The sequence below is a fragment of the Apium graveolens genome, chromosome 10, assembly GCF_009905375.1.
Source record: "Apium graveolens cultivar Ventura chromosome 10, ASM990537v1, whole genome shotgun sequence".
Lineage (NCBI taxonomy): Eukaryota > Viridiplantae > Streptophyta > Magnoliopsida > Apiales > Apiaceae > Apium > Apium graveolens.
Genome location: NC_133656.1, coordinates 123,629,672 through 123,701,760, shown reverse-complemented (window position 1 = coordinate 123,701,760; position 72,089 = coordinate 123,629,672).

The window sequence follows — 72,089 nt, the reverse complement described above, 5'->3', positions numbered from 1 at the left end:
CGCTGTTTGAGATTGCAATACAGCCCGAATTATCGAAAAAGATCATATTGTGCCAAGAAAAAGTGATGAATGGAGGCAGAGAACCAATGACCGGAGAAGAGATTAATACCTAGAAAGATGATGAGGGAATAATGAGGTATCCCTACAGAATTTGGGTTCCAATTGTTCAAGAGCTTAAGGACTGGATCTTAGATGAAAGTCATAGTTCGAGGAATAAGATTTAGGGCAAACCCTGAATGTGATAGTCAGGGAGGATGCCATCAAGATAGAAGGAACCCATAACATAATGAAGTGGAAAATGAGGATTTAAAACATGAAGGATGACCCCGATTATGGGGAGGAGGAGGGAATGTTCAGACTAAGGAAACAGAAGTCGAGTAAGGAAAGGAGACCCGAGACGGTACTCCTATACGACAATTTATAGACCTTTCTAGACAGAACTTAGACTATTATCCCCAACCACCACCCTGAGGAAATAATGCGGTGAGAAATTCTTTCAGGACCTTTAAGTCGCTAAGCTCTCAGAGTTCCAAGGAACAAGCTGACCCAGTCGAGGCAAGAGCCTGGCTAAAGGAAATATAGGAATCATTTGAGATTCTAAATGATTGACGAATCATAAAAGACTGTTTTTGTCACTTACCCTCCTCAGAGAGAGGCCACCCGCTGGTGGAAGGCCAAGGAAGGCACGGAGCAAGAGATTATAATAAACGGATTTAAATTCAGTCAATTGTTTTCAGGAAAGTACTTCCCAAGGTTATGGAGATAATGTAAAAGCTTTAGAGCCAGAACAAAGGCAGACGAGTATGATGAATTATGAATCTAAGTTGTAAAAGTTGTCAAGATTCGTTCTGAGGACACAAATCCAGAATGACGGGATGTTTGAAATCAATGCTTATGTTATGTTGGTTCATGAAATAATGATAAGAGAAAGGAAAATAAAAAGAAACTGAAGTGGAAATGAATATAAAGGCAATAGAGTTTGAGGAATGATAAGGGAGTTGGGTATGAGGAAACCCTAAAGTCTCGTAGCAATAGAAATAGAAAAGTATGTAATCATCAGGATGAGGGTGATTCACCATGAGTTAAAATTGATGGTTGAAGGCATAAGAGATACATATATTTTATCCCCTGTAAGTTGGGAGGATTCGAGGAAACCTTGAGATAGTTCGAAGGATAAATAATGAGACGCGGATAGACTGGGGAGACAAGGAAGTAAGAAATTACGAAAATTGGATGAAGGAAGTGACCTTCAAGATTGTGAAGTGTATGACCGGTGGCTTGATACCCAGAAAGGGAGACGCCAGGTATGAAAGATATCCCAACATTGAGATGACTGTTGAGATAAACAACAAAAGTAAATAAGGAATTATTAAGAAGAAGTTCACGTTGAACACGACCAATATCTTCCAGAACATCCCTGTTGTCATTGCCAAATTAGGCAAGCAAAGTAGAAAGAAAAAAAAACCGTTGTTATCTTTTGGAGGCCATATGGATTGACCTCAATTTGAATAAGGATGCTATTCTGAAATTAAGTATAGACTATCCAAGTGAGAATGATTGAATAAGGTAATCTATCAAGTATATTTGACTTGATTTATCCATGAAAAAGTGTAAGTATCTTTTAAAGGTGGAATTAAGGATGAAACCCCGATAACTTGAAATGAATCCTAGGGGAATGCATAAAGGTTGGCATTTCACCCTTAATAGGGACAGCATGAGTTTTGACAGTATGAATTGGAAAGGATTAAGGTAACAACAACCTTTAAGGATCAGTGGAGAAATTTTTCAGAAGTATATAGACAATGATTCTGGTATTAGTAATTGGTATCTTGATATGCCATGTGCCTAGGGTGTACCTGATGAAGGATTTAAGGATAACCTTAGAGGTTTTACAAGGAGAAAGGTAATATTCAAAGTTCTCAAGAATAGAAATTTTGATGAAGGAAATATGACGTAATTATAATAATGCCAGGTGGGGCACGTGTTGAACCATAAGAAAGTATAGATCAATCCAATGAGGGTCGAGATTGGTGAAAACAAGAAGGACCCAAGATAAGAGACGTCCTAAGTATGATCGAGGGTCAGTCGTGGCAATGTTCACATCTAAAGACTAAGGCAATGGCTTATGGAAAAATGGTGATTTTTTTTTTCTCACCAGGACTTAAGAGAAGCATTTTCACATAAGCAATGATTGAAATGAGGTAGAAAATTTAGTTGGAGGTGGTTAGAATGACATTGATTGTAAGGAAATTTTACTATCAGGAAAGGCCAAAGAGGTGGCCAACACTTTAAGTGTAAGAGGATAATTATCGGCGCTCGTGCCAGAGGAATACAGTGATAATGGTTAATTCCGTGAAGGTTGTATTATGGTGTGAAAGATTGCCATTTCTTCTGATGACTGTGCGGTACTCAACCGTAATAGTAGTTTGGTAAAGATTTAATTCATGTAATCACCGTGAGCGGGCTTTCTATCTTAGAAGGTCCTATCTTGAGATAAGACAGGAGCATGTTATGAAAGGACTAAATGAACCGTTGAGCTTCATGTCTCCTAGTAAAGAAATATGGTTAATAATGGTATTAGCCTGCTATCGTTGCTTTGATTGAAACTCTTCTGCAATTTTATCTGCTTCATGTCATGTATGTACGTTAGGATCAGGAATGTTCTTCACGAATCATGAATGGTGATTATGTTACCTCCTTAGAAGGATTCGATATGATATGAATGGACTCTGTATGGTTAGCTATTAAGACTTCATGGAAAACAAATGACTATAGTAGGTCAACGGTGGACCATAGTAATGCCGGAATGATTCTACGAGTAATGAGCCGATTACTTACAACCGTGAGAGTTGTATTGGAATGGATGTTGAGATTGAGTACCACTAATCGGGTTGTGGTGGTGTATAAGCTATCATTGAATAAACTAATTAAGTAGATTATCTACCTATTGAATACCTATTCCTTCTTATCAATAGAGAGTCGTATTACTATACGAGGAAGGTTGCGGTGCAAGCATCGAATTCTAGTAACAATGACGTCTAGAATGAAATCCCAGATTCGATCTTCGATGTCGAGGGAATTTCAAAGGTGATTGTTTATAAGCTCGAGCAAGAGCATGGGTCCATAGAATGATGGACGGAACAGTAAATATTCAGACACGTGAAATACGATGCTATAATACTTGATGTTGATATATATACGTATATGTTTTGTTCTCCTATGACAAACCTCTATAGTTCAGAGGTAGATTCCAAGCCAGATATTTTGTGGCAGTATATTTTATATATATACAATTCTCTTCAATTCGTTCTTTTCTCTCCTTTTCATTTCATATAAGCTAGAAGAACAACCCTTCTAGATGGGGAGGTATTGCCGAATGACTATCTATTTGTGTGATAGAAGCCTATTAGGATACCACATGTTATTTAATTACTTGTCAAGTACTAAAGGTTGGCCACCTTCTGTACTAACTATGCAATAGATCAAGTGTTCATGATCATAGTTATCTCTCAATAAAATCTTTTACTTCTATATGATAGATCAAGCTTTCGAAGATGGAAGCAACTAAAGGAAGTAGTATCGGTACGGTGGTATTCCGAATCTAACGCGTTCATGATACTAAGGTTGACGCGGTTATTAAAAGGATATAGAATACTAACGAGCAAAAGTGTAACCAGTATAGTATTATGTACGGAAGATAGTAATGACTACGAACAAGAAAAGAAGGAGTATTAAGAAGCAAAAGCTACAGTGCTAGAAGCTATTATGAGAGTCTGTGTAATAGACTTGAAAGAATTTGGAATGATCATTTATCGCGGATTGAATTTTCTTACGACAATAGATCATATGTCATTATCGAGATGTCGCCTTATGAGATCCTTGAGGGAAGACAATGTCGATCTCCCTTATGTTAGGATGAAGATTGTAGAGCGCAAGATGCTCGGACCCGCAGTAGTCCAAAGGATCAAGGATATAATAGATCTAATCAGAGGACGGCTGGTAGTAGCCCAAGATGGACATAAGAAGTATGTTGATTTGACATCAAAGGACAAAGAATAGTAAGTAGGGGACCTAGTGCTGTTATAGGTATTCCCTTGGAAAGGATGGATGAGGTTTGGAAAGAAAGGAAAGCTAAGCCCACGAATTGTTGGACCCTTGGATATATTAAGACATATTGGGAAGTTAGCATATGAGCTATCCCTACCCCCGAACATGTAGCAAGTTCATAACGTGTTCCACGTATCAATATTAAGAAAGTATAATTCGGATGCCAGACAAATAGGGGCATATCAGCGCATAGGCATGCAACCAGACGTAACCTACATGGATGAACACGGATGAATAGTAACTTTTGCTGATGATGTTGATTAAGGAAAATTATCAGAACACGCTAATAGGAGTACTGTTATGGAAATTCTAAGATCGTATTAGTACTCCATAAAGTAAATAAGTGTATGTAAAGATTGTCAGAAACCAAATTCGAACACTTTGATTTTTCCCAAAAATCCACCAGATACCGAAAGAATTGGGTATAAGGTAACATGATTAAAAGGATTTAAATTCAAGGATTATAAGAGAGGATCATAAAAGGAATATAAATTATTAAGAAGGGTTTAGGGGAACCCAAGTAATAAGATCCCGGGTATGATCTCTCAAACGATAAACGAGAACGAAAGTTAAGCGAACCATAAAACAAATAAGCGACAAGAGACAAACTTGTACAAGAAGGCCAGGATTGTGACATCATCAAACAACAAGGAAGAGACATGTGGCAAATGGATGACATAGACATGGTGACATAAGCATGACAAATGGAGGGATTGTTGGTTGATTACAAGCCACACAAATTTTACCATGGTTAAAAGGTAATTAAGCAAAACAAAAGGAAACAACCAAGCAAAACAAATCAAAAACACAAAACACAAATTAGAAGTTGACTTTTGCTTTCCAAGAACAAAAGCTCTCGGCCAAAACCAGAGCAGCAACTTCAAACTACCATATCTCCTTCAATACTCACTCAAATAGTATGTTCTATAGCTCTTTGGAAAGGTATTGAGATGGCCTACAACTATTGTTCACAAGTCTCGTCCAAATAAGCAAGGTAAGACCCTCTTTTTGACAGTTCTTTCAATCTGACTTTTAGAAACTTCATTCCTAACTTTGTGTTCTTGATTTCTTTGGAAAGATCAAGCTTGTAGGAGGCTCCCTAAGACTTCCTAGCTACTCTAATCACTCCAAGGAAGGTACAACACCTCCAAACCCTAACTTTACTTTGAGTATTAATATTGTTTTGATGGTTATAGTAAATGAGAAGCATGATGCTTGTGTGTTTAGAGTTTGGATTGGATTTGTAGTGATTTGGATGTTGAAATCTTGTTTATAGTTTATGGAACTTAAGTATAGCTAGTAGTTCATGTGTGGGGTTATATAAATTGGAAAATCTTGAGGTTTGGGGACTGATGTAGTAAGGTTTGGATGAGGGTTGGTTGTATAGTTGGTTGTGAGTTGAATGGTGGTTGTTTGGAGTGGTTTAAAACTTGGTAATCGCATAAACATAGCCGTCGTAATGCCCAATTTCATACAACTGCTTGTTCTTAGTGTTCGGGATAGAGAGCTAACTATTGAATCTGTGACTTTTCCATGTTTAGTTAGATTATGTCGTAAGCTTCATTTTGATATGTGATTCGCTTGAATCCGATGTACGGTTTAGGAGAAACGACCATTTTAAGTAACGGCGTTTCGCGAACGAACCATTACCCCTCGCCTTACTTTGAAACCTTGGTTAATACCCTTAAATGACTAATTAGAGTATGAATCAATTATGTAAAGTGGATTAGGCAGTTGGTAGGGTACTCACGAAAGAATTGCCTTAAAATTCTTAATGGTGAATTTATTAAAAATGGTGGAGCTGAGGGTACTCGAGCGACTTAAGTGAATCGTTAAGCGCAAAAGCGAAAGTTAGGGTTCAATTGGTTAAAGTCTAGTTTCTTAAGCGACCGGGGTTTAATTCTGAATTATGTTATTGTTCATAGGTTATCGGACCCACTCTAAGCTTAAGTCTATCCGGGAGCATTCAGGCAAGTTTTCTACCCGTTATACCGTTGTTGTGATGTAAATATATGTATATGCATTATCTAGTGATAAGTGCATGATTGTTATTAGCAAATTTTGCGATATATTGGAGCATGCTGATATGGTATATATGCATGTCTATTTCGTAATCTTGATATCTAATTGTTGATTCAATTGCTTATAAGTTGCATAATACCTATGCTAGAGATAAGCAGTAGTTGCGTATACCCTTAGTATAGGGGACCCAAAGGTGAACATTTTCTAAACCGGGAGTCGATGTTCCCGAGTATAATATATATATATATATATATATATATATATATTGATATAGTTTTCAAAATTATTAATCGAATAAGGTTTATTCGATAACTTTATTTTATTTAAGGAATATTATTTTTGAATATTCATTCGAGAACTTATGACTCCGCTTATTTTATTAAATAAGTATTATTTTGAATATTCATTCGAGGACTTATGACTCCGCTTCTTTTATTAAATAATATTCTTTATTTTATTAAAGAATAATGTTTCGATAATCAAACTTATTTTCGATTATTCAAATAAAGATCGTACTTTCGTATAAGTATATCTTTGGTTATTTATTATTCATTTCAAGTATAAGTTATAAAACTTCTACTTTAATTATTTTTATAAGTATTATCCTTGTGGGAATATTATTTAAATAATAATATTCAGATATTTTCTAATATATCGGGACTGATTTATTTTATTAAATCAGCATTACTCCAAACATTCTTAAAAATGTTTTCGAGTCTTCAAAATGATTTTAAATGTTAGAGCGAATCCCAAAACTCGTTTTCGAATTTAAGATCTTCCTTTCGAAGGGGATTTAAATACTCGCTCAAAAATCTGAGGGATCCGGCTCCGTGATGTATTCTTATATTCGCAACAAGGTTGCTGTTTTGATAAAAGAGTTTTTGATTACTTACCCAACACTCGGGAAGTAAAATTCTTGGAATAAGTTAATCCATTAACAGGCATCGCCTGGGAAATATCGGTGAGTTTTTCTTTCCAACTAGATGCGACTTCTTGGTGGAGTCGTATCAACAAGTTCCTACTTGGGGAAAGGGGAGACGAGCTTTACGTTTCAGAGTCATGGATTTCATCTGAACTAGGAGTGGCGTAAGGGGTCGAGTGGCGTCGGCCCAGCCTTATTATATTGGCCCAAATGGCCTGGAAGTTCCGCTAAGACGGTCCATTCCTTAGGAGTCCAGTGTTCGGTTGACAAGTAAATCCGACAGGTTCTCCTCTACATGTAGAAAATAGTGGGGTTGCACTACTGCGACTGATCATCGTAAGTGGTCTTCCTGGCGCGGCAAACTACCGTAATGTATTCATCATCCAGTTTGGATATTTCTGCAACACTACCCGGAGCATTCGATCGAAAGGCTACGGATGGGTGATTGCTGAGGCATTGACAGGGTCAAACGGTTATAATGATGTTTCCCTCAAATGAAGTATCTCGTAACTTCATTTCTTTTAAACAACATTTCAAGGATTGAATCTATTCAAGTCTTATCTTGTAGTCTCATCTATGTGATGAACTTTCGAAACTGTTTATACCTTGAACGGTGGTCGTTCAAGTAGTATTCGGAAAAGATATAAGTATATTGGAGTATCTTGTAACTTCATCTTTTCAACTTATATCCAGTTAATGATTATCTTATGAATGACAAAGATTTTTAGAAAAACGTTGAGACAAGGTTAGATATATGAGATCACCTTGCAACAATATTTTTATACAGTTATAAACTGGAACTCTGTGTATATTATACATGTCAGAGGATTTCAAAGATTGTGAAAAGTATATATGTATATATATATACTGAATATTTTGCCACTTGGTCGCGTTAAGATATCAGCTTGGTTCATTTCTTCTTGACCAAGACTTTCATGAGTACTATGAGAATGCTCATATATTGTTAATTATTATACATATTATTTCGGTGGGCTTGTTGCTCACCCTTGCTTTCTTCTTTCATCACACAACAATAGATAGAAAAGATGAACAGGACCAAGCTTCCAATTCGCAAGCGGTTAGGAAATGTTCCACAGTTTTCTGGAAGCGTTGATGCCGCCGTAGCTGAGGTAGGAACTACCAATAGGCTAGGCTTTCAACTATTGATGAACCAGACTTATGTATATTATGAATTGTAATAATGGCAAAGAATATGTAAATTATTCAGAAACCCTTTTTAGGTGAAATGGTTTATAATTGTGGAGTAAAATAACTTGTGTTATTTTTGGTATTCATCTCTGAGACTATAACTTGTGGTGTGTGTATATTATGGGGTCACAGTACTCAGTAGTTGGTTGACTGTAACACCCCCAAATCCGGGGTTGGGGATTCGGGTTGTCACGAGTTTCATTTCCCTTAATAATACCTAACCTTAACAATCAACCAACTGCTACGTACTGTGACCCCATAATATACACACACACACCACAAGTTATAGTCTCAGAGATGAATACCAAAAATAACACAAGTCATTTTATTCCACAATTATAAACCGTTACACCTTAAAAGGGTTTCTGAATAAATTTACATTTCTTTGCCATTATTACAATTTATATAGATACATAAGTCTGGTACATCAGAAGTTGAAATCCTAGCCTATTGGTAATTTCTACCTCAACTACAGCGGCATCAACGCTTCCAGAAAACTGCGGAACGTTTCCTAACCGCTTGCGAATTGGAAGCTTGGTCCTGTTCATCTTTTCTGTCTGTTGTTGTGTGATGAAAGAAGAAAGCAAGGGTGAGCAACAAGCCCACTGAAATAATATGTATAATAATTAACAATATATGAGCATTCTCATAGTACTCATGAAAGTCTTGGTCAAGAAGAAATGAACCAAGCTGATATCTTAACGCGACCAACTCGTAAAATATTCAGTATATATATATACATATATACTTTTCACAATCTTTGAAATCCTCTGACATGTATAATATACACAGAGTTCCAGTTTATAACTGTATAAAAATATCGTTGCAAGGTGATCTCATATATCTAACCTTTTCTCAACATTTTTCTGAAAATCTTTGACATGCACAAGATAATCATTTACTAGATATAAGTTTAAAAGATGAAGTTACAAGATACTCCAATATACTTATATCTTTTCCGAATACTACTTGAACTACCACCATTCAAGGTATAATCTGTTTCAAAAGTTCATCACATAGATGAGACTACAAGATAAGATTTGAATAGATTCAATCCTTAAAATATCATTATAAATATTGAAGTTACGAGATACTTCATTAAGTCCTGATATATATATACACCTATATATATATATACATTTCATACACTCCTTGAAAACCTCTGTTATGAGAATTATAAACAGAGTTGTAATATCCAATGAATTTGGAAAGGAGAAAACCTTGGCATAAACCTGATATCTTGCTGATCAGGCAAAGATACCAATAAGTAACCTTTTCTACTAGTAGATGGACGAATTTCCCACTGGTCATCACCCTGGCCGCAATAGGACCTTATGCTGGACTGCCACTCAGCCACTTACGCATTTGATGGACTCCCACTGAGCCACTTACACTTTCATGGACGCCCACTGAGCCCATGTTGCTTATGTCGACTCAATAGATGGACTTACTTCCCTAACGTTGGGTAAGTAATCAATTCATTTATCAAAACAGCAACCTTGTTGCGAATATAAATACACCACAGAGCCGGATCCCTCAGGTTTTGAGCGAGTATTTAAATCCCCTTTGAAAGGAAGATCTTAAATATAAAAATGAGTTTTGGGATCCGCTCTAACTTTTAAAATCATTTTGAAGACTCGAAAACACTTTTAAGAATGTTTGGAGTAATGCTGATTTAATAAAATAAAGCAGTCTCAATATATTAGAAAATATATGAATATTATTATTTAAATAATATTCCCATAAGGATAATCTCTATATAAATAATTTGAAGTAGAAGTTTTAAAACTCATACTTGAAATGAATATTAAATAACCAAAGATATACTTATACGAAAGTACTATCTTTATTGGAATAATCGAAAATAAGTTTGATTATCAAAATATTATTCTTTAATAAAATAAAGAATATTATTTAGTAAATAATCGGAGTCATAAGTCCTCGAATAAATATTCAAAATAATATTCATTAAATAGAATAAATAGAGTCATAAATCCTCGAATGAATATTCAAAGTAATATTCATTAAATAGAATAAACAGAGTCATAAGTCCTCGAATGAATATTCCAAGTAATATTCATTAATAAAAATAAAGTTATCGAATAAACCTTATTCGATTAATAGTTTTGAAAACTATATCTATATATAAATATATAAATATATATATATAATATACTTGGGAACATCGACTCCGGGTTTAGAAAATGTTCATCTTTGGGTCCCCTATACTAAGGGTATACGCAACTGCTGCTTATCTCTAGCATAGGTATTATGCAACTTCTAAGCAATTGAATCAACAATTAGATATCAAGATTACGAAACAGACATGCATATATACCATATCACATGCTCCAATATATCGCAAGATTTGCTAATAACAATCATGCACTTATCACAAGATAATGCATATCATATATTTATATCACAACAACAGTATAACGGGTGGAAAACTTGCCTGAGCGACTGGGGGTGATGAAAGGCCTGGGACGAGTTTGGTAACCTATAAAGATCATATAAGTTGGAATTAAACCAAAGTCGCTTATGAATCTATACTTTAACCAATTAGACCCTAACGTTCGCTTTCGCGCTTAACGATTCACTTAGGTCGCTCGAGTACCCTTGGCTCCACCATTTTTAATAAATTAACCATTAAGAGTTTTAAGGCGATTCTTTCGCGAGTACCCTACCAACTATCTAACCCACTTTACATAATTGTTTCATAACCCAATTATTTATTTAAGGTCCTTAACCAAGGTTTTAAAGTAAGGCGAGGGGTAAAGGTTCGGTCGTGCAACACCGTTACTTAAAATGGTCGTTTCTCCTAAACCGTACATCGGATTCAAGCGAACCGCATATCAAAACGAAGCTCGTAACATTAAATATCTAATAATGGCAATGGTCAAAACCTAACAGTGAGTTCTTGTGTCCTGATGTTAAGAACAAAAACAGTCTAAAGTAAATCGGGCATTACGACGGCTATATTTACGCGATTACCAAATTTTATCCTACTCCAAATCAACCACAAATCAACCACAATTCAACCATACAACCAAACTCCATACATACATTACTACAACAGCCCCAATACCTCAAGTTCTCCATTTTATATTATTCTCAAACATGAACTAAAACTATTCTTAAGTTCATTAACTAATAACCAAGATTTACAATTCCAAAAACATCACAAAACCAACTAATCTCTACATATTCAATCACCATGCTTCTCATTAACTATACTACTCATAATAAGCTCTTAATATTCAATAACAATGCTAGGTTAAGAGATTATACCTTTCTTGGTGAGTAAGAGTAACTAAGGAGCTTGGAATCACCCTTGAAAGTCCTTACCAAAGCTTAATCTAACCAAAAACACAAGATCAAAAAATTTAAATTTCTTGAAAACACTATTCACTCTCTTCTTAAATGATTTATTGAAAGAGATTGTGAAGGAATTTGGAGCTTAAACTCCTAGGATAGCCATAACTAATCATAAGGAACCTTGGATAATTACCTTGCAATTTAACAATGGTTGGATCTTGGATTTTGAAATTTTCTTCTTTGAAAAACAAGAAAAGCCGAGAGCTTCCTCTTGAAATGGGAAAGTGAAGTTTTGTGTTATGATTTGCTTGGCTTGGTTGATATCCTTTTGTTTGTTTAATTAACTTTTTACCATGGTAAAGAATGAATGGTTCACAATCAACCAACCAATCTCTCCTTTTTGTCATGCTTAAGTCACCATGCTTATGTCATCTTCCCACACTTGTCTTCTTCTTGTTGGTGTGATGACATCATCCTCCACTAACCCCTTTGATTAACTCCTAATTACTTGGCTAATGATCACTGATCTGTTATACGGTCCGCTTAACTTTCGTTCTTGTCTATCATTTGAGGGATCATACCCGGGATCTTATTACTTGGGTTTCCTTAACCTTTCTCAATACATTATATTCATTTTATGATCCTCTCTTATAATCCTTGAATTTAAATCATTTTTATCCTGTTACCTTATACTCAATTCTTTCGGTATCTGGTGGATTTTCGGGAAAAATCAAAGTGTTCGAATTTGGATTCTGACGATCTTTACATACACTTATATCCCATATAGAGTACTAATAAGATCTCAGAATAACAATAAAAGAACCCCTACATAGTATGGCATGAAAATTTTTCTTATTCAGCATAATCAGCAAAACACTATTCATAAGGGTTACAAAAAGTTCAAAAATTTTGGGGTTATTACAGTGATGGCATAATTACAAGAAACAAAGCAAGGCTGGTTGCTAAAGGTTACTCTCAACATGAGGGTACTGATTATGATGAAACATTTGCACCAGTTGCTAGATTGGAAGCCATAAGAATCTTTTTGGCTTATGTTGCTCACAAGAAGTTTAAAGTCTTTCAAATGGATGTGAAAAGTGCTTTTCTCAATGGAGAATTGGAAGAAGAGGTATATGTTGAACAACCTCCAGGATTTGCAGATCCAAAATTTCTAAATCATGTCTACAAACTTGACAAGGCACTTTATGGCCTTAAGCAAGCTCCAAGAGCATGGTATGAGACTTTAGCTCAATTCCTTCTGGAAAGTGGATTTAACAGAAGCACTCTCAGGAACTCAAGTGCTGGAGTTTTGGAGGAGTGGTGTTTATGATGATGGTGGTGCAAATGGGTCCCCAAGTATTATCTTTACAACAGGGGAGGATGAACATGTGGTGACTGTATCTACTGTTCGATAAGCATTACATCTGCCAGAAAACTGCACTTTCAATCTAACAGTTGAGAAGCCAGCTCTTCAACAGATGATGGAAAACCTGGGCTATGAAAAGTCTTTGGCAAAGCTGGGCCAATTGAAGAGACCCCACATCAGGAGGGAGTGGAGTTTTTTCTTTGACTGCATTACAAAAGCTTTTGCCAACAAGTGCTCCAACTTTGATGCAATCCCAATCCTGAGTCAGAAATCGGGTATGCTCTCATTAATCAAACTCATTTTGATTATGCTAGTGTTGTTCTAGGATTTATTGGGGATAGGATGCAAGAGGACAAAAATACTATATATTTTGCTAGATTTTTCCAACTTATTTACAGTTTATGTAGTTCTGATAAGGCCCAACTAGCTAGTGAGTTGATTGAACCCTTTAAACTTGCTAAAAGGGCTTTCACTGACTTATTATCTACTGATAATAAGAAGGCTGTACTAAGACCCCTCCAAATTCCACAGTCAGTCAAACATGTCTTAGTAAACTCTGACCCTCTCACATATACTGCCATATATCCTGATATACAACTATCTCAACCTCCATCAGCACCTACAACCAATCAACCACCTACCACTTCTCAACCTCAACCAACTCAACCTACCATCAGAACATATTTCCAGCCAGCTCAATCATCTCAACCTTAACCATCAGTACCTACCATCAGAACTTCATCCTCCAGGCCTAAAAGAGCAAAATCTATTCCTAAATCTCCACCAAGGAGAAGAAGGATGATTCTTAGGGATGAATCTGATGATGAAGAAGAAGCACAGGTTCATGCATCAGAACCTGTGACAGTGGAAGCTAAAAAGGAAACTTCTCAAAAGGAAACTGAAGCTGAAAATTCTGATATTTTGAAGAGAAAAAGAACTTCAAGTTCTGATGCTAATCAAGCAACTCCTACACCATCCAGGAGATCAAAGAAACAGAGAGCAGGAAGGCATTTGGCACAACCTCCATCTGAGGATACTAATGAAGTTGAGGAAGGGGATCAGGAATCTCTGATCTCAAAGCCAATAGTAATTGAATCTTTGCCACCTCCAACTCAGGATGAAGACACTGTTCAGGATACAGTGATCACACCTCATGTCTCTCCTATTCATGACAATGTTACAGTTGAAGATTCAGGATTAAGTCCTGAAATTAACCTTCACACGCTGATCATTCCAACTGTGCTCTATCTAGAAGCTCATATTGTAGCTCAGCCAACTATTGGTACTTCTCCTATCTTACAGGCTGAGATACCAACAACTCCAATTTTGGAGATAAATTATGATGATCAGAATTTAGATGATGTTACTGCAGAATCACCTTCAGTGACACATACTTTAGTACTGTCGGAAGATGATGAGTTTTCTGCAAGTTCTGGAGAGTCAGCTCCAGTTAATACTCCAGCTCCCATTCTTGAAAAGGAGGCATTGATTGAAAAGTTTGTTGAACAAGCTGCTTCTACTCCTTGGGAAGAAACTCACAGAGGAGTGGAGTGGACCAAGAAGTGGAATGAATCTGATTTCATTCCAAGCTCAAAAGTTATGACAGAGCATATTGCCAAAGCTGATGAGCTGATGACAAATTCTGATTTCAAGACACAACTCAAAGTCACAGCTCTAAGTATCAAGTCTCTTCAAGGTCAACAATCTACAACTCATGAAAAGGTTGACAAACTTCTGGAAAAAGCTGAAAAGCTGGATATGGAGATCAAGCTACCTATTTCTGAGAAAGTTGAAGCTATTGAGAAGGTTCAAGAACAGCAACAAGCCTAAATTACTGAGGTCCTGCAGAATCAAGTTTCACAAAAAGCTCAACTTAATGAAATTCAATCTTCAATAGAACTTCTTCTCTCTCTCCTACTACCAGATGATACCAAAAAGGGGGAGAAGGTAGTTAAGTCCAAATGCTCTAATACTCAAGTACTGAAGAAAAAGGATGATAATGAGGATGACCAGGGAAACCCTAGCAAGGGCAAGGGTCAAGGTCAAGGACACAACAATAAAGTTTCTTCAAGGAAACTAATTTCTGATTCAAGCAAATCTTCTACTCAAAAGAAGACAAATTCTGATGTTGTAAATGCTCAAGCTCTGATACCAAGTTCTGATAATCAAAATCTGATATCAAGTTCTGATGCTCTGATTCAAGGAGGAAGTAAAGACTCTCAGAAATTTTTGCAAACTTTGAAGCTCAAAGGAAAACAGACTACTGTCTACTACAAAGATCCTAAAATTCAGACACTTGATGAAGAGATTGCTAAAAGACTATTTCTCAAGCATAATCCTGGAATGGATTTAGAGAATCTCAAGGAGGAAGAAGCTAAATTTGCAGCTGAGAAGACAAATCTAAAGTCTAAAGTTTCTTGTGCTAAGAAACCTCCAAGACCTAATGTAAAAGGCATTGTGATCAAGGAAAAGTCAAATTTTGAGGCTTCAAAGCCCAAGACAAGATCACAAGTTGAGATTGATCCCAAAGATAAAGGGAAAGGAAAAGTTGATGAACCAACAACGCCACAGGAGATGAAGATTCCTCAAATCCTGATGAAACCTGTGTGCAAACTGGTTCAAGTTTATGATAATACTGTTGTTGAAGATGAAACTGTTCAAATTCTGAAAAGAAGGAAGATAACTGAAGAATCCAGGACAACCTCTGACAAAGCTCAAGTTGTTTAGAATGAAGAACAACAAGCTACAGAAGAAACAGTAAATTCTGATCAAGTCATCAAGAAATCAACCTCAGACAGTGCTCAAGTTGATTTAGATAAGATGAAAGATGTTGATAAGAAGAAACTCCTATGGAAAAATGTTAAACCATCAGATCCAAAGAAAAGCCAATTGTTATCTGATTTCATGACTGTTGGATTGAAAGCCAGAGAAGCAAGAGATAGAGCTGGACTAGGTTCTGATGAAGCCAAAATCAAGACAGGAGTTGAAGTGCTTACAAGAGATACATTCTTATTGACTGACAAACCTCTTGAAGAAGTTACACAGAAATACCTTGACAAGGTTATATCTGTTCAAGTGGTACTGGATGCTCATGATAAGCATAATGTCAAAGAAAATCTGATTCTATTTCTTGAAGGTGGAAGAACATATCAAATGTCAGAATCAGATGTACTGAATAAATCTCTGAAAGAACTTCAATTCTTTTATTATCTTTTAGAGATAAAGTTTGAGATTACCAAGAGATGGTCAAATTTCATTATGAAGACCATAAGAGATAAAGCAATAATTTCTGGTTCAAGGGTTACAGAATTCATTCCTAATATAGTTGAAGATGATGGAAGTGAAATTCCAATGAAGAAGGATTCTGCTAAACTTGGAGTCATTCTAAAAGAGAAATGTTTGTGCTACAATGAAGACTCTTCTCATCCAAGGGTGATCAGACTTGGTGATGGTTTGGAAAGAAACCATATCTCAGCCCTTAGGACTGCAATCTACCAGATTGGAAGTCAAGGTGAAGAATTGAAGCAAGCCAAAGCTATAATAGCTCAAGTCCTGAGGAGTACAGAAGAAAAGCTGATATCATACTTTGTCAAGAATCACTTTGGATTCAGATTGACTCAGTAAGATTGGTTAAAGCTACAAGGATTGTAAGTTGTAGTTAGTTTTCTAATTAAACTCTCATTGCATTTGTACTTAAATGTTTTTGACATCATCAAATCTATTAACTTGTATATTTTTTATAATTTACAAGTTGGAGGAGATTGTTAGATATATTTGAGATGTCATATCTAATCTAATTTGTGTTTAGTTTTCAGAACTTAACAACAAGATATATCAGGACTTACTGAAATCAGAACTTACTGAAGTCAGAACTTAATATCAGAACTTAAGGTGTCAAAAGATACATATCAGGACTTAAGTGCAGGAAGACTTCAGATAAGGAATGCGGCTGATTTACAGGAGAAGATCTGGACTAAAACAAAAGAAGATATGCATGAAGAGTTAGAGGACTAGAAGACTTGTAGAAGATATCTGATTGATATATTTTATGAGACATAATTATATTCCATATCAATTAAAAGATATCTTGTAACTGTGTACTATATAAACACAGTTTAGGGTTTACACTATATATGTTATCATTATCGAGAAATATTATTCATTGTAACCTAGCAGCTCTTAGTGATATTGATCATCACTGAGAGAGAATAACAGTTCTATTATAACAGAGTTTATCTGAATATACTTGATCTTTGTTACATACTTGTGTTAGAATTGATTTGATTGTATAAACACTATATTCAACCCCCTTTTATAGTGTTGTGTGACCTAACAAATTGCATTTGCTGAGGTGTTGCTTATTGATTGGTTTAGTTACTCTATGGGGATCATTGCATTCATATTAGTTGTATTCATACATTTTTATTTCTTGTTCTTTGAGTCTGTTTATGCTTGAGGACAAGCATCGATTCAAGTTTCGGGGTTGGTTGAGTGGCATTTATGACACTTTATAATGCTCTAATAAGCTTTAGATTGATGCATTTGTATTCAAGTTGTTAAGTGTTTTAACGTGTTTTCTAGTGTTTTTGCATTTCAGGCATTATCTAGGTAATCAGGTGAATTAGCATTGTTTTGGTGCTAATATAGTGTCTAGGGGGTGTTGGAATAAAAGCTCGCGAAGACTGGATCGAATCTGCAAGAAAAATGGAAGAAGTCAATTTTGGTAGAAGGCCAGCGTTCCCGCACTGAACTAGCGTGCGGCCGCACCGAAGTACCGGAAGCCAGTGCACCCGCGTTGATGAAGCGCGCGGCCGCGCCGTGTCAGGATAATATAATCCTGATTCTATTATAATTCTGTTTTCTGGACTCCTGGGCTTATTGGACTGCTATATATTGATAACTCAAGATCATTTTTTAATAAGGAGACTTATCAGAGCACAAGGAGAAGACGGCAAGAGACCTATAGCACAATTCAACAAAGGCGAAGACGATCTAGTTTATTCTTGTGAATCTTTGTTTTGAGTTGTAATCGTGGATGCTCGTTTCTTGTTTTGTTGAATCTATACTCTTGTTTGTACTTGGTTCTATTTATTCATTATAAAGACTTCATTTTATATACCATGCTTTCATCGGAACCCACGTTGATGATGAGTCCAATTATGGGCTGATCATTATCGTGGGGTTCTAGCGGATTTATTTTTGGATTTTTTTAGTTAAATTGTTTGATGTCTTAGTATGTGGTGATTGTATGATATCCTAGTAATGGTTGTGCGTATTCGTCTTATGAGCCTCGTGAACTTATAAGATAGTGTGTTAATTCTTAATGAAGCAAAAGTGAATTTAAGGATTTAGAACTTGCCATGCTAGCATAGGTTCATGTATGTATTGTCATGCATGATTCGTAGGAAATTTTAACCATCTTACTTGCCCTGTGTAATTAAGATAGATAACTTATGCTCAAACCATTTTGTTGTCAAATTCTATAGACATATAGGGTCTCAATATAATTGGTGTCTATTCAGCTTCTATCTCTTTTGGGGATGTCTGGTAGTATGGTACTCGCGCAACGAAATTTGGCGTTTATCGGTTTCGTGTTATCTGATTAGTGTCATCACCATTGCATGCTAAGGATAAGATCAATAAGGCTATTGAATGAAGTATTTAATGAAGGTAGAATCGTGGCGGTGGGTTACCAGAGAAGAGAGGACAACTTCTTTCTCCTTTGCCTTGCGCCCATGTTTGTCATACTTATTAATTCAATCTTATTTCTCGTAGTTATAATTATTAGTTTAATTCTTAGTTATAAACAACCTCAATTAATTATCTTCTTAGCATTGAATAATAACCATACATTGTTGCTTAAGTGTGTGAATTAATTAGTTAACCAATACAGTCTCTGTAGAAACGAACTAAAAAAGATTCTATACTACTTGCGAACTCGTATACTTGCGTGTATTATTAGCGCGTGTTTAGCGACTAACAGTAGCACCTACTGAGGAGGTATGTAGGTTATCAAAATCTAATGAGAAGCTTGAGAGTGGGAAATAAAAGTTAGATTTAATGCTTGTGGAGCTTAAAACAGTCAAGCAAGAAAATGAATATCTATAGAACAAGCTCAAGTGTGCTACTGAGATAGAAGCTGTGTTGAGGGAGAAGCTAGAGAAGAATGAAGTAAAACTGAAATCATTCAGATATGCATCTCAGTTAGTTGGTCAATACCATGAGAAGAACAAGCCATGTGCTAACATAGCTATTGGCTTGGATTATGATGCATTGAACAATAACAGGAAAGTTGAAGGTGATAAGGGAAAAGCAACTGCAAGTGAAGATGTCCCATCTAGGCGGAGAAAGGTTGGTTCACCTATGTTCAAAGCATGCGAAGTAAATTTCAGTGAAGAAGAGTTGATCATAAAGCAAGAAATTGCTGATGAGGACAATGAAAAGAAATTTACATAAATAACTCCAACTTCTAAAGCTGAGAAGAAGCTCATGGTTGATCAAACTCCCAAGAATCCAATCAAGGAAGTTAAAACTGAAGATGCAAGAAAGAAGAGGAAAAACAGAAATGGAAAGATTGGGATAAACAAAAGCAACAATTTTGTATTTGTTGCTAATGCTCCTAGAATACAATGTTAGAAATGTGGCTCTATAAATCATCTAACTCACCTTTATAAAAAGGTTGTTAGTGAGCCAAGATTGGGAGCATGCAAGTCTGGTGAAGCAAACACTGAAGATCCCTATTCCTTATGTGATAAGTTTGATTGCATTCCTTGCAACATGAAGGAAATGACAATTTTCCATAAGCTGAGAGTAGACATCAAGGAAATCAACATTGGGTCTGCAGCCAAAAGGGAACATACAAATCAAGCAGTGAACACCATTCTTTTTGAATCAACTCATTCTAATTTTGCATATTCTGTTAATAAGAAGAAAGTACCCAACACTTTTTGGGTGGCTAAAAACACTTAATCCTCATTATGTGCAGGGAAAAATGAAGAAAGACATATGGATCATAGACAGTGGATGCTCAAGACATATGACATGTGATATGGCCCTGCTATCACAGTTTGAGGAGATGGCTGGCCCATTAGTGACTTTTGGAGACAACAACAAAGGTTTTACTAGCATCAATATCCTCACTAGTATCAATATCCTCACCAGAATCAATATCCTCACTAAGATTATCCAGGTTCTTGTTCAGAAATACCATAATGAAAGGAACATGGGAGTTTATCGCTAGGTATTTGACCAAATAGGATCGTCCAGTTCCTATGGAACCTATCACTAAAATACCCCTAGAGGGGGATAAGGCTAAGCAGAGCGAAAATGGTTTTTCATGAGATGGGAAATGAAAACTATTAGCCCCACACGAGGTTTGTGAATAAGTGATTGTCTGATAATGAGCAAGGAATTTCCGTCTTTCTGCTAAACAGGATGTATTGAACTTATAATTCATTAGATACTTTTTATGAATGTCAACTAAGTATCGTAAGTAAATTTCTCCCGGTTGTTCAATCATTTGATAGCCAAAGTCATTCTTTGATAAATGACCACTATGAGTCAGACTCAATAAAATTTGATCAATCCTTTTTTTTTGTCGTTAAGGTAGAGAACTGAACCTAGAATTCTCTTTCTTCATCTTCAATCAAATGACTGTTTGCGACCCAGGATTCTATTTTATCATCAATCCAATACCCGTTCACATTTTTTCTTTTTCTTATCAATGAATAGATCTATTTACTTGTATGACTTAGATGTCTCATATTTCTCGAAAAAGTGATTCGATTGATGGGATTTGGTATGATACTTATGAGATCGATGAGATTTATATTCAAATATTTCTTCTTAGAACGTATTGATTGGACCCCATAAGCGAAATCACCACCCAATAGCATGTTGCCGCCAGAAGTAGAACCCCGTATTTCTTCTAGAGAATCTTCTAATTGTTCCAGAGCAACTAGAAAGATATTTTGTAACCAGAAAGAATTCGGTTCAGATGTAGGATACCTATCCAGAAGTTTTCATAACTCAATCATAGATGATGGAATCATCAAAGATTTGACATTTTCAAACTCTGTCTGTAACTCACTAGAGGCCCAGGAAACAAACATAAGATGTGTACGGACGAGATATCCAACAACAAGAAAAAGGAAAAGGATTGAATAGAGGAATTACCGAACATTTGGTGATCTCAGGTGTGTCGATATCAATGGCGACTCATTATTTCGATGAATCATTTCTTCGGACAGAAGAGGATTATATAAACACGTACTCGAAATCTTACGTATCGGATTCCGTTGTGAAAGACCCAATTTTTTCTGAAGAATTCGACAGGATATATATAATACATGCATAATATCATGAAAAATGGATACAAATTTTTGACTGCTACTTAGTATCGGCAATCGGTATATCGACAATAGGTGTATCGATAATAGGTATATCGGTAATAGGCTGAAAAAGTATCTTAAAATATCCAATTTACATATTTGTACCCTTTCGAAGTAAGGAACCATGGTATCTATGTTTGGAATAGATTCCATTTTGAGAGAGTTGAAAAAGCACTATCTCGTTGAAAGGTTCTATAGAAAATTGATTTCCGGAAATGTTGTCATTGAAGATGTAGCATTGGTTGCTGGTTTGGAAGTAAATTTCCTTAGTGTTAGTCAATTCACAGATAGAGGATTCAATGTCAAATTTGACAAAGGAGAATGCTTAATCATCAGCAAAAAGACTAATGAAGTTTTTCTGAAATGAGTAAGAAAGGGAAGCCTATTTGTTGCAGATTTGAACTCAGCAAATAAGGATGAAATTTGTTGCTTCTACACCAAGGAATCTGAAGAACAAAGCAACTTGTGGCATAAAAAGCTCTCTCACTTGAATTATAAAACAATTAACACTCTAGTCAAAAAGGAGTTAGTGAGAGACATACCAAATCTGGAGTTTTCTCAAAATGAAGTCTGTGAAGCTTGTCAAAAAGGAAAAATGAAGAAATCAAGTCATAAGAGTAAAATTATGAACTCCATAAGTGCACATTTGCAACTTATTCACATGGACTTATTTGGACCAATTAATGTCTTATCAATTTCAAGAAAGAGATATGCACTTGTGATGGTGGATGACTACTTAAGATAAACATGGGTAGAATTTATGCACTCTAAAGATGAAACTCCACACATCATAATTGAACACATTAAGAAGAGAGAGAAGCAGGCCGAAGATCAGAATTGTGCGAAAAGATTGAGGAGTGACAATGGCACATAATTCAGAAATGCAACTTTAACTGAATTCTGCAAAGACAAGGCTATTGTTCAAGAATTTTCAGCATCTAGGACACCACAACAGAATGGTATTGTTGAAAGGAAAACTAGAATATTAGTGGAGGCTGCTAGAACAATACTACAAGATGCCAAATTGCCAACAAGTTTTTGGGAAGAAACTGTGAATACTGAATGCTATACTCAAAACAGATGTCTCATTAACAAGAATCTTGGCAAATCACCCTACTTAATCTTATCAAAAAGAAAGCCTACTATGAAGAATCTTCATGTGTTTGGAAGCAAGTGTTATGTTTGAAAGACAACTCTGAATATGTGGGAAAATTTGATTCTAAAGTTTTTGAAGTAATTTTTCTGGGATATTCATTGGAGAAAACTGCCTATAAATTCTATGTACTTGAACAAAAGAAAATTACGGAAAGTACATATGTAACTTTTGATGATGACAAGTGTCCTGGCTTGGAATGTCTTGATAAAATGAAGTAGAGACCCTAAAATTTGAAAATCTCAACTTAGATAATGATTCTGAGGATGAAGCTGAAGTCAACACAAATCACAGAATGAATGAAGAGTCAACTGAACAAGTGAATCATGAGAATAGAAGCTCATCTCAAACACCTGAATTTGATGGCACAAACTCAGGGGGAGAAAGTTTTGCAAGTCATGCCAATGGTGAAGAAAATGCAGAAAATTTAAGTCAACAAACTCACACCAGAAAGTGGGATAGAAGTCACACAAGAGAAGCAATTATTGGTGATCCAACTATTGGAGTGAGGACTATAAGTGCAACTACAAATGAATGTCTTTATGCATATTTTCTTTCACAAATTGAGCCCAAGAAAACTGAGGTAGCTCTACTTGATCCTAATTGGATATCTTCTATACAAGATGAGCTAAATCAGTTTGAAAGAAACAAGGTTTGGGAATTGGTTCCTGCACCAAAGAACAGAAGTGTAATTGGAACAAAGTGGGTGTACATGAACAAAATGGATGAAAATGGAATTGTCACCAGAAATAAAGCAAGGTTGGTTGCAAAAGGCTACTCAAAGGAGGAAGGAATTGACTATGATGAAACCTTTACTCTAGTTGCAAGACTTGAAGCAATAAGGATTTTTCTTGCATTTACTGCACATTCAAATTTTAAGGTATATCAAATGGATGTGAAGAGTGCATTCCTTAATGGTGGGTTGGAAGAAGAAGTTTATTGCAACAGCCACCTGGCTTTGAAGATCCAGAATTTCCAGATTTTGTGTAAAGCTGCTCAAGGCTCTCTATGGACTAAAGCAAGCATCTAGAGCTTGGTATGACACACTGTCAGAATTTTTGCTTAAACATGGATTCATTAGAGGTATAATTGACAAAACTCTATTCTACAAGCAGCATGGTGATGATATGATCTTAATTCAAATTTATGTAAATGATATCATATTTGGTTCTACTAATGAAAAGTTATGCCAAAGATTCTCAAAGCTTATGCAGAGTGAATATGAAATGAGTATGGTGGGAGATTTAAGTTACTTTTTTGGACTTCAAGTCAGTCAAAGAAGTGATGGGATCTTCATCAGCCAAACTAAGTATATTAAGGATTTATTGAAGAAGTTTGGCATGGTTGATTGTTCACCTGCATCTACACCTATGTCTACAACTACTAAGTTGGATGAAGATAAGAAAGGAAAAAGTATAGACATCTCAGGTTATAGAAGAATGATTGGATATTTGCTGTATTTAACTGCTAGTAGACCAGACATTATGTTTGCAACATGTCTGTGGGCAAGATTTCAAGCCAATCCAAAGAAATCACATTTGACGGTTGTGAAGAGAATTTTCAGATACTTAAAAGGGACTCCAAACTTGGGATTATGGTATCCTAAGGGAACAGGTTTTGAAGCTGTTGGATACACAGATGAAGATTTTGGTTGATGCATGGTTGACAGAAAGAGCACAAGTGGAAGCTATCAGTTTCTTGGAAAAAGACTTGTATCCTAGTATAACAAGAAACAACAATATGTGTCAACTTCCAAAGCTGAGGCTGAATACATAGCTGCTGGAAGTTGTTGTGCTCAAGTGCTTTGGATTAGAAATCAGCTAATGGATTATGGCCAAGTGTTACACAAAATTCCAATTATGTGTGACAATACTAGTGCTATATCTATTGTGGCTAATCCAGTTAATCATTCTAGAACAAAGCACATTGATGTAAGATATCATTTTATTAGAGAACATGCTGCAAATGGTACTATTGAGCATATTTTTGTTCCAACTGGAAAAACAATTAGCTGACATTTTTACTAAACCTTTGGATGAAGTAACTTTCACTAGACTTGTAGGTGAAATTGAAATGCTAAATTCTTCATCCTAAAGGCAAGAACTCAGCTAATGTTTTGCAGCAGATTAATTTCTAATAAATCAAAATTAATTTGATTTAATTAGAAATTTAACTGGAATATAAGTTATAAATATTTCAGAAATATCTGTATATTTATTTTTCAAAATTCAAAATTTAGCTTGGAATTTTTCAATTCTAGGAAAATTGTCTAAGTGTTGATTTACATTTTCAATATGTGAAATTAGCACAAGACAGAGTCAAAAAGAACAAATATATATAGAGAACTGAGTTCTCGATAAGTCTAATTGTCTTCTCGACAAGCCAATTTAGACTTCTCGAGTGAGTCCTCGATAAGTCATTTTTCTGACTTCTTGAAGGACTTCTCGACAAGCTTTATTATGATCGATAAATCATTGTAGAGTTCTCTATAGGTGTTGTCTCACAAAGTTCTCTACACGTATAAATTTTAGACCTATTAGTAACTCAGAACTGAGATAATTTAATCTAATAAATTATTTTGGTGAAATACTTTTGACAGAATTCTTCTGATTTTATTTTGATTTATTCAAATAAAAATTGGAAACAATTCAGTCCATTCAGGACAAACTGGGTATTTACTTGAAATCTCGACAAGTCATTTTCTAGTTCTTGATAAGAGTCAGGAAAATGACATATCGATATGCATCTATTCTCTCAATATGACTTCTTGATAAGCAAATTCCAAACGTCCATTTTTAGTTCTCGATAAGTCATTTACCTTTTACTATAAATACCCAGACATCTCGACATAAACCTCTTTACGCTTTCGAGATCTCCAAGTGACCTAATTTTTCCAATTCTCAATCGCTCTCTCTCGTTTCAAACTCTTTCTCTCTACTTTTTCTTACCCACTCAAATTCAGACTATTTCAATGGCATCAAACACAGTTTCACCTTTTATTCCAAAGGAGGGCATGAATTACCTCGCTTTTACTGATGCAAATCAGGCTCCTGATTCTTTCAAAAGTTTTGTGAAGTTTCTTTCTGAAACTTACTTTGCAGGAGATTTGACAGCAAACCCAGTTCCGTACTTGGATATTTTGAGGGATTTTTGGAACACGGCTGTGGTAAGGACTGTGGTGCATGGAAACCAGGCAGTATCTATTATGGTCAATTGCTCCATTAGAGGCCAACAAGTGGAATTTTCTGAAGAAGATGTCAATGTAGCTTTGGACATCCTAATTGAAAACTTGGTGGAGGTTCCAATACAGGATGAGCTAGCTGAGTTCATGGACTTCATCAATTATAGTGAAAAAATCAACCTGGCTAGCCTGAACAAGAAGTTTCTCAGGAGAGAATGGTCTTTCTTGTTTGATTTTATTGTGGGGACCTTCACATACAGATAGACATGGTATAACAACATCTCCAGTGTTATCCAGAAGCTGGTGTTCTCAATGGCCCACAACAGACACCTCAATGTAGGTCATCTTATCATGGAGGAGCTTAGCACCAGGCTCATTATGCCTTTAACAGCAAGAGGTAAAAAAATGTTTCTTCCTAGATTTATAATGTCTACTTTAAATCAGAAAGTACATGACATTCATATACTTAATGGTATAAATAGGACTAAAATAGGCAATTGTAAATAAGTGTCCAAAGTTCTATTTGGCTCACTTACTACTAAAAACAAGGTACATGTAAGTCTTAAACTCACTCCATTTATGATTGAGAGATTTAAGACTTACCCTTACCCTATGACTGACATGAGATCTAATAGTGAACCTAGTACAACTATGACTCATATCTCTGTGGAAGTACAAACACAGGACAACCAACAGGGGCCTTTCCAAGCTGAGACCATTCCTTCTATACCAATAAAAGCTAGGAAGCCAACCACTTCATCCTCTCAAAAGGGTGAAGTGAGTAAAAAGAAGAGAAAGTAGGCACCACTGAAAGTAGTTACTAAGAGTGGTGAGGACCAAACAGAAAAAGAGTCACCCTTGGTCAGAAAAAAAAAGAAGGTAAAACAAACCGAGTTGACCACTCAAGCCACTTATGCACCCTCCCAACATGATGCAGTTGTTAAACAGGGACTTAAACAGACTCTAGAAGCATCCTCTCAACAGGGTGTCTCTATTGAACAAAGCATCCACCCTAATGCACCTTGTACATAGTCTGCACAATCACTTGAATAAATTCAAATGTATAAAATAATAAATAAGGAATGCACACAAAAAGAGAGCACATCTCTTGAAGCTCCCTCATTCACTCAAGGGGAGCTGCCAAAACTCAACTCTGAAATCTGAACTCTAATTTCCCAAATTTCTTCTTAATTTAATCAAACTCTTGAATCTGATTCTCAAGAGTGTTCCAAATCAAGTGACATGGTTCAAGAAACTGTGCTCACCACATAGGACCCAAATTTAGTTGGTAAGAGGCTACATGCTGGTGTAGATCTTGATGACACCGACACCAACACAAACACATGGATTTCATCAGTTTTCACCGAAGACCCTGTGGTGGTTACAAATGCACCTTCATGTGCAAATCGACCTTCACAGGTTGTAAGGTTTGAGGGTAGTACTCCTGAGGGGGAGCTATCTAAATCCTCTCCAATTCAATTGGAGGTTCCTCTTGTGGGAACAACTCCCCTCAAAACCCTGGCTGAGATTGTACTCACAATTGAAGCTAGGAGTTCAATTGCCAATGATCCTGCTATAGGGGAGGCAAGTTTAGCACATTCAAGTACAAGATCACTGCAAAATGAGCAAGGGTTTGAGACTAGAGTAGATGACAGTAACCTAGTTAACTCCCCTCCAATTCCAATAGTGGTTCCCACCACAAGTGAGGAATAACAAACTGTCACAACCACAGGTCACGCTGTGAGTCAAACTGTGACATCTGTCATAGGTGGTTCTACTGAAACTTTACCCTCCACCTCACAACCCACATACATTCTTTAATCATCCAATCCTTCTCAACAACCATCTCACCCAATCTAAAAATGGTTAGAAAATGCTCAATCTCAACCAAGCACTGTGGATGATCTTCTGGTTGATCAAATTTCAGGACTTGCTAACATCTCGCAGCATCTACTCACTTCAAACATAACAAATCAAGACTATCAAACAATTCTGCTAAGTTATAATGAGGATGTTGAAAAGCAAAAGCAGAAAATAGTGAATGAGGATGAGCAGGATGGCAATGTGGATGCTTGGATTTCTAAAGACTTCACATTGGAAATGGATCAGGTCTTGGTAAGATTCAGAGAAGAATATATCACAATCTTGGGGAGTAATGCCCAGGTCCTGACTCCACAAGAGGTATATGATGCAGTCAATGAAGTCTACAAGGATCAAATCAAAGCTTTTCACCTATTTGGTAAAGCACTAGAATCGACTGGTCATCAATACAAGATCAGAAAGATGGTAAGGGATAAGATGGATGAAATTATTCCTTCACAATTCAAGATCTAATCAAGATTTTAATATTTATTTTACTGACCAAATGGCAAGATTTGATCTAACTTCAGTAGATACAAATGTCAAAAATCTCAGACAATTTTTTGTGGCTTTGCATGAGGTGGTTCAACAACACATTGAAAAATCAAATGACACCAAGGTCAAGTTGAATCAACTTCATCAAAGCAGATATGAACCTTCAGCTCTTTTGATGGAAGGAATAAAGGAAGCTGTGCAAGCTACTTTTGGAACCTCAGTCTCTTCAAGCTCTCAATCACAATCATCACCAACTTCAATCTCTACAACAGCAAGCTTCAACTCTGCAATCCTCAAATGATTCACTCACAGCTCAGGTTCAAGCTCTCACTTCTCTAGTGCAGAGTCAACAAAATGAAATCAAGACCTTGGTAGACTCCCACAAACACCTTCAGATGTAGAACTTAGTTAATTTGGGAGCTATCATGGGTGCTTTGAATGTTCCTCTACCTGCTCTTCCTGAAGCTGTGAGGCCAGAAATTCCAACTCCACTACTACTGCCTTCCAACAAGACTAATGGGGAGATAGAAGTTAGGATTCAAAAATCTAAGGATAAGGAAGCTAGTAAATCAAAAGAAACTGGCAAATTGACATCTACTCATACTGGTCAAAGCTCTCCACAAGCTCAATTATCTAAAGATGTTGGGAAAGACAGACTTCTAAAAGCTACAGAAGGACCTTGTCAAGATCAAAAATTCAATGAACTTCTAACAGTCTTAAGGGTTTCTCTTCACAACAACTACATCACCTACAAAAGAGCATTGGCCAACAATATCAACTTTATCAGAGTGGTGATTGTCAAAGTTGATAACTTTGTGGAGAAAAAAATTATTGCAAATGTAAATGACTGTGGCTTGGACAAATGTCTACAGGTGTCTCTCTCCAATCTTTAAACCATGAGAGCATCTGAGCTGGATGTAATTATTGACAGAGTTAATCCAGTGATTCCAAAGGACACCCAACTGCTAAATGAACTCAAGAAAGCTCAGATAGCTGCTTTTCCCGAATCTTATCTTCATCCAAGCAAGGGGTGGCCTACATCTGTTCACAATCCAGAAAATGCAAGTTCTTCACAATTCCAAAGAATTATGTAAGAGGAAATGTGAGATTAATAATGTCTCTTGAAACTAATCTCGAGTCCAAGAAAAATAAGAAACTTGAAGATGAGGAGATGATCAGAATCTTGGGGAAATGTCTTCAAAATGCAGATACCATGTTGCCAGATTCATAATTCAACTTAAAAGATGACAAGGATGATGATGAGCAGAAGCAAGATGATCAAAAACCTTCTGGCTCAAATCCAAGTCAGTCTTCTAGAGCAACTGGTAGCAAAGAAAAGAAAAGAAAAGAGGTGAAGAAAAAATAAGGAGGATGGAGGATGGTTCAGAACCAAAGAAAAATGTCCAGTCAATCCAAATCCAACCTGCTCAAACCCCTAAACCTATAAGCTCAAACATTCAACTATCCTTGACCGCAAAGCCCAAGTTCTTGTACAAACCAACTGCAAATACCCTACTCAAAATACCAATCACATCCGGCTAAACCACCTTAAAGAAAATCACAAACTTACCTTCATTCAAACCATCAGTCAAAACTTATTACAAATCTGTTGGAAGAAAACCAAAGAAATTGTAAGTTACTGAAAGGGCCATCTGCAACTGTTATGATCAATCTGATTTTCTGCCACTAAATTGGTGCATCACAGATGAAGAATACTTTCAACAGCTAGCTGAAGAAATAGTCAGAGTTTGGGTTGAATCTTATACAGAAATCAGGATATTATTATGATGATGGTTCCTTCACTCTACTTGGCAACAACTTAATGGACACACTTTTAACCATAGAATTTAAAAGAGCGATCAGTCTAATAAAGGATAAGGATACTATTTCAAGGGCTTAGAAGGCTGTATTATGTGTATGGGTGAGAGAAAGGGATGAAATAAATGCAAGAACAAAGGCTGAAAAGGAAGAAAAAGATAGAAAGTATGCAAAAGAACTTGCAAGAATTGTACAAAGATCAAATGAGCTCAAGGCAAAGGGAATGAGCAGACTTTCCAAAGATGGACACTTTCTGAATATAAAATTGGCAGATTTTCAAGATTTAGAGTCGGTTACCTGAATGTTTATTCATTAGATGAGTGGCTCAAGAATATGGAAGCTCTAAGAGGTACTGAAATCATAGAAGAATTTCAAATGCTAATAAATTTTAAGTATTGTTAGGTCCCAATTTGTTTGTAGAAGGGGGGGTTGAATGTAAACAATACCGTTTAATCAAATAAAATGCGGAATAAAAAGGTGAAACAAAATTCAAGTTAAATAAAACTTTTATTAAACTTGAAAGGTGTTACAACAACGGTATCGGTTACAAGGGATTAATCTCAAATCAATTATTACAAATCTAGAATAAATTCGACATGAACCTTTTCTATTTTTGCAATGAAAAGATCAAATGCTAAATGCGATTTGAGATTAAGTTCTAGGGATTTTAATCCGCTAGATTGTTACACAAGAACAAGATAAATAATTCTAGTGGTTTGGATTTAACTTTACAATCTAGAATTTTGATCTTGAATAAAGCAGATGAAAAATGAAATAATTTGCTTTTGTTTCTGCTGTGTTCTTGACTTGTGTGTTCTGTTTGATTGAATTGCATGAATGTCTTCTACTTTTTGTTGTCTAAGTAAACAAAACAATCCAGTTGAATCAGCAAGACTTTCGGCAAGACAATCAAATGAACTGGCATGACAATCCATTTCAACTGGTAGGACTTTCGGTGAGACTATCCTTTTGAACTAGCAAGACAATCCCAATAGCTAGCAAGACAATCAGAATAAACTAGCTAGACTTTCGGTATGACTATCAATTATCATACCGATTGTCATAGTAGTTCAAATCATATTGTCTTACTGAATTATTAATAGATATTAATCTAATAACAATTCTGAAAATCCTTAATATTAATTCTGAATTAATTAATCAATTAATTCAACTAATCAATAAATTAATCTTTGCAGATATAATTTATTTTCTTAATTAAATTATTTGACTTAATTAATTAATAGAGAATTAATACTAATGTTGAGCAGCAACCATTCTTCTGAAAATCTTCTGAAAATTACTGTCAATTATGAATCAATTCCACCACTTCAATGTTGACACTCGATGTACTGTCTGGTTCATGAGTGACTAACTTCCGTGACGTTTCTTCAAGCCTTGACCTTGATACTCTTGATTTTCTTCAGACTAAATCCTTGTAATTAATTGATACCCTGACGAGATCTCTGTCACTTGATTAAATCCACAATCTTGATTTATATCACTGAGGCTTGATCAATTTCTTGAGCTTCTTCCAGTGAATTAAGTCTTCAAGTCTGTAGATGAATAATGTTTCTTAACCCTTTGACAGATGTTACTCTGTGAGATCTCTCTGACGATAGATCCACTATTTACTTATTACATTCTTATTTTAGTTGAGTTAAATCCTCGAATAAACAAATAGGCTATGACATATGCCTTTCAATCTCCCCCTATTTGCTTGTTAGACAATAACAACAAATACCTAGAGGATAACTCAACTAACAAATAAGAAAAAGATATAAACAGTAATGCAAAGTTAATAGCAGAAAAGTTCTGGATTATATTTAACATTTTCCAGATTCCATAAGAAATTTACAAGTGAATACAAGATAGATGTTCCTCTAGCCTGAACATATAACTACATTATTCTATCTTGATTCATAAAGCTCTAATCATATTACATTAAGTTTTGAGCTAATTGACTTCAGTTGTCTTCTCTTCTGACTTCACCTTCTTCTAGATCTTGAAGCAACTCCTTGTCAAAGACACGATCCTTTTCTGAAGTGAAGCTTGCTGGTCTGACTGGTTGAACTCCAACTGACTTCAGCTTATTCTTGAACTGATTGTACCTTTTAATATTCTTTTCACAATAAGCTTGAATTAAATCAGCAGCTTGAGTCTTCAACATGGATGAGTATCCAGCAGTTCTTAAATGATGTTCCATCCAGACCAGATGCTTAGCTGAGTAGTGTTTAAGAGATTGTACATCTAGCTAACAGATTTGAAGACAATCAGACTTAAAGAATCTCACCTGATGAGGATTGTTGACCACTTGAGGACTAGCCCTGCTGGCAAACTCTTTAAGTCTTTCTCGAAGAACTTCATTCAATTCTGAGCTTCTTTTTACTTTGTTGAGAAGAACCCAAATCTCTGGTAAAGAACGATTCTCAAACAGATGAAGTGACGCCTTGAAAGATCCTTCACTCTGACAATATACAAAAATGCTCATCTCATTTAGGGATCTGTCAAAAGCAGCTGTGATCCTTGAGACTTCAGTCTTGATAGCATTCATGTACATGTCATTGTTAGGATTTGAGATTTCCAGCTTGTTAAGAAGATGTAGGAACTGCCTATCATTGTTAGTGCTCAGCTGAGGCATATCAAGTACTCTCCTAGCTTCATCCCATTTTTCACCAATCTTCAGTCTGACATCTCTTCTCCTTTCTTGAGCCTTAATGTCATGAAGACGTTGCTTTTGAAGAGTTTCTGTTCTTTGTATGTCTTTCCTCATGTCAATGATCTGGGAGACCTTTTTGAGTTCAGCTTCTTTTCTTTTCATCTCTGACTGCTGCTGCTGAAACTCTTTGTCAAAGATAGGATCCACTGTAGCTTCCTCTTCCCATTCTCCAAAATCACTTTCCTCTTCAGCTTCAAATAAACCATCTTTATCTTCCAAGACTAGTTCAATGGGAATGTCAAAAATATCAAAGTCATCCTGTTCTCCACTGTAGTAGACATCATCAGCCTTTCCTTTGTCTCCAGCAGAGGTATCTTTTTCTTTTCCCTTTCCACTACTCCCTTTCTTCTCCCCCTTAGTTGAGGGATCCTCTACTGACTTTCCTTTAGAACCTCCATCACCTCCAGAGCCTGAGCCTCCACCAGACGGCCCTTCAAAGTAAGTTCTTTGTTCTTCATTAGGGCAGTGAGAATTCTTGATCATGAAATACAAGTGTTTTATTCCTTCATTAAGATGTTCCATGCCCGTTTCTATCTTTAGAAATCTGGAGGAGTCCAGTGCATGATTCATTTCAACCAGGTCTTCAAGAGAAGTCATTCTTGTATGTAGAGAGCAGAAGTTAGAAATGTCATCAGCTGATAAAGTTGGAGTTTCCTGAATGGAATTGAGCTTTGGTATGACAGTGGTCTTGAGATCTGAGATATCATTCCTAATGAGTGCCAGCTGATTGTTGACATAGGTGGAAGAAGAAGACCGTTCAACCACTTGTGCTTTGAATGATTTAGCTTCAGCTTGGCTTTTAGCAAGTTCTTCTTTTAAAGCAGCAATTTGAGCTAACAGGTTTTCAGTGTCTGTGTCTGTGTGTGCTCTCACCTGAATTTCACTCGTGTTTGGTTCACTCACCTCACATGCTTGTGTTTCTCTCAATATAATTGCTCATGAGGAGTCTTCCTGTTGCTGTTCTTCTGTACCTGCAATTAAAATCACCCTAGCCTCTTCAAGAGAGGTCAGTGGTGGTGCAATGGGAATTCGCGAGTCCCGATCCTCAGTCAAACCTATCATTTAATGTGAAATAGATGTCTGAATTGCTTCAGGGATAGATTGACCGAGTTGCCCTCCACTTTCTCCAGATAAATCTGGGAGTGGAGAATCCCATGAGGGAGCCAGAGGTGTTGGATCTGGGAGGGGAGAAAATGACTCTATTAAAGGTGGCTGAGAGTCATATTTTCCCTCAGAAGCATGTGACTGCTCTTCTGCCGTAACTATGGCAGGCACTGTAACAGACTCTATGTGCACTCCTCGCTCTGTGTCCTGAGTATCATCTACTGGTATGTATGGTTCCATTGTGAGTAATGGAATTGTGCTTGACTCAGTACAGGATGCCATGGCCCTATGGCGAATTTCAATAGATTTATCCTGTTGAGAGAATGTCTCTAGTAACTGTTCATTGGCCATTTCAAAGTCCATGTCCTGTTGGGAGGACAAGGATGGGCTTTCAGATGCCTCAGTATATGTTCTTCTTTTCTTGGGAGGAGGCAGAGCTGAGGGTTCACTCACATTCAACAATATACTACTTCCTATTAACCTTCTGGGTAACATTTTAGACAGTGGGGGAGAGGTTGAGATAGGTTGTGACTCTGTGTTTGGCTCTATGACCTGGGATTGAAGCTGTGGTTCTACAACTTCATGGTCAGTCCTATCGACCACTGGGGGTCTTTCAACAGAAGTAGGAATGGAGTGAGAGTGAGGAATTACTACCTGTAATGGAAGAGCATCTGATGTTGGAGGAGCCTGGGTGGCTTGAACCACTGGAGGTTGAGCTTGCTGTTCATGACCGGGAAGATTGAAAATAGGTAAGGGAATATAAGTGACCATGAAAGCAGATACAAGTACTGGAACTTGCATGAATTTGAAATTTGTGTCTTGGCGGGTGTAAATCTTTTTGCTTACAGGAGGGGGTTCGGTTATTGCGGAGTTAGCAAAAAGGGTTTTGTGCTCAGGTGTGAGAAGATGATCTGCTATAAGCATGAGAAAACGAGAATAGTAACACGAGACCCTACGATTTGTAGAATGATCACGTAAAGCAGTAGTGAGACGTCTCAAGAGAATGGGTAAAAGTAGTTTGCCAAAATTGATCCTTTGATTGAAAACAACCGCAAGACCAATATACTGCAGAGTGGAAGTGATGTTGTGAAAGTTGGATTTAGTGCAGTTGGCAAACACTTTAGAAAGAGTATCGAAGAAAATGTCCCATTCAGACACCAAATTGGATTTTGAAAGTTTGGTCAAATTGATCACCCCCTGATAGTGAATAGCATGGAAAAAGTTTGAAATATCATTTTCAGAGGGCAAATTACAGAAATTGTCCATAGGAAAATTTAAAGCTCGATTGACGACTATTTCATCAACCACATACTGTGTGTTTGTCACGGTGAATGAAAAAGATTTAAAATCATCGGCCACAGTAGAGGTTGTGCAAATCAGTCTTAGCAGATCAATATTTAAAATCACATTTGATTTAATAGCAGAGCTAACAATCGAATGGTCATTTAAAAATCTAATCCCCGACTTAAATTTTTCTACATCACATTTATCTGGATTAAAATAACCAACAAGATTATGCGAAACAATTTGGAAATTGAGAGCCATTTAAAAATAATAATAAGACACACACTTTCAGAATTTTAAGAATAATATTAAGAAAATTCGAATTAATTAAATTAATTTAATAATTCGAATTAAATTAATTATAATCGAAAAGTTTAGACAGAAATGTATCTCGTTAAAATTCTTAACTCACACACACAGATTTGAAAAGCCAAAAGACACAAAACAGAAATTAAAATTAAAATTAAAAATACCCAAAATCAACAAACACAAACTGAATTTGAAGGAAAAAAAATGATTCGAAAAAAGTTTTGAAAAAAATTTTGGCAGCACTCCTGTATGTATATATATGTAAGTATATATAATAGGAGTAAGATTGCTGAGTAAGAACTCGAGCAAAGGAGATAATGGCGATGGAATTGGTGTTTGCTGTTCGAAGAGAGAGAGAGAGAGGAAGAGAGACTGTTGAAATTTTGAAAAACAAAAACTGAATGAATGACTTAATAAAATAAAAAAAAACTTATAAGTAGACAACCGGTATGACAATTCGGGATAGTCTTACCGATTGTCATACTGATAGTCATACAAGGCAAATCTGAAAAAAAACAAATAAAACCAATAATAATAATATATAACTGGTATGACAATCTGATTGTCATACCGATTGTCATACCAGTATAAAATGAAAGGAAAATATTTATATATAAGGTTTATTACTGGCAAGACAATTGATAGTCATACCGATTGTCTTGCCAGTATAAAACTATACTGATAAACAAAACAAAACACAATTAGACTGAAATGACTTTCAGCAACACAATTTCAATTGTCTTGCCGATTGTCATAGCAGCATTAAAATCAAAATAACCATACATAAATAAATATATATATATATGTACTGAAATGATTTTCAGCAAGACAATTCTAATTGTCTTGCCGATTGTCATTCCAGTACAAAGACAATTGTATACTTACAGAAAATATTTATAAAAACAAAGACAATATATTCCAAAAATAGATTTCTGTTGAATTTTAGCAAATAAAATTCATAGAAAAATATTTTTAGAGAAAATAAAATATTCTGAGATATTTGAAGTTAACAAGTAGAGTAAATAAAACAGATAAGATAATATAAATTACATAGAATTAAGCAAGAAATATGATAAAATGATAAAATAAATTTGCAAATGAATTTTTCAATTATGAAAAATTCATTTGTAAATTCATTCAAGAACAGATCTTAGATATTAACTAGATTAATCACTAAAACTATTCAACATACCCAATTTACCAACTAATCTGGTAAATGTGGATTTCTCAAGTGGTTTAGTGAAAATATCTGCTATTTGTTCCTCTGTTGGAACAAAAAATAGTTCAACAGTACCATTCATGACGTGCTCTCTAATAAAATGATACCTGATGTCAATGTGCTTTGTCCTCGAGTGCTGCACAGGGTTGTTGGTGATGGCTATTGCACTTGTATTGTCACATAAAATAGGAATTTTGTTCAATACAGAGCCATAGTCTCGTAGCTGGTTCCTAATCCACAAGATCTAAGCACAGCAGCTTCCAGCAGCAATATATTCAGCCTCGGTCATTGAGTTGGAAACTGTTTGCTGTTTCTTGCTGTACCAAGAGACTAGTCTGCTACCTAGTAATTGACAACTCCCTGAGGTGCTTTTCCTATCAACAACACTTCCTGCATAATCTGAATATGTATATCCAACAAGGTTAAAACCAGATTCTTTAGGGTACCAAATACCTAGATTTGGTGTTCCCTTAAGATATCTTAAGATTCGTTTAACAACAACGAGATAAATATCTCTAGGATCCGCTTGGAACCTTGCACATAAGCATGTGGCATACATAATCTCTGGTCTACTTGCAGTAAGATAGAGTAACGAGCCAATCATACCTCTGTAGCTTGTGACATCTACCTTAATGGAGTTTTCACATGGTCCAAGCTTGACAGCTGTAGTTGATTGAGTCCTTGCTGATGCAGAATCCTCTAGATTGTACTTTTTGAGGAGTTCCTTGAGATACTTGGATTGACAAATAAATGTTCCATCTAACCTTTGATTTACTTGTAATCCAAGAAAGAACTTCAGCTCTCCCATCATGCTCATTTCAAACTTGATGTGCATTAACTTAGCAAATCTCTTACAGAGATTATCATTAGTAGACCCAAATATTATATCATCCACATAGACTTGGACTAATATAGTATCATTCTTATGTTTTTTAGAAAAGAGAGTTTTGTCTATGACACCTCTAATAAAGCCATTTTCAATAAGAAATTCAGAGAGAGTGTCATACCATTTTCTCGGAGACTGTTTGAGCCCATAGATAGCCTTGGAAAGAAAGAAGACAAAATCCAAATGATCTGGATCTTCAAAACCAGGAGGTTGCTCTACATATACCTCTTCATCAAGCTTTCCATTCAGAAAGGCGCCCTTGACATCCATTTGATAAACTTTAAAGTTTGAGAATGCTGCGAATGCCAGAAATATCCTGATGGCCTCAAGTCTAGCCACTGGAGCATAGGTTTCATCATAATCAATGCCTTCAGCTTGAGAATACCCTTTTGCTACCAGTCTTTCCTTGTTTCTTGTAACCACACCATCTTCATCTAGTTTATTCCTGAATACCCACCTAGTATCAACAGCTTTCTTGTGTGTAGGTCTAGGTACCAGTTTCCAGACTTGTTGACTTTCAAACTGATTGAGCTCATCTTGCATAGCAATCACCCAATCTGGATCAGTTAGTGCTTCTTCAATCTTCTTAGGTTCCATCTCAGAAAGAAATCCTGAGAACAGACATTCATTTTGAGTAGCACATCTAGTTCTGACTCCAACATCTGGATCACCAATAATCAACTCAAAAGGATGAGCTTTATTCCAGATAGTCTGTCTTGGAAGATTTGATCTTGATGATTCACCTTGAAATTCATTGGGATGTTGTGTCCTACTAGATGATCCTTCAGCATCTCCCCCTGAGTTGTTGCCATGTTGACTTGAAGATTCTCCGTCAGTAGCAGTGGTATCTCCATTGTCGCCAAAGTTTCCATCACTATTACCTTGAGTATCATCATGATTAACAGGTTCTTCACCAGTAACAACCTCAGGTTCTTGACCATGTTCTGATTCTGAATCTGACATATCATCAAACTTCAGTTTCTCAGAAGGATCTTCAGTTTGGATACTAGGGAGTTTAGTGTCATCAAATGTAACATTGACACTTTCAGTTACTTTGTGTTGATCAATGATATACACTCTATATGATCTTCTTCCATATTCAACAAAAATACCCTCATATGCCTTTGCCTCGAATTTACCACGACGATCATCTCCATCCTTGAGCACGAAGCATCTGGCACCAAATACATGAAAGTATTTGATAGAAGGTTTCTGTTCATTCAAAATCTCATAAGGAGTTTTCATAAAGTCTTTGTTGATTAGAGTTCGATTCTGAGTATAACATGCAGTATTGACAGCTTCAGCCCAAAAGTACATTGGAAAACCTGATTCACTTAACATCGTTCTTGCAGCTTCAATCAATGTACGATTCTTCCTTTCTACCACTCCATTTTGCTGAGGGGTTCTAGGAGCTGAAAATTGTCTGGTAATCCCTTTGTCTGTACAGAATCCATTGAGAAGTGAATTCTTGAATTCTGTTCCATTATCTGACCTTATTGCTCTAACAGGGACATTAGAATCTAACTCAATCATCTTGATATGATCAATCACAACTTGTGGTGTTTCATCCTTAGAGTGAAGAAATAAAACCCACGTATACTTGGAATAGTCATCAACTATCACAATACAGTAACACTTCTTTGACATCGAAAGGACATTAACTGGTCCAAATAAATCCATGTGCAATAATTGCAGAACACCAGTTATGGAAGATGTGTCAGTGCCTCTGTGACTTGCTTTCTTTGACTTTCCTTTCTGGCAAGCCTCACATAGTCCTTCTGGGGAGAATTCCAGCTGAGGCAGACCTCTGACCAATTCTCTTTTGACAAGAGAATTCATTGTTTTGAAATTGAGATGAGAAAGTCTCTTGTGCCATAGCCAACTCTCATCTGACGATGCCTTTGCATAAAAACAATTGACTTCAGGATTGCTTCCAGAGTTCATGTCAGCTACGAACAGATTTCCTTTCCAGATTCCCATCAAGGAGGGTTTTTCACTTTTCTTGTGCAGAATCTGACACTTCAGCTTGTCGAATAAGACATTGTAGCCGTTGTCACAGAACTGACTAATGCTAAGCAGATTATGTTCAAGTCCTTGCACAACATACACATTTTCAATGATAACATTTCCAGCTAGCAAACAGCCATATCCCTCCGTTAAACCTTTGCTGTTATCTCCAAAGGTAACCACTGGGCTAGCTTTCTCAACCACATTTGATAGCAGGGCTCTATCTCCGGTCATATGTCTTGACGATCCGCTGTCAAGAATCCATACTACCGGTTGTACATGTTTAATGCCCTGCAATACAAATGGATTATACCTTCTTCGGAACCCAAGCTTGGCTGGGTCCGACATATTTGTAAAATTGGCCTTTATCAGGCAAAATAACATTCTTAATTTTAATATTCTCAACTTTCTCAATGACTGGACATTTGACCTTGTGAACAGCCTTGACAAATTTCTGTTTAGGCTTAGGCACAAATGTCTCCTTTCTAGCTTTAGGAGGACTAGCAGTCTTAGACCTATCATGCTTTCTATTATTCACATGCTGACGAGGAGTAGTCTTATCAGTAGAAACATGCTTACCATTAAAATAAGCATACATCAGATTAAAAGCTCAAGACATACAATCAGGAACACCACATGCTTTATGAGAGGGATTAACAATAGGCAACTTATGCATGGTAGACATGGCATTTGTGTTATCCAACTCATGTGTGTCTGAGTTAGTCTCAGTTGCTTTCACAACCTTGATTGGAACTTTTGACACACTTGACTTGGAGACAGCTTTCTCCTTAGCATTATCTTCAGCACAGATTTCTTCTTGAATAATAAAAGAGGTCTCATCAAATGGTTCAGCAATTGATTCTTTATAGAGGGGTTCATCAACACCCTTAAGCACATGTGGTACTTCCCTGCCTTTAGCACAGACATGAGGAGGGGAGTTTATGCCTAATTTTCCAATAGCAGCATTGTAATCATAACCTATTCCAGATGTTTGATTAACAGCTTGCTTATTGTAAAACTCTTTGGACTTCGAACAAGAATTAAAGTAAGCTTTAACCTTAGCCTCAAGACCGGTGATCTTGTCTTTGAGAATAGTTTCAAGTTGTCTATAACAGTCAACTCTATTCTCTAGAAAAGATACTTGTTCTTTTAATTTATCTTGATTAATGTGCACAAGTCTTAATTCATTGACCTCTTTCTCAAGGTCTTTGATTTGTTGATTTAACAATTCATTATCACGACGAGCACAATCTAAGGAACCTCCTAGATGATAAACTAATTCAACATCAGTAAATTTTACCTCTTTTCTTGACGATGAGGTGTTTGCATCACTAGCCATGAGAGCAAGATTCCCAACTTCTTCATCTTCACTGTCAGTATCATCCCAGCTTCTTCCCTTTGCTAGGTAAGCCCTTTCAGATTTACTCTTCTGATTAGAATCGTAAGAGTTCTTCCTAACTTGTTTTGGCTTCCTGCATTCTGTGGCAAAGTATCCCAACTTATTGCAGTTGAAGCATCGAATGGTGCTTCGATCAACCATCCCTGTTTTATACCCATCACTGCTGGTGTTAGAGGATGAAGATCCACCTTTCTGGAATCCGTTGTAGTTGGACTTGTACTTGAACTTGGGATTCCTTTTGAATCTGACATTTGAGAATCTCTTGACAATCAGGGCCATTGACTCATCCTCCAATTGCTCCAGTTCTTCCAAGGAATAAAAATCATCTCCTGATTGATTTGTAGTAGGAGGATCAAATTCTGCTACTATCACATTTTCTTCAACCTTGAAAGACTGTACCATTCTTTCTGACTGTTGAGATTGTTGTTGATATTGTGGTTGTTGTTGTTCATCAGCTACTAGAGCAGTAGACGTGCTGACCACTCTTCCTTTCCCGTAAACTTCCTTCTGTTGAATCTGCTCCAACTCATAAGTCTTTAACACACCATAGAGCCTTTCCAAAGAAATCTCACTCAGATCTCTTGCTTCTCTTATGGCAGTGATTCTATGTTCGAGATGAGTTGGCAGTGTTAGAAGAAACTTTTTGTTGACCTCCCTGATGGAATAATATTTACCATTAATGTTCAGGTTGTTGATCAATGCATTGTACCTCTCAAACACTTCAGTGATTCCTTCTCCTGGATTGGATTTAAAGTATTCATACTCAGAGGTTAGGATTTCTAACTTGTTCTCCCTAACTTCCTCTGTGCCTTCATTAATAACCTCAATAGTTTCCCAGATATTTTTGGAATCTATACAATTCATCAGGTGTCTATTCATCAAGGGATCAAGGGAATCTACTAAAATTAATTGAAGGCTAGCATCCAGGGAGGCTTCTTCTTTTTCAGCAGGAGAGAAATCCTCAAGATCTTTCACATAAGTTCTAGCTTTGGTGATCACCACATCATTTTCTATTACCTCTGGTTCAATAACCATTGGAATTTTTGGACCCTTCTTTAACACTTCCAGATATTTGGGATTAGCAACTTGTAAAAACAATAGCATCTTCTTCTTCCACGTGATATAATTTTCTTTATCGAATAGTGGAATTTTAACGGTTCCAACTTTTTGTGTAGTCATTATGAATTTTTGACTGAATAAAAAATTCAAGGAGTGAAAGAAACACAAAAGTCTAGGATCTTGATTTGTACATTAATCAGAAGGCTCTGATACCAATTGTTAGGTCCCAATTTATTTGTAGAAGGGGGGGTTGAATGCAAACAATACCGTTTAATCAAATAAAATGCGGAATAAAAAGGTGAACAAAATTCAAGTTAAATAAAACTTTTATTAAACTTGAAAGATGTTACAACAACAATATCGGTTACAAGGGATTAATCTCAAATCAATTATTACAAATCTAGAATAAATTCGACATGAACTTTTTCTATTTTTGCAATGAAAAGATCAAATGTTAAATGTGATTTGAGATTAAGTTCTAGGGATTTTAATCTGCTAGATTGTTACACAAGAACAAGATAAATAATTCTAGTGGTTTGGATTTAACTTTACAATCTAGAATTTTGATCTTGAATAAAGCAGATGAAAAATGAAATAATTTGCTTTTGTTTCTGCTATGTTCTTGACTTGTGTGTTCTGTTTGATTGAATTGCATGAATGTCTTCTGCTTTTTGTTGTCTAAGTAAACAAAACAATCCAGTTGAATCAGAAAGACTTTCGGCAAGACAATCAAATGAACTGGCATGACAATCCATTTGAACTGGTAGGACTTTCGGTGAGACTATCCTTTTTAACTAGCAAGACAATCCCAATAGCTAGCAAAACAATCAGAATGAACTAGCAAGACTTTCGGTATGACTATCAATTGTCATACTGATTGTCATAGTAGTTCAAATCATATTGTCTTACTGAATTATTAATAGATTTTAATCTAATAACAATTCTGAAAATCCTTAATATTAATTCTGAATTAATTAATCAATTAATTCAATTAATCAATAAATTAATCTTTGCAGATATAATTTATTTTCTTAATTAAATTATTTGACTTAATTAATTAATAGAGAATTAATACTAATGTTGAGCAGCAACCATTCTTCTGAAAATTACTGTCAATTATGAATCAATTCCACCACTTCAATGTTGACACTCGATGTACTGTCTGGTTCATGAGTGACTAACTTCCGTGACGTTTCTTCAAGCCTTGACCTTGATACTCTTGATTTTCTTCAGACTAAATCCTTGTAATTAATTGATACCCTGACGAGATCTCTGTCACTTGATTAAATCCACAATCTTGATTTATATCACTGAGGCTTGATCAATTTCTTGAGCTTCTTCCAGTGAATTAAGTCTTCAAGTCTGTAGATGAATAATGTTTCTTAACCCTTTGACAGATGTTACTCTGTGAGATCTCTCTGACGATAGATCCACTATTTACTTATTACATTCTTATTTGAGTTGAGTTAAATCCTCAAATAAACAAATAGGCTATGACATATGCCTTTCAAGTACCTTATTATAAAGGAGCCAAGATGTTACGACTGGGAACTTTACGTTTATATTATATCATGATTATAATAAAATATGTGTATTAATGTGTCATTTATGTGTGATTATTTGATAAACCCTAATTGTTACGTGATACGTGTATCTCATGTCATTTCTGTATTTTTAAGGTATTTTTCAGATATTTTATTATGCATTCATAGGTTTTATTTCAAACGTTTTACGACCCAAATGATGATTTTAAAGCCAGTATTTCAAATAAAATAATGGGTCTTATTTTTCATCAAATGGCTTTTACAATTGCCTTGTTCTGAACATCTAGATAATTTATAAATTTTCTCGTTTTGCGAAAAATGACTTTTTCGGGCCCCATTGGGTGTCAAAAACCCCACAAAAATCACATTTTTATTTTTATAAAATTATAGGACTTTCATTTATATTATTTCTTTGCATTTTTGCATTATTCACAATTTTTGGGAATTTTTGGCATATATATTGCATATATAAAATATTTATAAATTAAATTTTAATACTCAAAAATTATAAAAATTAGGGCCCAATATTTTTATTTAATGTATAATTAGCCCCTTAATTTTAATTAGGAGTATTATTTTTACTACTATAAATAGCCTAATTTTTATTTAATTAATTATAATTAATCATTAAAATCTGCAAAATTACCAAAAAATCCTCTGAAATCGGGTCGGGAAGAACAAGTTCGGGTCAGGAATTCAAGTCGTGATTTTGATCTGATTACAGCACCAAAACAAGTGATTCGAGTATCCAAATTGAAGGTTTTGATCTGTTCTTTCTATTTCTTGCATCAATTTCACGTTTTATTGCATCGTTTTTTATTTTTGATTTCTAGGGTTTATGTTCGAATTAGGACTTTTTGATTCTGGGGTTATTTTGATGTTTTGATGATTGATATAGCTTTGTTAGATGATTTACAGTCGATTCATGGTGTTTAATTGAACAAACGATGCTTGGATAGTGATTCACGATTTCTAGGGTTTAGGTCGAATTTTCAAAACACAACTCGATGATTTCTGTGAATATTTGGTTCTTGTAATGTTAGGGCTTTGATTGTATATGTTCTTAGCTTCATTTTGCACTATATAACGTTTGATGTTATGTACAAATGAGTGATTTGGATTTTTGGCCGGAGTTCTTGATGATTTTGATCGGAGAATGATATACAGGGATGTTTTTGGTCGATTTTGGCCTGAAACAGATTCGGGAAGTAGTTTGGGATGTTTTGGGATCAAAAACGGAACCAAACGGTGTCCGTTTGGCCAGGAATTGGACTCGCCGGAGTCCGGTGAAGCCGCCGGATTCTGGGTTTAAACCCAGATTCCGGTGGTGTTCTTCACAGACCCGGAATCCAACACGGTTGACCCGTTTCCAGAACCCGGTTTTGATCCACCTTGCGAGATGTCTGTTTTCTGACATATGTTTCTGGAAATTATTTTTACTTTTTATTTTTAGTAATTTTAAAAATCAGTTTTATTTATTTTGTAAATTGATTAATTAATTATTTAATTAATTAATTAATTTATATTATAAATAATTCTGAATTATTTTCTAAAAATCAGATTGAATTATTTTATTAATTATTTATTATTTATTTATTACTTATTAATTATTTAAAAGTGATTAATTATTTTGATAATTAATCAAATAATTTTCAATAAATCATAATAAATTCCTTTTAATTTCAAAAATTATAGAAAAATTATTTTTAATTCTGATTTTTCTTAAATAATGATTTAAAAATTATTTTTGGGTTTTAAAAATTAGTAATAATTATTTATAATGATTAATAAATGGAATTATCAGTATTTAATTAATAATAATTCAACCGTTAGTCCGTTTTGCGTGAAACGAAAGTCGGTTAACTTAGAAAAATGAATCCTTTTCATTAAAACTAATATCAAAGCTTAATTTCTTTTAGAAGTTAGTTGATTTTGTGACTTGTTTGATTATCAGTCGAGTTACGTGCCGAGACGAGTCCGAAAAATTCCGAAAAAATGGGAAACGAGTCAGATAACGATCAGCTGAGTGATCAGCGAGTCGATTTTGGTTCTAAAAAAACTATTTTTAACTATAAAAATGATTATGTGCTTATGTGCTTATGTGTATTACGTGGTTAATTGAGTCTTACTTGCTTATATGTAATACACGAGTCGGTCATAAGCGCATGGGTAGATGTTAGGATCGGTTTGAAGTCGATTCAAGATGCAAATGAAGTACGACATGACTTAACCAGTCTATTTTTCCAACAGAAGCTAAGCCAGCCAGACCAGTTGAGTCGGTAATAGTCCAAGGTGATAGACAGAAGTGATTCAATTGCAGTGAGTTGCGTAGAAGGCAAGTTTTTCCCCTATTCTACTTTCAGAATAGTGATATTGATTTAAATGTTTATCACATTTACATTCTCTTGATTATTGTTCTTGATCACTAATATACAATCCCTATTCCTTTGTTCATATTTCATTTCAATTCTTGATTTCTCCGTTTCTTGGGATTCTTGATTCATATTCTGTTGGTAACACATGGAGATTGATATATTCTAGTGTTTGGAATATATCAAAGCATACCGATTGTCCCGGTTGCTAAGCGATGGACTGGATAATGATATTTTGGGATTGAGTGTGTCTTAATCCTGAGGACCGGGATGACTGGTGCCTCGACGTGGGCCGTAGTGCCTGGGTACCCGACTGGATCTATATATTGAGATATGGATCTGCATTATATTCTGACTGATCAGCAGAATATAGATGCGAACTTGTGTCCAGTTTAGTTTATTTGTACTCGCCAGTAATGGCCTTCTTTCAATTCTCGTGAGGTTATATCATTGCAGATATACCTGGGATGACGAATTCATTTAAAATGCCTTAACACTATTTATATTTTGTGGACTTGTTGAGCAATTTTTGGCTCACCCCTTTTGTTGTTATTCACCTTATTATTTTCAGTTAAGAAGGAATATGAAACCAATCAGGACTCGAGTGGTAAAGAAGCGGGTCAAGCCTCGGGATCCTCTCATACCCAATGTGTTGATCCCAATCCAGGAAGAAAGCTTTGAGTTGCCCGAGCAGGTGGAGTGTTGATAGATAGTATGTGTGTGTGTTTGAATAAAAGTTGAACTTAGTTTAAAATGAATTAGACAATGGTTTGTAATAAAGAGAGTTTGTGAGACTTTGAATGTTGGTTTGTAATAAAAGTAGTTAATGGTTCTTGTTTTCATACTTCAACCTAAAAAGATCTTGGTTAGTGTTAAAGGGGTTTAATTTCATTTCTTTATTAATTGTTAATCAAATTGTACAGGTTTGGTGATTAGCTAGTAACCCCCATACTTATACCCCGGGTCTTGAGGGCGTTACAGGTTTGGTATCAGAGCTGTAGGTTTGGTCCCTGAAAACAAGAACATTAGGATTAAGATAGGATAGGGAGATCACATAAGATAGGGATAGTCAAATTAGGAAGAATAGTGTTAGGATTTAGGTCAGATTAGAATAGGGAAATAATCTTAGGATTGTTAATGACCTTTTCTTTTCTTTGGTACATTATCAGATGGCATCTTCTGGTTATTCTGCATCTTCCGAGAGGACAGTCACTGGGCCAGCAGCACTAGCCATACCTCCAGTATCTGAGTATATGTTTCCTCCTCTACCACCTCCACCACCATTGCCACAGGAGCCGGTACCACCAGTACAGGGGATAGTGCATGACCCCATAGAGATGTTTGATCCATTTGAGTTCTTCGAGCCGATGGTTCCTTTACCTATTGAGCACCAGTTTATACTAGGTATTGAGCAGGAGTTACCACCACCACCATTGTTACCTCCTATACCAGTGCATGCCCCAGAGCCGGACATAGTTCAGATGATTCCAGTAGAGAGGATGGGAGAGCATGATGTGGATCTACAGTTAGGTTTACCCCAGCAGGGTGCAGGTATTCCGAGGGTTCCTTCTCAGGAGTAAGTAGGTCAGGTTGCTCAGCCGCATATGGTACCATACCATGAGTATAGAGTTATGAGAGATGATGTGGAGTATTGGCGGGCACAGTGTCGGGGGATTATGCATCTGTTTGATCAGAGGGACAGAGGACCGTTAGCGGCCCTACAGCCAAATTATTATATGAGACAGTGATTACAGTCAGTGTTGATGAGTGCTACTTGGGAGCTGGATGATTTGACTCATGATGGACCTCCTTCTTTTGCAGAGTTCTACTGGGTTTTTCGCTTGGCATAGACTTTGGTCCAGGCACTTAGAGAGGAGCTTAGGCGTATTCCGCCTGGGTTCTGAGATGGTTTGAGACAGTGACTCCAGAGTACATATGTATATAGAGGCAGCATAGTATAACTTAGTAGTGTGTATGTGTGTATCAGTAGTTTAACTTGTAGTAGTAGTTTAACTTGTAGCGATAGTGTAACTTGTAGCCGTAGTGATGACCAGTAGCCCGAGACTTTTTGTATCAAGCATTTACACCTGAAGGTGGTATCACATATATATAAGATGAACTTTTTCAAATTCTTTTATTTAAATTTCAGTCTTTACAGTTTTACAGCATTTACTTTCACTTTACAATTTTTCATATTATAATTCATGTTGAAAAAACAAAAAGAGAACAATAATTTTATTTAACTGTTTACATTTCCAGTCTGTACATTCAGCAACTGTTTTCTTTAAATAAACCATGTTATGAATACAGGATAAATTGTTATCCATACATATTGTCAATTATTTATTAAACTGTTAAATAAATATCACCTGTTTTATAATTAGAAGAAGATGGCACCAAAAAGAAAGACTAGAACTGAGACCTCTAACAGCAATTCTGAAGACCAGACTAATGAGACCATGAACCAAATGTTCCATCTAATGCAACAATAGATGGTAATGATGCAGCAGTAGATGCAGCATCAGCAACAGCAGATACAATAACAAATGTTACAACAGCCACCTCATCCTGAGCCTCAATTACCATAAGTATTACCTATTGTTACTTTTAAGCAGTTTCAGTCAGTTAAACCTCCAGAGTTTGAAGGGACTACTGATCCTATTAAAGCTACCACCTGGTTAAAAGAAGTAGAGAAAGCGTTCGCACTAGTGAAGGTAGGTGAGGATCAGAAGACTGATTTTGCTAGTTACCTGTTGAAAGGAGAGGCGAATTATTGGTGGGAATCTAAAAAGGCCTTAGAGGGTGAAGAAGTTATTGCATGGGATAGGTTTAAAGAGTTGTTTTTAGAAAAGCATTTTCCTCGCTATGTGAAGAATCAAATGCAGATTAAGTTTCTAGAACTGAAGCAAGGAAATATGTCTGTGGCAGAATATGAAGCCAAATTTACTGAGTTGGCTAGGTTTGTTCCAGAACAGGTTGACACTGAAGAGAAGTTAGTTCAAAGGTTTCAAGAAGGGTTACAACCATGGATTCGTGGCCAAGTTGCAGTTTTCGAATTAACAACGTATACCGCCGTAGTTCAGAAAGCTTTGATTATAGAAGGGGAAAGTGAAAGATCTCAGCAAGACAAGGGACAGGGAAGTTTCCAAGATCGCTCCAGCAGAAAGCCGGGATTCCAAGCCCGGGAAAATTTGAATTTTAAAAGGATAGGACAAGGTTCACAGAAGGCAGGTAATCATTTCCAAACCTCCAGTCAGCAGGAAATGGTCAGAGTTCCAGTGCCGTACTGCAAGACATGTAATCGAAAGCATACTGGTGTATGTATCAAAAGGGATGTAACGTGTTATCGGTGTAAGCATAAAGGGCATTATTCTAACGAATGTCCAACAGGTAGAACAGCAGAGATGACTTGTTTCCAGTGTGGAAAGAAAGGGCATATCGCCAGAAATTGCAAAGGACCAGCTATGGCAGCCAGTGTTCCGAGAGTGTTAGCATTACCTCCGCCGCCGCCTAATCAACCCAAAGCAAGAACTTTTAACATGACCATGAAAGAAGCGGTACAGAGTCTGAGTGTTATTGCAGGTACGCTTTTGGTGAATTCCGTAAGTTCAAAAGTATTAATTGATTCTGGAGCTACTCGTTCATTTGTTTCTGAAGAATTTCTTGATAAGTTACATTGTGAAATCGAATGGTTGGGCGAAACGTTAATTATAAAATTAGCGAATGACGACCAAGTTCCGGTAGATCGAGTATGTCCTGCGTGTGATATAGAAATAGTCGGACATCATTTTTCGGTAGATTTAATTCCTTTTAAGCTAGGAGAATTCGATATTATCTTGGGAATGGATTGGTTAGCATGTCATAATGCTCAGATAGATTGCGCGAATAAGAGAGTCAAATTGCGAACTGCGGAAAATGCAACAGTAATATTCAAAGGCGAAAAACAGCAGAAGAAATTTCTTACTGTGATACAGACTAAACGATTGCTTCGACAAGGATGTGAGGCAACATAGCTTACGTGTTAGATACTGAAAGAGGAAGTCCTAGAATAGAAGACATTCCAGTTGTGTGCGAGTTTCCAGACGTCTTTCCAGACGAGCTTTCAGGGTTACCACCAGATCGAGAAATTGAGTTCAAAATTGATCTAGCACCAGGTACAAAACCAGTTTCGAAAGCTCCATATCGGATGGCTCCAGTCAAAATGAAGGAATTGTCAACGCAACTGCAAGATCTTCTAGACCGAGGCATCATACGACCTATTGTATCCCAATGGGGTGCACTGGTGTTATTTGTGAAGAAGAAGGACGACAGCATGCGATTATGCATTGACTATAGGGAATTGAATAAACTCACTATCAAGAACAAGTATCCCTTACCGAGAATCGACGATTTGTTCGATCAGCTAAAAGGAGCAGCATGGTTTTCAAAGATAGATTTGCGATCAGGCTATCATCAATTGAAGATTAAAGCTGAAGATATTCCAAACACTGCGTTTCGTACAAGATATGGGCATTACGAGTTTTTGGTAATGGCATTCGGTCTGACAAACGCGCCAGCAGCATTCATGGATTTGATGAACAGAGTATTCAAGAAATATTTGGATAAATTCGTGATTGTATTCATTGATGACATCTTGATTTACTCCAAGTCAGAAGAAGAGCATGCAGAACACTTGAGAATAGCTTTGGAAATTCCGAGGAAAGAGCAACTATACGCAAAATTTTCGAAATGTGAATTCTGGTTAAGAGAAGTACAATTTCTAGGGCATATTATCAGTAGAGAAGGCATCCAAGTCGATCCAGCGAAAATTAAAGCTGTGTTAAATTGGGAAAGACCAAGAACGCCGACAGAAGTTCGAAGTTTCTTGGGATTGGCAGGATATTATCGAAGGTTTGTCAAAGATTTTGCGAAAATAGCAACGCTGCTGACCAAGTTAACTCGAAAAAGTGAAAAGTTTGAATGCAGTGGTAAGTGTGAAGAAAGTTTTCAAGAGCTGAAAAATCGGTTAGTAACCGCACCAGTACTTGTATTTCCAGACGAGCTAGGAAATTTCGTTATTTTCAGCGACGCTTTCGTGGGTTAGGATGTGTACTGATGCAGCACGGTAACGTCATCGCATATGCTTCGAGACAACTTAAACCTCATGAACAAAAATATCCCACTCATGATCTGGAATTGGCAGCGATCGTATTTGCGTTGAAGCTTTGGAGACATTATCTCTACGGTGAAAAATGTGAAATTTAGACAGATCATAAAAGTCTAAAGTATATCTTTACGCAAAAGGAGCTGAACATGCGACAACGTCGATGGCTGGAATTGATAAAGGATTACGATGTCACGATCAGTTATCATCCAGGGAAAGCAAATGTTGTAGCAGATGCGCTGAGCAGGAAAGAAAGATTGAATCGGTTAACTTCGTGTGAAGACTTAATCAAGGAATTCGACAAATTGGAAATTGAGATTCGTATTCCCATTGAATCTGCAGAAGCTATCTACACTATGACCTTCCAACCGGAATTGTTAGAAAAGATTCGCCGCTGTCAAAATGAAGTGATGAGTCAAGATGACGACCTGACGGGAGAAGAAATCACAACTCAGAAAGATAATGAAGGAATTTTACGCTTTGCATCAAGAATCTGGATCCCTAACGTAGCAGAATTAAAAGAAGAAATAATGCGAGATGCGCACAATTCGAAGTATTCCATTCATCCAGGAAGTACAAAAATGTATCGTGATCTGAAAGAAAACTTCTGGTGGCCGAACATGAAGAAGGAAATAGCTGAATGGATAAGTAAGTGCTACACATGCCAGCGAGTTAAAGCGGAACATCAACGTCCGAGTGGATTATTGCAACCATTAGACATTCCAGAATGGAAATGGGAACATCTAGCGATGGATTTTGTGGTAGGACTACCAAGGACAAAGGCAAATCATGATGCGATATGGGTAATCATTGACAGACTCACGAAGTCGGCACATTTTCTACCAATCAATGAAAGATTTTCACTCGACAAGCTAGTGCACATATATCTCAAAGAAATTGTGATGCGACATGGAGTTCCAGTATCTATCATGTCTGATCGAGATCCTCGTTTCAACTCAAGATTTTGGAGACAATTTCAAGAATGTCTTGGAACTAAATTGAACATGAGTACCGATTATCATTCGCAAACCGATGGGCAAAGTGAAAGAACTATCCAAACGATTGAAGACATGTTACGAGTTTGTGCGATCGATTTTGAAGGCAGCTGGGATGAACATTTACCTCTGGTGGAATTTTCTTATAATAACAGCTATCACGCCAGCATTGGAATGCCACCGTATGAAGCATTGTACGGGAGAAAATGCAGATCACCATTATATTGGGATGAAGTTGGAGAACGCAAAATTTTGGGTCCAGAACTAATTCAACAGACGAAAGAAAAGATTGAACTCATTCGAAAACGACTCGATGCAGCGCAAAACAGGCAACGCAAATATGCAGATCAAGCCAGGAAAGATATGGACTATCAAGAAGGAGAAAACGTACTACTCAAAATATCGCCATGGAAAGGATTAACCAGATTTAGCAATAAGGGTAAATTGAAACCACGATACGTTGGACCGTTTGAAATTTTGAAGAAAGTGGGAAAAGTTGCATACGAATTAGCTTTACCGCCTCATATGCAGCATATTCACAATGTGTTTCACGTGTCCATGCTTAAGCGATATAATCCTGATTCTAGGCATGTAATCGAGTATGAGCCGATAGAAATCCAACCTGATTTGTCTTTTATAGAACAGCCGGTAAGAATTTTATATCGGCGAGAGAAAGTGTTGAGAAATAAGTCTGTATATTTAGTGCGAGTGTTGTGGAGAAATCCTATGGTTGAAGAATCAACCTGGGAACTCGAAAGTGAAATGTTAGAGAAATACCCTCATTTGTTTTCATAGAAGATTCTGAGGACAGAATCCTTTTAAGGGGGGAAGGATGTAACGACTGGGAACTTTACGTTTATATTATATCATGATTATAATAAAATATGTGTATTAATGTGTCATTTATGTGTGATTATCTGATAAACCCTAACTGTTACGTGATACGTGTATCCCATGTCATTTCTGTATTTTTAAGGTATTTTTCAGATATTTTATTATGCATTCATAGGTTTTATTTCAAACGTTTTACTACCCAAACGATGATTTTAAAGCCAGTATTTCAAATAAAATAATGGGCCTTATTTTTCATCAAATGGCTTTTACAATCGCCTTGTTCTGAACATCTAGATAATTTATAAATTTTCTCGTTTTGCGAAAAATGACTTTTCCGGGCCCCATTGGGTGTCAAAAACCCCACAAAAATCATATTTTTATTTTTATAAAATTATAGGACTTTCATTTATATTATTTCTTTGCATTTTTGCATTATTCACAATTTTTGGGAATTTTTGGCATATATATTGCATATATAAAATATTTATAAATTAAATTTTAATACTCAAAAATTATAAAAATTAGGGCCCAATATTTTTATTTAATGTATAATTAGCCCCTTAATTTTAATTAGGAGTATTATTTTTACTACTATAAATAGCCTAATTTTTATTTAATTAATTATAATTAATCATTAAAATATGCAAAATTACCAAAAATCCTCTGAAATCGGGCCGGGAAGAACAGGTTCGGGTCAGGAATTCAAGTCGTGATTTTGATCTGATTACAACACCAAAACAAGTGATTCGAGTATCCAAATTGAAGGTTTTGATCTGTTCTTTCTGTTTCTTGCATCAATTTCACGTTTTATTGCATCGTTTTTTATTTTTGATTTCTAGGGTTTATGTTCGAATTAGGGCTTTTTGATTCTGGGGTTATTTTGATGTTTTGATGATTGATATAGCTTTGTTAGATGATTTACAGTCGATTTATGGTGTTTAATTGAACAAACGATGCTTGGATAGTGATTCACGATTTCTAGGGTTTAGGTCGAATTTTCAAAACACAACTCGATGATTTCTGTGAATATTTGGTTCTTGTAATGTTAGGGCTTTGATTGTGTATGTTCTTAGCTTCATTTTGCACTATATAACGTTTGATGTTATGTACAAATGAGTGATTTGGATTTTTGGCCGGAGTTCTTGATGATTTTGATCGGAGAATGATATCCAGGGATGTTTCTGGTCGATTTTGGCCTGAAACAGATTGGGGAAGTAGTTTGGGATGTTTTGGGATCAAAAACGGAACCAAACGGTGTCCGTTTGGCCAGGAATTGGACTCGCCGGAGTCCGGTGAAGTCGCCGGATTCTGGGTTTAAACCCAGATCCCGGTGGTGTTCTTCACAGACCCGGAATCCAACCCGGTTGACCCGTTTCCAGAACCCGGTTTTGATCCACCTTGTCAGATGTCTGTTTTCTGACATATGTTTCTGGAAATTATTTTTACTTTTTATTTTTATTAATTTTAAAAATCAGTTTTATTTATTTTGTAAATTGATTAATTAATTATTTAATTAATTAATTTATATTATAAATAATTCTGAATTATTTTCTAAAAATCAGATTGAATTATTTTCTTAATTATTTATTATTTATTTATTACTTATTAATTATTTAAAAGTGATTAATTATTTTGATAATTAATCAAATAATTTTCAATAAATCATAATAAATTCCTTTTAATTTCAAAAATTATAGAAAAATTATTTTTAATTCTGATTTTTCTTAAATAATGATTTAAAAATTATTTTTGGGTTTTAAAAATTAGTAATAATTATTTATAATGATTAATAAATAGAATTATCAGTATTTAATTAATAATAATTCAACCGTTAGTCTGTTTTGCGTGATACGAAAGCCTGTTAACTCAGAAAAATGAATCCTTTTCATTAAAAATAATATCAAAGCTTAATTTCTTTTAGAAGTTAGTTGATTTTGTGACTTGTTTGATTATCAGTCGAGTTACGTGCCGAGACGAGTCTGAAAAATTTCGGAAAAATGGGAAACGAGTCAGATAACGATCAGTTGAGTGATCAGCGAGTCGATTTTGGTTCTAAAAAAAACAAACTATTTTTAACTATAAAAATGATTATGTGCTTATGTGCTTATGTGTATTACGTGGTTAATTGAGTCTTACTTGCTTATATGTAATACACGAGTCGGTCATAAGCGCATGGGTAGATGTTAGGATCGGTTTGAAGTCGATTCAAGATGCAAATGAAGTACGACGTGACTTAACCAGTCTGTTTTGCCAACAAAAGCTAAGCCAGCCAGGCCAGTTGAGTCGATAATAGTCCAAGATGATAGACGGAAGTGATTCAATTGCAGTGAGTTGCGCATAAGGCAAATTTTTCCCCTATTCTACTTTCAGAATAGTGATATTGATTTAAATGTTTATCACATTTACATTCTCTTGATTATTGTTCTTGATCACTAATATACAATTCCTATTCCTTTGTTCATATTTTATTTCAATTCTTGATTTCTCCGTTTCTTGGGATTCTTGATTCATATTATGTTGGTAACACATAGAGATTGATCTATTCTAGTGTTTGGAATATATCAAAGCATACCGATTGTCCCGGTTGCTAAGCGATGGACTGGATAATAATATTTTGGGATTGAATGTGTCTTAAGCCTGAGGACCGGGATGACTGGTGCCTCGACGTGGGCCGTAGTGCCTGGGTACCCGACTGGATCTATATATTGAGATATGGATCTATATTACATTCTGACTGATCAGAAGAATATAGATGCGAACTTGTGTCCAGTTTAGTTTATTTGTACTCGCCAGTAATGGCCTTCTTTCAATTCTCGTGAGGTTATATCTTTGCAGATATACCTGGGATGACGAATTCATTTAAAATGCCTTAACACTATTTATATTTTGTGGACTTGTTGAGCAATTTTTGGCTCACCCCTTTTGTTGTTATTCACCTTATTGTTTTCAGTTAAGAAGGAATATGAAACCAATCAGGACTCGAGTGGTAAAGAAGCGGGTCAAGCCTCGGGATCCTCTCATACCCAAGGTGTTGATCCCAATCCAGGAAGAAAGCTTTGAGTTGCCCGAGCAGGTGGAGTGTTGATAGATAGTATGTGTGTGTGTTTGTATAAAAGTTGAACTTAGTTTAAAATGAATTAGACAATGGTTTGTAATAAAGAGAGTTTGTGAGACTTTGAATGTTGGTTTGTAATAAAAGTAGTTAGTGGTTCTTGTTTTCATACTTCAACCTAAAAAGATCCTGGTTAGTGTTAAAGGGGTTTAATTTCATTTCTTTATTAATTTTTAATCAAATTGTACAGGTTTGGTGATTAGCTAATAACCCCCAGACTTATACCCCGGCTCTAGAGGGCGTTACACAAGCTATGAGAATTTCATGTAATGGTTGTACCTATCAAACTCTTGTAATCACTTAATATATAAAAGCTGTATTTATGTCAAATTTGTTTGTAATGTTTTATTATTCATTGTTTAACTTGGGGTTAGTCTTGTTACCATGCATGAATTTGTGATAAACAATCTTCTCACAAATTGGGGGAGATTGTTGTGCAAAACATGCATGTACTATAATAAGATTAAGTCAAATTGACAACCCTAAGAATTAGTTGTATGATAATCAAAATTTGTATTTTGTACTGTATTACTCGAGTCTGTAAAAATATCAAAGATTAGACTAGAGTATTTTTCTGTAAACAGTCTCAAGCCTAAAAATAAACTCAAGATCAAGAAGATCTGCCTTAGAGAAATTGTGAAGAAGCTTGAAGTTGAATAAATCTGTTTTAGGAAAAATATTCTAAGTTAGAGATATCTACTAGTCACAGATCAAGTCATATAGAGAAGTCATTCGAGAACTCCAGAATGACTTATCGAGAAGTCCAAAATAGCTTATAGAGAAGTCTCAGAGATATCGACAAGCCAAATGAAGACATGAAGATGGAGATATCGGTAAGTTAAATTATCATTAGAGATCTCAGAGATATCTACAAGTCAAAATATATATAGAGATCTCTGGGATATCGACAAGTCATTTCTTCATTAGAGAACTCAAAGATATCGATAAGTCAAAATGAAGATATGAAGATTGGAGATATCGACAAGTCAAAATTGTCATTAGAGATCTCAAAGATATCGATAAGTCAATATTCTTATAGAGATCTCAAAGATATCGACATGTCAATTTTACATGCAGAAATTTGGAGACCTCGAAAAGCCAAGTTCACTTATAGAGAACTAAGAGACCTCGACAAGTCGAAACACTTATAGAGAACTAAGAGATCTCGATAAGCCATTATACTTATCAAGATGTCAGTTCTCTATAGAACAAACTGGAGATCTCGATATGAAGCTCAAGTACAGAATGCAGAAAAGTTAAATATTCAAGATTATCAATCAACAAATGATCTAATCACTTAGATTGAAAAGTCTACAAAAGCAGTTTGAATAGTACAAGATCAAAGGTCAAGATTAACTGACAAAGGAAAGTCACAGATCAACAGGATTTTGCAAAGATATACTAAGCCAGAAATGGAAATCTTTAGAGATAACTTAAAGTAGGGTTTAGTATATTTTATTGCATGCTGTGTAAACCTGTATTTACTAATCTATAAAGTAAACACCAGTTCTTTGTTTTTAATTGTATTAAACAGATCTAAAAGTTTCTAGTAACTCTCTCGAGGAAGAAGCCGAGTTCTTTACTTACAAAGAACTCAGAATTTGTGGAAAAAAACTAGCTTGATTTTAATACAAAATTAAGTGAGTTTTGAAATATTGTGTGCACTATTTTTTTTCAGTTAACATAATATTGCTGCAGTTCTTATCTGCTTTGTTCACCAACTAACAAACATTCAAAAAGACTTAAAAATATCTAAAACACATTCACCCCTCCTTGTTAGATATATTTGATAATGTCATGGCTAATATAATTTATGTTTAGATTTCAGATCTTACTTAACAGGACAAATCAGTACTTAACTGTTGATCAGTACTTATACTGGAAGTCAGGACTTAAGGATATCAGTACTTATATTATCAGGAGATAATCATCAGAAGTTAGATATCAGAACTTAAGTGCTGAAGGATGATCAGAGAAGGACAGTAGCTGATTAAAGGAAAGAAGATCGAGATAAACATAAGAAGAGATATGCATGAAGAAGGAATTCTGTGAAGAATGGAATACTTGGAAGAAAAGATATCTTATTGATATATTTTAGGAAGCAGAATTATATTCCATATCAATTAGCAATTATCTTGTAACTGTGTAGTATATAAACACAGACATAGGGTTTACACTAAAAGTGTTAATATATTCGAGAAGATTATTCATTGTAACCCTAGCAGCTCTCGTGATATTTGTTCATCACTGAGAGGTAACAATTCCATACTGTAACAGAGTTTATTGTTTCAATAAAGTTTGTTTTCTGTTACTTAATATATTAAAGTTCGATTTGATTGTATTATATACTGTATTCACCCCCTCTACAGTGTGTGTGACCTAACAAGTGGTATCAGAGCTAATCTGTTAACACACATACAGCTAAAGATCCATACACAATCATGTCTGACACAGAAACTCCAACTAAGCCTACCAAAACTGAAGAACCTCCGAAGCCATAAATTCAAAGTCGGTATGAGACTATCAGGGTTCCCATACTGAGACCATCTGAATATCCCATATGGAAGGTAAGGATGACCATGTTCCTGGAAGCAACAGATCCAGAATACCTTGATAGAATCAAGGAAGGCCCTCACAAACCAACCAAGCTCACTGTTGCAGTTGCAGGTGAAGCATCAAAGACCGTACCAAAGGAGAAGAGTGATTATACTGCTGAAGATATAACATCAATTGCTAAGGATGCCAAGGTATGACACTTACTGCATAGTGCCATTGATAATGTAATGTCAAACAGGGTAATCAACTGCAAGACTGCTAAGGAGATATGGGATGCTCTGGAAACAAGGTGTCGGGGAACGGAGACAATTAAGAAGAACAGGAAGACAATGCTCACTCAAAAGTATGAACACTTTGACTCAAAGACTAATGAGTCATTGAATGATTTATATGATAGATTTGTCAAACTTTTGAATGATTTGTCATTGATTAATAAAGAGTATGATCTTGAAGATTCAAACCTTAAGTTCCTGTTAGCTCTTCCTGAATGCTGGGATTTGAAGGCAACGACAATAAGAGACAACTATAATCTTAATGAAACAACTCTTGACGAAATCTATGGTATGCTCAAGACTCATGAGCTTGAGATGGAACAAAGAAACAAGAGGAAAGGAGGAAAGTCAAGGACAGTTGCTCTTAAGGCTGAAGAAGAATTCCCCAAAGCAGCTTCCTCAAGGAAAGACAAGGGTAAAGCTCTTGTCATAAAGTCTGAAACTGAGTCATCAAGTTCTGAAAGTGATGATGACTCAGATTCTGAAAGCTTGCCTGAGACTGATGCTGATGTGGAGATGATGAAGCTGTGTGCTCTTATGGTGAAAGGAATCACAAAGATTGCATACAGGAAGTGCAGGAAGGGAAAGAAGTTTTCCAGAAAAGGCATAAGTTCAGATAAGAAGAATTTCAGAAGATCTGAAGGCAGAGGAGATTACACCAATGTTAAATGCTATAACTGTGGTGAGAAAGGCCACATATCTCCTGATTGCAAGAAGGTAAAGGGTGACAAAGGCAAGGCTCTTATCACAAAGCAGAAAAGTTGGACAGACACCTCAGACTCTGAAAGTGAGGAAAACTATGCATTGATGGCAAATGCTGATAAAGAAAGTGCTGAGAGCAGTTCTGAAGCTGCTGAAACAAAGGTACCTCAGACTACTTATGCTTTTCATACTGATGATATTAATGAATTGAGAAGATATCTTAAAACCATGTTTGTTAGTTATAGAGATCAAACTTTAACATGTGAAAGATTAACTTCTAAAAATCTTGCATTTAAGAAAAGAAATGATATCTTAGAAAAAGAGTTAGTCATGTTCCATCAAACTCAGAAGGATAGAGATGATGCTTTTTATGTTGGGGATGAAGTGCTAAAAATGAATGAATCTCTAAAAACTGAGTTAGAAAAGGAAAGAGAGATTATCAGGACTTGGACTAACTCTGGCAAAACAACTCAAAATTTGCTAAGTAGTGGAAACTGGAAAGAGGGCTTAGGTTATGGAGAAGATAAGAATGATAAAGGAACTGAAGAAATTAAGCATGTTGATAAGCAAAAGCCAAAGTTAAAACCTGTTAAGTTTGTAACTGTAAAGTCTGAAAATGAGAAATCAGAAGTTACAAAGGAATTAACTTCTGACAAACTAAAACAGGAAAAGACAGCTGAAGTGAACATAGGCTTAATGACAAAGAAGCAGCTTAAGCATAAGCTGAAAGATGTTAAGAATGCAAACAAGGTAAAATCACCTAGGAAAAGTAGGAATGGAAAGGAAGGTGTGAATAAAAGCAATAATTATAAACCTGTTCCTGATGCTCCTAGGAAAACATGTCATAACTGTGGAAGTTCTAACCATCTGGCTTCTTTTCGCCGGAAGAATAAGAATATTAACTCCTTACCTTCAAAATCAGGAGTTAAGAGTCAGTCTGTTAGATACAAACCACAAAATCCTTGTTTTCATTGTGGTAGTTTATGGCATTCCATTTATACTTGTAAGGAATATCATAGCTTGTACTATGATTATTATCAAATAAAACCTTCTTTGAAGAAAGTTTCCATTGTTCCTTCTAGTGTAAATTCTGATTCAAAGTCTGATAGTGTAAGTTCTGATAAGAAAAATGTTAACATAAACTCTGATGCTAAATCCGCTGCAAATGTTAACAAACTTAATAAGGCCAAAGGATCCAAGCAAGTCTGGGTCCTTAAAACTACTAATTAGTGGTCTTTATGATTGCAGGGCAACAGGAAAAATATTCTAGTTCTGGACAGTGGATGTTCAGGACATATGAATGGAAATAAGGCCCTGCTATCAGACTTTGTGGAGAAAGCTGGCCCAAGTGTTTCTTATGGAGATGGCAACATTGGAAAAATATTGGGATATGGCAATATCAATCTTGGAAATGTCATAATTAAAGAAGTAGCTCTGGTCTCAGGATTTAAACACAACCTACTGAGTATAAGTCAAATCTGTGACAGAGGTTATCATGTTGATTTCTTTGAAGAACACTGTAAAATTGTGAGTAAATCTAAAGGCAAAGTTGTTCTGAAAGGATACAGGCATGGTAACATTTATGAAGCTAAGCTTTCAACAAGTACTGATGGTTCTGTAATTTGTCTGATGAGTAGAGCATCAATTGAAGAAAGCTGGAATTGGCATAAGAAACTCTCTCATTTAAATTTCAACAATATAAATGAACTGGTCAAGAAAAATCTTGTGAGAGGACTGCCAAAGTCAGTATTTGCTCCTGATGGTCTTTGTGATTCCTGTCAGAAAGCCAAACAAAGAAAATCTTCATTCAAGAGCAAGACTGAATCATCAATTCTTGAGCCTTATCATCTACTACATGTTGATCTATTTGGTCCAGTAAATGTCATGTCTATTGCAAAGAAGAAGTATGCGTTGGTCATAGTGGATGAGTTCACCAGATACACATGGGTGTATTTCTTGCACACAAAAAGTGAAACTGCATCTATCTTGATAGATCATGTCAAACAGCTGGATAAAATGGTCAAAGATTCTGTGAAAATTTTAAGGAGTGATAATGGCACTGAGTTCAAGAATTTGATAATGGAAGAGTTCTGCAAAAACCATAGAATAAAGCATGAATTTTCTGCTCCTGGAACTCCACAGCAAAATGGAGTTGTTGAAAGGAAGAATAGAACTCTCATTGAAGTTGCACGTACAATGCTTGAAGAAGCAAAGCTTCCAACCTACTTCTGGACTGAAGCTGTGCAGACTGCTTGTTTTACTCAAAATGCAATACTCATTAACAAGCATGGAAAAACACCATATGAGATGGTGAAGAAAAAGAAGCCAAATATGAAATATTTTCATGTATTTGGATGCAAGTGTTTTGTTCTCAAGACTCATCCTGAACAGCTATCAAAGTTTGATCTAAAAGCTGATGAAGGAATCTTTGTTGGATATCCACTTTCCACAAAAGCCTTCAGAGTCTATAATTTGAAAACAAAAGTGGTCATGGAATCTATCAATGTCTCTTTTGATGACAAGAAGATTACTGGTCTTGAAGATTTCATTGACCATGATCAGCTGAGATTTGAAAATGAAGACTCAAAATCTGATACTGAAAATCCTGACAGTCTAAGTCCTGATACTGTAAACTCTGATGGATTAAACTCTGATGTTATTGAAACTGTGGTGACTACGTCAAAGGAAGATGCACCTATGCAGGGGGAGCATACTCAAGATCCTACCACATCTCAAGAAACATCAGAACATGCATCTGGCTCTTCAAGTTCTGATTCGTCAAGTTCTGATAAGCCAAGTTCTGATAGTGCTGAAAATCTAAATACTGAAGAATCCAACTCAGAGAGCATAGTTTCAGGGGGAGCATCAGAAAATGAAAATGAAGATAGCATGGATCATGGGGGAGCATCCAGTTCTAGAGAAAACCTTCCATCTGCAAGGAAGTGGACAAAATCACATACACCTGATTTGATAATTGGAAATCCTGATGCAGGTGTCAGAACTAGAACAGGTACTTCAAATGAATGTCTCTACAATTCTTTTCTCTCTCAGACTGAGCCAAAGAAAGTGGAAGAAGCTCTTCAAGATGCTGATTGGGTGCAAGCAATACAGGAAGAGTTAAATGAATTTGAAAGAAACAAAGTCTGGACCCTAGTGCCAAGACCAAAGAATAGATCTGTTGTTGGTACAAAGTGGGTATTCAGAAACAAAATTGACAGTGATGGTATAATTACAAGGAATAAGGCAAGGCTGGTTGCAAAAGGATATTCTCAACAGGAGGGAATTGATTATGATGAAACATTTGCACCAGTTGCTAGGTTAGAAGCCATAAGGATATTTTTGGCTTATGCTGCTCACAAAAAGTTTACTGTCTTTCAAATGGATGTGAAAAGTGCTTTTCTCAATGGAGAATTGGAGGAGGAGGTATATGTTGAACAACCTCCAGGCTTTGTAGATACCAAACATCCAGATTATGTCTACAGGCTTGATAAAGCACTTTATGGACTTAAGCAAGCTCCTAGAGCATGGTATGAGACTTTAGCTCAGTTTCTTCTGGAAAGTGGATTCAATAGAGGAACAATAGACAAAATACTGTTCTACCTCAACCATGGAAATGACTTACTTCTGGTTCAGATTTATGTTGATGATATCATTTTTGGGTCTACAAATGACAAACTTTGCAAGAAGTTTGCCAAACTAATGCAGTCAAGATATCAGATGAGTATGATGGGGGAACTTAGCTATTTTCTGGGCCTTCAAGTCAAGCAGAATGAAGAAGGCACTTTTATTTGTCAAACCAAGTACACCAGAAACTTGCTGAAGAAATTTGGAATGCAAGTTTGTTCAAGTGCATCCACTCCTATGGCCACTGCAACAAAACTGGATAAGGATACCGGTAAATCAGTAGATATTACTAACTACAGAGGTATGATTGGCTCTCTACTCTACCTAACTGCTAGTAGACCTGATATCATGTATGCTACCTGTCTTTGTGCAAGATTTCAAGCAGATCCAAGAGAACCTCACTTAACAGTTGTGAAAAGAATCTTTAAGTATCTTAAAGGAACAGCTGCTCTGGGATTATGGTATCCTAGAGAATCAGATTTTAAACTAATAGGTTACTCAGATACAGATTTTGCAGGTTGCAAAATTGACAGGAAAAGCACAAGTGGAAGCTGCCAGTTTCTTGGAGGCAGATTGGTTTCTTGGTACAGCAAGAAACAAAAGTCAATTTCCACATCAACTGCAGAAGCAGAGTATATTGCTGCAGGAAGCTGTTGTGCACAGATTCTTTGGATGAAGAATCAGTTACTGGATTATGGGTTAACATATTTCAAAATCCCTATTTACTGTGATAATCAAAGTGCTATTGCTATGACAGGTAATCCAGTTCAACACTCTATGACAAAGCACATCAGCATAAGGTACCACTTCATAAGGGAACATGTGGATGAAGGTACAGTGGAATTGCACTTTGTTCCAACAGATCAACAACTAGCAGATATATTCACAAAATGACTATATGAAGCCACTTTTACAAGATTGGTAAATGAACTTGGAATGGTCTCAGGTTCTTTTTCTAAATCTGTCTAGTTTTGTTCTGATGCATCAGACTTTATGATCAGTATTTACAAGAATGTAATCTCTTTGTTTATTCTGTGCTTAATTGAAATACACGTTTAAGTACTGATTGTTGTCTGATATATATTTCTAAACTCTGATAAGTGATATGTCTGTTCAAGTAACTATTCGATCCTATGAGGATAACTGTGCTAGATACTGACCTAGTAGTCTTCAATAAACAAATGATTCCATGTAAGAAGTAATTATTTCAGTGGAAATCTTATGACACTAGCAAATTCTGATAATTGAGCTTAGTTGAGTTTACTTTGTTTATCTTATTACTAAGTCACAAATTAGAATAATGCTACTCATCTGTTAAGTTCTGATACTAGTAAAACTGCTGATTGTACTAAGTGCTGATAAACCTCACTTATCAAAAGAAAAAGCGAAAAGATCAAAGAATAAAACCAGGTACTCCTTTGAGATCTAGAGTAAAATGTGGAAGGGACGACCCAAGTGCATTACTGGTATTAAGTAAATATGCATTAGAAAAGCAAATTTTCTTGGTGACTTTTCACACTCTATGATTACTAGAGAAATACTCTGATAATAGCATAAATTCTGATAAGCAGTCGTGACTCACTTACACTGAGAAACCACTGTAACATAGAATTTCAAAAGATGCATAAAATTAGCACAAAACAGTTGAGGTGGACTCAAGCATGAACTCATTCATCAGTAGGTTTCAGGACAATGACAGCTCTTTAGCAAAATTTTAGTTATGCCTTATTTCTAAGATGTACTGAAGTGAATCAGATTTTACTCTTTGTCTGTTATTTAGCTTAATGCACACACTAATCACTCCATCTGAATGATGAAAATTTCTGTGGTGGTCTATGTTATTTTAGATAAACAGTCATTGTGTCATTATTGCACAAATTCTGAGGACAAGCTCTGGTTGCATATTCTGATGATTAAGTTCTGAAGAGTATAACTCAGAACTTGTATAAGAACTTACTAAGATAGGCATTCCTTTTTCGAGTTAAGAAATTATGTTCTGATGACTGTTAAGTTATGATATAAGTCTAAGTTCTGATATTACAGTCTAATGTTTTACTTGACTTATCTGTGAATAAAATTTGATAACAGTCTCAGTTAATATTTGAATATGTTGAAGTGGAAGATTAATAGTCACTATGGTTAGGGTTAATGGTATTTGTACTTGAACAGTCCACTGTTACTTGTTTCTTGTGCGCTTTAAACCATGTTTCCTCTTTCCAATGAATGTTATTCTTTTTCAAAGTCTAGGGAGACGAGATAGAATTAATTCTACCTGTCAGCATTAAATACTTTTACGTCTCCTGGCATTCTCTTGCCTATATAAGCAGCCACTTCACATCAGCCTTCCCATCAAATTCTTTCTCACACACTTACCTTCATACTTTTTCTTTCAAAAACACAATGGTCAGATTTAACATGTTTTTGAACTACCAAAACTTCAATATGGAGCTACGTTGTGCCGAATGGCAGCAGGAATGGCACGTCACGGCCATTTTTGAGGAGATATGGGACTCTGTCCCACAGGAGGTACTGACCCACCTCCTGTTCTTCTATATGGATTACCATCGCCATCTGGAGCGAATGGAGGAGGAAAGACTGGCTGCTCTCCGCCAGCAAGAGCGAATCATCAGACTCGCCATTCTGTTTGTCGAGAGTAGGAAGAAGAAAAAATGATTTAATCTTGTCTTCTTCCTATTTTTCTTTATCACCAGCTTTGTCAGACTTCTTAGCTAGGACTAAGGCTGTTGATATTAGGTTTCGTAGCTTAGGGAAATCTTGTATAAGTACTGATGTAATTTCAATTTCATAAATGTATTCTCTTGATATATTAATGAAATTTGTGTTTGCTTCAAGATTTTGTCTCTAAGATATTTGGTAATGCATTGCTAAATCCTGATTGATATTCTGATGACCATATAAATTCTGTTTTAATTTAAGTTCTAATTTTTTTATCAGCACTTACTCATCTCATTTATCTTGGTCATTTTTACGTGATTTACTTTCCGAATATTAATGATGCAGTGAAAAATAATTAACTCAGTGGGAACGGTTTCAATTTTGAATTAAAACTGTTTCACCTTGATTAATGGAATATCTGGATAAGTGGAACGGTTTTTCCTTGAAAACAGGCAACTGAGTAAGTAATGATTCCTGTTTTCTCGAGCCCAGTAACTATCCGTTATTACTGCATGTCTGACAGGTGTCCAACGGTAACATTTTTCTTCAGAGTATAAGTACAACAGAGAGAGGATTTCTTTAATCCTTTATTTTCTTCATTTTTTTTTCTCTTTACTTACTTTTACTCTCTTTCTTCTCACGTTGGTTTTTCATACAGACATCTTATCAAACACCTAACAGGCACTTTTGAATCTCAATTTTTCACATGGCACCTAAGGATTTAATCATTGATGGAGCTAAGTTTGTTCCAAACAAATATGCTGCAATTCTTGATCATGCTAAAGCTCCATCTGAATTGCATTTTGTGCAAGATCTTCTTGCACACAGTGAGATTGGGTATGCATTAACTCAGCCTGAAGTCTTTTCGAGTCAACAAGTTTTGACGTTTTGGCGGACTGGGCACTTTAATGATGGTGGTAAACATGGCACTCCCAGTATTGTTTTTGAAGTGGGTGATTCATCTTATGCAGTCACTCCTGGTATAATACGCAAAGCTCTACATCTCCCAGAAAATTGTATTTTTTTAACTCCAGAGGAATCAGCACTTCAGGAGTTAATGACTAATTTGGGATATGAAAAGAGTTTGGCAAAGCTTGGGTAGTTAAAAAGGGCTAATATTAGAAGAGAATGGAGTTTTTTCTTTGACTGCATCACCAAAGCTTTTGGGAACAAATGTTCGAATTTTGATGTTATCCCAATTCTGAGTCAGCACATAGGGTATGCTATTATCCATCAAACTCATTTTGATTTTGCAACTGGAATAATTGGTTTTATTGGGGATAGGATGACAGAGGATAGAAATATTGTCTATTTTGCTAGATTCTGTCAACTTATATATACTTTTTGTACTGATGAACCTCAATTAGTCAGTTCCTCAACCCCACCTTTTAGAGTTGCAAAACGATATTTTAATGATCTGGTAAATGCTGATACTAAGAAAAAAAGTGGTTAGACCATTACAGATTCCTCAGTCTATAAAACAGATCCTAGTAAATGCTGATCCTGATACTTATAGATATGTTTACTCTGATGTCCAACCAACCACAAACACCCAAAAACCATCATCCTCAGCAACTACCACTCATACTACTCAACCTACCCTCAGGACTTATCTCAAATCCTATCTCTCTACTTCACAGACTGTTCAACCCTCATCCTCCAAGCCAAAGAGGACAAAAACTATTCCTCAAACACCTCAAAAGAGGAGGAGGACTGTACTGAGAGATGAATCTGATACTGAGGACCAGGTTCCTTCTTCAGAACCTGTTGTAGGTGAAGCTGAGAAAGAGACTTCTTAGAGGGATTCTGGAATTGGGGGAGCTAGGCTTCTCAAGAGGCTTAGAAGAATGACAGTTCCTGCAATTCCAAAGGAATCCAAATCAACAAAGAGATACAAGAAACAGAGAGCACACAGGCCAGTTTCAGATGATGAAGAGGAAGCAGCTAAGGAAGGGGATCAGGAATCTCTAATCTCACAAGACAAGGAATTTGCTCCAGTTACTTCTTCTCCATCAACTCCATCTCAGGAAGCTGTTCTTGAAAAGGCTAACACACCTTCTGTGTCTTCTGTTGATCCAGGCACAAGTGCTGATATTGATGTTCAAAACTTGGTTGTGCCTGCAGTAATTCTCTTAGAAGCTCCAACAACAAATATTCCTTCCACAACACCTGTTACTGATGCTGTTCAAACTCCAGAGTTATCAACAACACCTTCTCTGTATCAAGATGCTGATGATCAGAATTTAGGTGAGCATCAGGATATGGCTGTTGATCAGAACTTAGAATAAGATCAGCAATTAGAGGATGCTGAAGCCTCCATTGCTACTCACACTGTTGTTTATCAGAAGATACTGATTCTTTAAGTTCTGATGCTGCAAATACTGGAGATACTGGTGATGTTGCTCCAACTGTAGATGCTGATGAAGCAGTTCCTTCAGGACTTACTCCTCAACAGACTCTTCCTAAGTCTGAACTGGTTAAGAAGTTTGTTACCGGAGAAGCACCAGTACCTTGGAGTGAAACTCGTGCAGGTCAGGAGTGGACTAAGGAATGGAACTCAGTTTCATGTGTTCCAACTGACAAGCATCTTGCTGAGCACTTGACTAAAGATGATGAAAAGTTAAATTCTGATGATTTCAAAACTCATCTTAGAGTCACTGCATTGAGTACTAAACATTTACAAGGTCTTCATTCAACTACTCATGCAGAGCTACACAAGATTCAGGAGAACTTTATCAAACAGGAATAAGTTTGGAAAATTGATAAGAAAAAGTTCTTCCAACCTACCATTGACAGGATTGCTTATATTGAGAAGACTCAAGATCATCAACAAGCTCAGATTGATGAAATTCTGAAAAATCAAGCTTCTCAGCAATCACAACTTACTGAAATCCAATCCTCAGTGGAATTGCTTATCTCTCTTCTACTACCTGCTGATGCCAAAAAGGGGGAGAAAGTGATTAAGTCCAAATGCAAGACTGACAAGACACTGACAGGAATGGATAATGAAAAAGATGATCAAGGAAGCTCTGGAATGGGTAGAGGTCATAGTCAAGGTAGAGGATTCACATCAAGACAAGCTAGTCACAGGACAAGTTCTGATACTGGGAAAAGAATAAGTTCTGCTGCTGGTAAAAGGATAAGTTCTGATGAACTTCTAGATCTTGATGAGGAAATGTCAAGACAGTTATTTCTTCAGGAAAATCCAGGAATGGACTTGGAAAGTTTAAAGGAAGAAGAAGCCAGACTTAAATCAGAGAAAGTCACATCTAAATCTGAAGCTTTGGTAAAAAGCCACTTCCAAAACTCAAAGGCATTGTGATCAAAGAAAGGACACATACTGAAGCAACATTGGCTAGATCACAACCACAGATAGATCCAAGATCCAAGGGTAAAGAAAAGGTTGGTGAACCTATCAAGGTTTATGTACCTCCTGAGGATGAAGAAATTACTGATGAAAAGGATGATCTTGCTCTGACTTCAAGAAAAGTTCTTAAAACAACCTCTGACATGGCTCAAGTTGTTCAGAGTCAAGAGATTGTAAGTTCTGATATTCAAAAGAAGCAAGTAACCTCTGACATAGCTCAAGTTAACTTGATATCAGAAGATAGATCAAAGACACTCCTACCAGGATTCACTAAAGCAAAACAGACTCAATCTTTGAAGACTACTGCAAGTGGTTTTGAAGCTAGAGTAGTTACTGGAAAGGAAGCAAGAGATAAAACTGGATTGGGAAGTGCTGATCCAACTTCCTTGAGTGAACCAGGTATTGGAGCAACTCCTAAGAGATTGAATCAACTGGAATCTGTACAGATGGTTTACCATACCTACTTGAAAGAATACATCATGTTGTATTTCATGACAGATGGTAGGGTTTATCATATAAGACAAAATGCCATTCCATTGAAGTATTTTGAAGAATTGGAGCATGTACTTTTCTTACTTCAAGTGGATAATAGAATAACAGGGACTGCTGCAAACTACTTAAAAGAACAGATACAGAGACAGAAAAGGCTTTATTCTGTTAAGTATGACAGCACATATGTTCCAAAGTACAGAGATCACAATGGTGATATTGTTGATATGAAGCCTAATACTGCACAGATCAGAACATATCTTGGTATTAAGGGACTTGAATTCAATCTGGAGTCTGACAAAGCCTATGTCATAAGACTAGATCAGGAGTTGAGAAAAGCAAAGATCAATGATCTCAGAGCTGCAATCTTTCAAACTGGTGAAGATACTGCAGAGCTTAAAGATGCCAAAAGGAGAATGATTGATGAACTCAGATATGCTGAGAAATATTTGTTGAAGAACTATCTCAGAACAACTCCTGACATCAGAGAGATCAGATGATGAAGCCAAGTCGAAGATCTACAACTGCTTAAATTCTGATATTTGTACAGACTGAAGTTGTTATCAGAAGTTGAATATTGGTAAAGCTTTAAGGACTGTAAGTTGTAGTTATCTAGTCCAATTCTCATGCATTTGTACTTAATATTTTTGACATCATCAAATATCTCTTAAACTTGTATATTATGCTAATTTACAAGTTGGGGGAGATTGTTAGATATATTTGATAATGTCATGGCTAATATAATTTATGTTTAGATTTCAGATCTTACTTAACAGGATAAATCAGTACTTAACTGTTGATCAGTACTTATACTGGAAGTCAGGACTTAAGGATATCAGTACTTATGTTATCAGAAGATAATCATCAGAAGTTAGATATCAGAACTTAAGTGCTGAAGGATGATCAGAGAAGGACAGTAGCTGATTAAAGGAAAGAAGATCGAGATAAACATAAGAAGAGATATGCATGAAGAAGGAATTCCGTGAAGAATGGAATACTTGGAAGAAAAGATATCTGATTGATATATTTTAGGAAGCAGAATTATATTCCATATCAATTAGCAATTATCTTGTAACTGTGTAGTATATAAACACAGACATAGGGTTTACACTAAAAGTGTTAATATATTCGAGAAGATTATTCATTGTAACCCTAGCAGCTCTCGTGATATTTGTTCATCACTGAGAGGTAACAGTTCCATACTGTAACAGAGTTTATTGTTTCAATAAAGTTTGTTTTCTGTTACTTAATATATTAAAATTCGATTTGATTGTATTATACACTGTATTCACCCCCTCTACAGTGTGTGTGACCTAACACTCCTCTATGTTGTATTAATTACCTAACAATGAGCGAGGAAGATAGATACGTACGTTCATATATACACAGAGAACTAGGGTTTTCTTCATCTCTTTCATCGGATACACTTGTTTTAGTTGGGATTCATTATTTTCCATTAGTATAAAGTTCAAGGTATTTCTTATTCTCTTGTTTTCATTAGTATATATTTTGCATGGCTTTCAACATTATGTTTATTGCTTTTACATCTAGCATGAGTGAGTAGTTTAATTCTAGAACGCAAAGGGAAGCCATGTTTGCACCATGAATATGCTTTAATTTGATTAGTTGTTTAATGGGTAAAAAGTAATTCTAGTCGATATGCTTTAGTACTTAATCTGTGTAATTGGCCAATATCATAGATTATCTGTATGCAATAGAGGTAATAAATCAAGAGATTTTACTCACTAGAGGTACACATAAGATAACAGAATTGAAAGTGAGAGCGGGAGCATCACTGGATTCTTGAAGGTGTTAATGCTTGGGAAAGATTAACTTTTACTTTAATTACTTGACTCACAGAATTGCTATACTTTTATGATTTACTTGGTGTAAACATGGTGAACCTGCATCGTCCTAGACCTTTAGTTAATTGATTTAAAAACATATTTAATTTGCATTAGTAAGCTAGTTAAAAACCTTCAACATTCGTTCTTCTCTCGGAAATAATTAATAACAGTTAAATTGAAATTCTTAAAACTTAGTCTCCTTGTGAATACGACCTTCACTTGCCACTTTGTACTAGCAATAGACACAGTGCGCTTGCGGTTAGATATAATTTTATACATCAAGTTTTTAGCGCCGCTGCCGGGGAGACGACTAGTTTCTATAGATTTTAGTTTAATTATTTTAGATTGTTTCCATTGTCTCATTGGGAGTTTACTTCCAATTGAGGCTTATTTCACTATTTTTCTTATTTTTCTTGTATTAATTGTTGATGCCCAGGTCCAAAAAAGAAGCAGAAATAACTCCTCTTAGTCCGGATTATGGGATTACCTGTCAGCAATATATAGATCGATTAAAAAAAGAAAGGCAACAAAATTTTGGTGATTCAATACACTACTTGTCCAGTCTCAAATAAAAGTATATCATTGATCCTCGCTAAAATAAAAAACACAAAAAATTTAAATATCTTTAGTTGGATTTGCTCCGTCGGTATAAAATAAAATTAAAATATTATTGAAGTAGTTAAAAATTATACTATTAACCGAGCTAAAACAAAATTCAAAATGAAAAGTAAT